The sequence below is a fragment of the Mesocricetus auratus genome, unplaced genomic scaffold (assembly GCF_017639785.1).
Source record: "Mesocricetus auratus isolate SY011 unplaced genomic scaffold, BCM_Maur_2.0 Super-Scaffold_6730, whole genome shotgun sequence".
Lineage (NCBI taxonomy): Eukaryota > Metazoa > Chordata > Mammalia > Rodentia > Cricetidae > Mesocricetus > Mesocricetus auratus.
Genome location: NW_024429184.1, coordinates 53,022,902 through 53,094,620, shown reverse-complemented (window position 1 = coordinate 53,094,620; position 71,719 = coordinate 53,022,902). Strand labels below are relative to the sequence as shown.

General features: G+C 42.2%; 3 protein-coding genes across 6 annotated transcripts; all 3 read right to left on the bottom strand.

Moving 5' to 3' along the window:
* Positions 1–30,523: 30,523 nt before the first annotated feature.
* Impa1 (inositol monophosphatase 1) lies at positions 30,524–48,875 on the bottom strand. 2 transcript variants are annotated; one of them, XM_005066791.4, is made up of 9 exons: positions 48,737–48,875; positions 46,554–46,619; positions 45,943–46,076; positions 43,346–43,450; positions 41,044–41,089; positions 38,703–38,811; positions 38,059–38,167; positions 32,344–32,495; positions 30,524–31,853 (listed from the first exon to the last, which is right to left on the bottom strand). In XM_005066791.4, the coding sequence occupies exons 2-9, from the start codon at positions 46,614–46,616 to the stop codon at positions 31,738–31,740; spliced, it is 834 nt and encodes a 277-aa protein (XP_005066848.1). In that variant the 5' UTR covers positions 46,617–46,619; positions 48,737–48,875; the 3' UTR covers positions 30,524–31,737. The 2 variants fall into 2 exon arrangements, with proteins under 2 accessions (XP_005066848.1, XP_040597319.1); XM_040741385.1 differs by lacking the exon at positions 48,737–48,875 and adding an exon at positions 48,492–48,621.
* Positions 48,876–52,919: 4,044 nt separating this feature from the next.
* Positions 52,920–55,020, bottom strand: Slc10a5 (solute carrier family 10 member 5). The gene has a single exon (XM_005066792.4). The coding sequence runs from the start codon at positions 54,310–54,312 to the stop codon at positions 53,014–53,016; it is 1,299 nt and encodes a 432-aa protein (XP_005066849.1). The 5' UTR covers positions 54,313–55,020; the 3' UTR covers positions 52,920–53,013.
* A 2,627-nt stretch (positions 55,021–57,647) lies between these two features.
* Positions 57,648–68,834, bottom strand: Zfand1 (zinc finger AN1-type containing 1). 3 transcript variants are annotated; one of them, XM_013110887.3, is made up of 8 exons: positions 68,755–68,834; positions 65,858–65,900; positions 65,110–65,149; positions 63,743–63,870; positions 63,570–63,661; positions 62,383–62,504; positions 58,916–59,071; positions 57,648–58,757 (listed from the first exon to the last, which is right to left on the bottom strand). In XM_013110887.3, exons 1-8 carry the CDS (start codon positions 68,807–68,809, stop codon positions 58,584–58,586), a joined length of 810 nt encoding a protein of 269 aa, XP_012966341.1. In that variant the 5' UTR covers positions 68,810–68,834; the 3' UTR covers positions 57,648–58,583. The 3 variants fall into 3 exon arrangements, with proteins under 3 accessions (XP_012966341.1, XP_005066850.1, XP_012966342.1); XM_005066793.4 differs by having other exon boundaries at positions 57,648–58,754; XM_013110888.2 differs by lacking the exon at positions 63,743–63,870 and having other exon boundaries at positions 68,777–68,827.
* Between the last annotated feature and the right edge of the window lie 2,885 nt (positions 68,835–71,719).

Genomic DNA, 71,719 nt, shown 5'->3' with positions numbered 1-71,719 from the left:
TGTCTTTCCTTAAATCGAATCTTTTTTAGTTCTTTTTTAAGGGCCGCGATCTCAGCAAGTAACCGTTCCTTTTCAGACTGTGACGAGTCTGAGTCTGAGCTACTTCCATTTTCTAGGTCTGATAGAGAAGGATATAACCGATTCTGGCCGGAGTCCTTCTTTTTGGGTCGTGCCCGGAGATCTCTACCCGTTTTTTTGTTGTTACTAAGAGACTCCTCCTCATCCTCACTAACAATGGAGCCTCTAGTTTTAGTCACAGTCTCTTCATCATCACTCTCTGCCCCTGAACTCAAGGAGGCTTGAGTCTCAGTCTCTTGTAACTCTAAAAAAGCTTCTTTTGTGTCCTGAACTACCTGGCGGTGACGAACCTTATCTGTCAAAAGTGCTCCCCTCACTGAGAATGTCGTAGGGGGCAAGGACTCAGATTCCTCTTTTCGTAAAAGTCTAGAAGATCACGGCGAACCTCCTCCCAATCTGGAATATTTAAGCTTCCCCCCAGTAATGAACCATGGACTGGCTCGTTCGATGGATTTTAGAAAGCCTTCTAGGGTTTTAGACTTGACTGCAGTCCCATGTTCTTTAAGTAACTTTTTTAGTTGATACTGTAATGATTCTAGCTTCCCGGAACTATTCCCCATAGTTTCTTAACCCCGTCCACTTACCTCGCTTTCACGATCTCGGTGGGACCTCCAATTGTCACGTCTGCTGCGCGGCCTGTGTCTGAGAACATGCGGAGGGTGTCGGGGATTGACAACACAGAGACTCGTTCAACGATATAAAGAAAACTTTAAACAGGCTCCAAAAAGGTTCAAGAAAACCTCCTAAGAAAAGCTCCCACCAGAGAAGCTTCTGCTCTCTCCTCTCCCCTGGCTGGTTCTGCTCTGCCCCAGAGGTGGATGTGTGTGGGTTTTGAAGGTGCGATTAGTCTTTGGACAAGGTCGAGGTCAGGGCGGTTTCCGTGGGAAGGCCTTTTCCAGGAACTAATTGTATCGTTTTTAGTAAACATGTTTTTACTAAACATTGTCTTACAGCTGCCTACTCCCAGGCAGAAGGGGAAGTGGGTCTCTGTTCAAGGTCTGGTGTTCCCACAGTAGGATACCTCCTCACATGTTTTGTTTGCTGGTCTGGTGTGTGTGTGTGTGTGTGCATGTGTGTGTGTGTGTGTGTGTGTGTGTGTGTCTGTGTCTGTGTGTATATGCGTGAGCATGCATGCAATCACACTCCGTGCTGAGCTGGGACTACCTTCTCTCTCTCTCCTCTAGTTAGCCTGTGCCTTGAGCCAGCTCTAAATCATGTCTATCATGGCCACATGGCCAAGGTGCTTGGAGCATGTATTGGAAGAGTACTTCCAAAAGCCAAGTTTTGATAGCAAGAGGACATGTTTCTGCTGTCATGGCAATTTCATTGACCCTGAGCTCACACCATCCACTCAACAAAATACCTCTTAACTCAAGAAGCTCTTCCACCTTAGAAGGCAAGTGAGAAAATGTATCTTGTTTTTTGACCACCTGTTTTGGATTCTTACCCACAGATACCATCCTTTGCAGGCCACAATTTATTTTACAGCAATACAATTTATATAACAAATAATGATTGAGTGATTTGATATAGTATTAAGCAGAAGGAAAGGGGTTACTTTTCAAGTCACAGAGCCCCCTCTACCCAGGAGAAATTTTTAAAGACATTTTTTCAGTGGGTCAATATGATACATATATTCAGTGACTAGGCACGTCCGATTTCTATTGCACTAATGGTCAATGGAATTAAAAGGAAAGTCTGACTCACAGTCCCTGCCTCAAGAATACCATGTTAGATTAGTTAGATTCTTTGGGGGATACACAGATTCTTGCTAATGCAATACACAATAAACTGAATTCACATGTCCACCATGGGGGAAAAATCCTGAAAAATTGAAACTAAAGAAAAAATTTTATTAGACATCTCTTTGCACACTGGGAAGGTACTTTACTGGTTTGTTTGGTATTTTGTGCTCCTGGAAAGGGTTTCCTGACTAAGGCCTTGAGTTTGTTTTTCTTGTGGATCTAGGCCCCACATCCTGTCCTAGACCAAGATAATAAGGTGCCTGATTGAATGGAGACTAAGAGAACATGATGGGATGGACTTTTACCGCATGCCTCCCATGTAGCTTCTCTCCTGTAGCCAGGAACCTTGATTTCTAGAACTCCCATGGGTGTGGGTTGAGGGACCCTTTACCAACCTGTCCTGCACTGACAACCTCTTTTAGCAGGGAGGCCTACTCCGTCAGTGGGGCATTCTGCATGTCTAGGCCCACCCCGCCCCCAGCAACAGGGCAACAGGCACAACACAGTCTAGACATGCAGAATGCTACGATTACTGCTCCCTAGACTGGGAAAGGAGAGGGGACTTCTAAAGGTCACTCCATGAGGAAGCATCCCATCTAAATGGCCCAACAATAACTGAGAAGCAAAATGGAACCCTGCAGAATTCAAACAGTTCTCCACTGGAATACAAAGCTCAGACATCACTCTATGGGGAGATGATATGCCCGTGAGCGTTTTCCTCTCTCCACCCTCGTTCCCAGCCAACCCATACTCAATTTTTTTCCTCAACTCACTCTGAGAAAAAAGGAATCGTGGAAGATATTTTCCCAGCAGAATCGTCTCTCACCACATCCTCAGCTGTGTTTATGTATGGCTGAAGCAATTGTCTGCTGGAACAGTTAAGACTTTGAAAATGCCCCCACTGTTTTGTCCCTTGGTAGTTCTCTGTCTCTCTTGTGCCTTTCTTAGGTTTAGGAGACAGGGTTTGGGAAGACCCATCCCATGTGTACATTCACAAGAAGATGCTGGAGCAAAGCGCCATCTTAGAAATTTTAAGGAAAAATGAAAGGCACTGACCTTACATGCTATCCAAGGCATTGAGGATTGCTATTTTACATCCTCGATCTGTGCTGTCCCACTGTCAGCCAAACAAAACACATCTGTGTGTGGGCAGCATTCTTCAGCCAGAGTTTTTCTAGTCCAAACCACCCCTTCCTCCCACTTCTCATCTCTTCCTTGTTCCTCCAGGAGGAGGCCCTGTTCAAGGTCGTTATCTCAGTTAGTAACAAAAAAACGGTATCTCCATTGCACAGAAACACTGATTTAGATGAGGTCGGTTTCCACAACAGCTGGGAAAGGCGTGTGTGTGTGTGCAGAGCAGGACACTGTGACATTCAGGTGTGTGTGTGCAGAGCAGGACACTGTGACTTTCAAGTCCGTGCTCAACCCTGAACTGTTCTGGGAAAATGAAAAAGAGTAGGGTGTCTGAAAATACTTCATAGCTGGGTAAATGGCCAACGTTCCGCACCAACAGAGGCTTAAGTTTTGATAAAGCCGCTGACAAGAGAAGATTGGAGAAACTAATCTTGCCCTCTCCTGGCACTTATGGTAGATAAGATTCTCAAGTGTACTAGTATTTAAAATGCTGATGCAACAAAAAGGGGCTTTGAGTAGACACTGCAATGATTGTCAATCAGGTTTCTCACCCTGTCTCTTACAGTGAAACTCTGTAGTGCAGCCAGAGTGGTGAGGTCGACGGAGAGCCAGCTTTCAGCCTGGAGGCGAAGAATCTGGCACCCGCAGTAACAGCTGTCGGACTCAGCCATGTTCGGGAGAAAGCAGGTGGCTGGGCAATTTTTCACGGTGCCTAGCTCCAGTGGAGGGGACGTGAAGTGACCGGTTACATTGGATCGACAGCCAGTAAGCAGGAGGCTTGGGTCAAGCCCTGAACCTATGACTGTGTGTCTGCCAGAATGGTCTCCTGTGCAAAAGGCTACACAACCTTGCCACACACATGAGCCTGTTAGGACAGCACACTGAAACCGTAACAGCTGCAAAGCGCTTTTGGTTACAAAATCCTTCACTTCCCTGCTGTGAAAGAGAAGACTAAAGTGGTGTTGCCACCTTCTGTCTCTCCCAGCGGAGCAAGACTGGGGGAACCCAGCAGGCTCTTCCTGATTCCTGGGCAAGTAGTTCTAGATTGCCTGCTCACTCAGAGGGCTGCCTTCATTTGCACTTTTATACTTGGGGGATCTGGTGTTTAGAGAGTTTCTCATGTATCCCAGCCTGGCCAAGAACTCTCTGAACTCTCTAGGTAGCCACGAATAAGCTAGACTTCCTGATCCTGCCTTTACCTTCTAAGTACTGGGATTATGGGAGAGCACCACCACACATATGTCAAGAAGTTCAGGAAGTTTAATGGATTCTTTTAACCCTTGGTTTTAAAACAAATCATTGCCCACTGTTTGTCTCAGGAAGATTCTCTCTGTATAGTATTTTTTTTAATTTACCATTACAAACTGTCTTCTAAGAGCCTGTCTTATTTTTTGAGGAATGAAGAAACTTAGTTTCAAAAGAGGAAAAGTTAGAAAAGTGCAAAGCTAAACTTGATACCAAACTTTGTTTTTCCAAATGCTGGTTGTTTTTCTAGGCTCCATCCCTTGCAAGTATCAGCAAAAGCCTGGGGTCACTTCAAGTCATTGCTTTGTATGCAGCAAAATAATGACCAAGTGTGGGAACACCAGACCTTGAGCAGAGACCCACTTCCCCTTCTGCCTGGGAGTAGGCAGCTGTAAGACAATGTTTAGTAAAAACATGTTTACTAAAAACGATACAATAAGTTCCTGGAAAAGGCCTTCCCACGGAAACCGCCCTGACCTCGACCTTGTCCAAAGACTAATCGCACCTTCAAAACCCACACACATCCACCTCTGGTGGCAGAGCAGAACCAGCCAGGGGAGAGGAGAGAGCAGAAGCTTCTCTGGTGGGAGCTTTTCTTAGGAGGTTTTCTTGAACCTTTTTGGAGCCTGTTTAAAGTTCTCTTTATATCGTTGAACGAGTCTCTGTGTTGTCAATCCCCGACACCCTCCGCACGTTCTCGGACACAGGCCGCGCAGCAGACGTGACAACCAAGCCCAAGGCAGAAAAGGTAACTTGCTCTCAGCTTTCTAGAAGGACCCCAACTTGAAAGTTTATTTCCTGTTCTCTCCTAACAATTCCCAACTCTGTCATAGCATATTTTCAAAAAGGCCAGTTCAGGCACCCTCTCCACTATTGTTAGGAGTATTATTTGGGGTCTTCCTTGTGGATTCCTGGGAGCTTCCCTAGCTCCGGGTTTCTCCTACTCCAATCCTGACGCCCTCTATAAAGCTATCTTTTTCGTGCTCTCCCACTCATCTGTGGAGGATAAAACTGATAACATCCTTTGCAGTGGCACAAGAACTAGGAGTGGTCCCCACAATTTGGTTTTAATTCAGGGTCCAATTACTTTAAATTATTTCACATTATTTGTAAATTATGTCAAGTCAGAATCACAGTCCTGGATGTTGCAACTGAGGACTGGTGTCAGAGATGTCCTTCTCTCCCCCTATTTATTTTTTATTAAAGGTGCCCATAGAAATATGGTTGCACTATGCTAAAATGCGACTCTCTGAGCTAATTGGATTGGGAGCCATCAGGCTAAGCAAAGCTCACTCTTTTTTCTCTGGGCTCTGGAGACATTCTAGGAAAGGGCTCTGCCGCTAAGCTAAATCCATGGCACAAAGCTATTTTTATAACCAAAAGTGCTTTACAGCTCTTGTTTCAGTGTGCTGTCCTCACAGGCTCATGCGTGTGTTGAGGTTGTGTTGCCTTTTGTACAGGAGACCATCCCGACAGGCACATAGCCAAATGTAACCAGTCACTTCACATCCCCTCTGCTGGAGCTATGCACCACAAGCCACTCACATAGGCATGCCTTCTTCTCTGTGACAGAACACATCCTCTGAGCCATGGCACAGAATAAATCTCTCTTCCCTTAAGTTGTTTCTGTCAGATATTCTGTTGCAATGATAAAAGTGGTAACCAGTGCTGTGCTGGACAGTTTCCTGGCAATATAACGCAAGTCATCTGAGAGGAGCAAACCTCAGTAAAGAGAATACCTCCACAATCCTTCAGGCTCCTGCCTTGAGCCTAACAGAACGCCAACTGCAGACTCCCTACCCTCTCTGTCCATGTCTCTGGGGGATCCCACAGCCCATCCTCTCCTGGCCTCCTCCCACCACTCATAGCTGTGTCCCAGCCCTCGTTAAGACAGACACCGTCTGCTCAGCCACAGGCCATGCTTGCCACAAGACCAGGTAGCTTGTTGGCAGACCTTCTCCACCCTCTCTGTTCCCCCAGACCAAGTCCTCAGGCTCTTCCCTCTGCTACAACAGAACACCAGCTCTGTTCCTCTCTTCCTCCCTGTCCATGCTTCCTGTGGCTCCCACAGAGCATCCCTTCCTGACCTCCTTCCCTTACTCATCAATATATCCAAATCCAGACTCAAGCACACACATCCTGCTCAACTGCCAGAAAGCCAGGTGTGCTGTCTGCAGAGCTTCTCCACTCTCCCTGCTCCCTAGAGCCATCTCTCAGTCTTCTCCCTAACACTGCAACAGACCACCAGCTTCAGCCTTCACCCCGTCTTCTGCCCCATGCCTACATCTCCTGTGGATTCCACTGACCCTCCCTTCCTGACCTCCCTCCCCTACACTATCTACATCCCAGCCTACCAACACCAGCAGGCATGCTTTGTGATCACGCCAGCTGAGCAGGTCAGTAAAACAGGCAACACACAGCCATGACACTCTGAAAATCCAGAGAGGAAACAGAAACCAAGTGGGGGGAACACCCACCCACCCAACATAGACAAACCTAGAAATCGGCACCTAGATACTTAATCATTCCAAACCCAGATGCATACACACCAGCATAAGAACAAAATCAATAGCAACCAGGGCAATCTGTCTCCACTAGAGCCCAGCTATCCTAGTACAACAAGCCCTGACTATTCTAACAGAAGTGAAGCACAAGAAAAAGTCCTTAAATCCAACTATAGGAAGATGATACAACTCCTTAAAGAGCAAATAGATCCCTTGAAGAAATCCAGGAAAACACAAACAAACAATTGGAGGAAATAGATAAATCCCTTGAAGAAAACCAATAAAACCAACGATTTGAAGGAAACAAAACTTGTCAAGACCTGAAAATGGAAATAGAAGCAATAAAGAAAACACAAACTAAGAGAATTCTGGAAATGAATAATTTAGGAATTCAAACAGGAACTACAGAAGCAAGCGTCACCAATAGAATACAAGAGATGATGAAGGAATTTCAGGTATTAAAGATACAGTAGAAGAAATAGATACATCTGTCAAGGAAGATGTTAAATCTTTAAAATTCCTGACACAAAACATCCAGGAAATCTGGGACACTTTTAAGAGACAAAAACCTAAGAAATATAAGACTAGAGAAGGAGAAGAATTTCAGCTCAAAGGCTCAGAAAGTATTTTCAACAAAATCATAGAAGAAAGCTTCCCTAACCTAAATAAGGAGATACCTATATAGGTACAAGATGCATACAAAACAGCAAACATATTGAACCAAAAAGGAAAGTCCTCTAGCCACATAACAATCAAAACACTAAACATATAGAACAAAGAAAGAATATTAGAAGCTGCAAGGGGAAAATATGAAGCAACATATAAAAGCAGAGCTATTAGAGTTACACCTGACTTCTCAATGAAGACTCTATAAGCCAGAAGGTCTTGGACAGATGTGCTGCAGACTAAGAGACCACAGATGCCAGCTTAGACTACTATACCCAGCAAAATTTCCAATAAGATGTTTCATGACAAAGTCAAATTTAAACAATATCTGTTTGCAAAACCAGTCATACAGAAGGTCCAAGAAGGAAAACTCCAACCCAAGGACATACATCCATGAAAACACAGGAAATAAGTAATCTTAAACCAGCAAAACCAAAAGAAGGGAAGCATGGGCATGTGGGTTAGTATGCTTGTGGGTTCATGTGCGTGTGTGCGCGCAAAACACACACACACACCACCACCAACAACAACAACAACAACAGCAATGAAACAACAAGAACAAACACACATTGGTCATTGACATTTCTCAATATCTATAGTCTCAATTCCCCAATAAAAAGACATGGATGAGAAAACAGATCTATCCTGCTGCTGAATCCAAGAAACACAACTCAACCCCAAGGATAGATATTACCTCAGGGAAAAGGTTGGAAAAATATATTCTAAGCAAACGGACCTAAGAAGCAAGCTGGTTTACCCATTTTAATATCCAACAGATTAAACTTCAAACCAAAACTGATCAAAAGAGATAAGCAAAAACTCTACACACACATCAAAATAAAAATCCACCAAGATGATATTTCAATTCTTGGCACTGAAGCACCAAACACAAGGGAACAGTTATAAAAAGAAATACTAATACAGTTTAAGTCACATATTGACCCTCACACACTGATAATGTGTCACCCACCAATGGACAGGTCATCCGGGGAAAAAAACTAAACAGAGAAATATTAGTGCTAACAGACATTATAAACTAAACGGATCTAACAGAAATGTCCAGAGCATTTCCCCCAAACACAAAAGGATATACCTTCTTCTCTGTGCCTAACAGGATTTTCTCCAAAAATCACCACACACTTAGACACAAAGCAATTCTCAACAGATACAAAAAAAAAGTTTAAATAATCCCCTGCATCCTATCAGACCACCACAGAAGGAAACTGGATAGCAACAGTAACAGAAACCTTAAAAACTGATGGAAATAGAACAACTCTCTACTTAATGAAAATTTGGTCAAAGGATAAAGAAAGAAAGAAATTAAAATTCTAAAATTCAATAAAAATGAATATACAGCTTACTCAAACTTACAGGACAAAATGAAAGCAGGAGGAAAATTCATAGCACTAAATGCTTACAGTTTAAAAAAAATGGAAAGATCTCATACTAGCAACTTAACAGCACAACTGAAAGCTCTAGAAAAAAATAAGTATGCCCACCCAAGAGGAGTAAACTTCTGGAAAAAATCAAATGGAGGGCTGAAATCAATAAAACAGAAATAAAGAAAGCAATGCAAATAACCAATGAAACAAAGAGTTGGTTCTTTGAGAAACTTAAGGAACATAAAGAAACTCTTATCCAAACTAACTAAAAGGGGAAGAACGAATATACAAATTAACAAAAGGAAATATAATAACAAACACTGAGGAAAGGAAATCCAAACAATCAAAAGGATGTAATTTAAAAGCCTGTATTCCATCAAATTCAAAAATCTAAAAGAAATTATTCATTTTCTCAATAGGTACCACTAATCAAAGTCAAATCAAGATTAGATAAGCAATTTAAATAGACCTATAACCCCTAGTGAAATAGAAGCAATCATTTAAAAATATCCTAACCAAAAAAAGGGGGCAGATGGACATTAAAGCTCCCCAAATTATTCCACACAATAGAAACAGAAGAAACACTGCCAAATTCATTTTTTGAGGCCATAGTTACTCTTATACCTAAATCACAAACTCAACAAAGGGAATTACAAGCCAATTTCCATTTAGAACACAGATACAAAAATACTCAATAAAATACTAGCAAACCAAATCCAAGAACACATCAAAAGGATTAACCATCATGATCAAGAAGGCTTAATCTCAGAGGTGCATGGATGGTTTAATATATGAAAATCTGTCAATGCAGTCCTCCAAATAAACAAAATGAAAGAAAACCCTCTGCATGATCATCTCATTAGATGCAGAAAAGTCCTTTGACAAAACCAACACACCTTCATGAAAAAAGTTCTGGAGAGGTTAGGGATACAACAGACATACCTAAACATAATAAAGGCAATTTACAATAAGCCCATAGCCAACATAAAATTAAATGGAGAGAAACACAAAGCAATCTCACTAAAATCAAGACCAAGACAAGGTTGTCCACTCTCTCCATATCTATCCAATATAGTAACTAAAGTTCTAGCTGGAGCAATAAGACAACTGAAACAGATCAAGAGGATACAAATTGGAGTCAAAATATTGTTATTTGCAGATGATATGATAATATACATAAGAGACCAGAAAAAATCACCATAGAATTCCTACAGCTTATAAATACTTTCATGGAAGTGGCTGGATATGAGATTAACTTCTATCTACAAAGAACAAACAGACTGAGAAAAAATCAGAAAAATACCACCTTTCACAACAGCCTCAAATAATATAAAATATCTTGGAGTAAGTCTAACTAAGAAAGGAGAAGACTTGTATGGTAAATACATTAAAACCCTGAAGAAAGAAATTGGAGAAGATATCAGAAGATGAAAAGATCTTCCATGCCCATGGATCAGCAGGATTAGCATGTAAAATGGCCATCCCACAAAAGCAATCTATTCAATTCAATCCCCTTCAAAATTCCAACCCAATTTTTTAAACTTTCTTTTCATTTATTCTTTGTATCTTTCACATCCCTCCTTCCCAGAATAAAACAAAATAAATTTAAGAGTAAAAAGGGAAAAAAGAGAGACAGGGAAAATCTCATCATGAAAGCTGCAGTGTGACACAGTCCAACACAATTTTTCACAGACCTTGAAAGGATAATTCTTATTTTTATACGGAAACACAAAAAAAGCCAGGATAGCTAGAACAATCCTGTACAACAAAAAGAACTGCTAGATATAGCACCATCCTTGATTTCAAGTTGTACAACAGAACTATAGTAATAAAAAAACATGATTTTTTTCTGGCATAAAAACAGATACATTGATCAATGAAATTGAGTTGAAGACCCAGACATAAATCTACATATCTATGAACACATGGTTTTTGATAAGGAAACAAGAAATACACACTGGAAAAAAAGATAGCATCTTCAACAAATAGTGCTGATCAAACTGGATGTCTGCATACAGAAAAATGCAAATAGATCCATATCTATCACCCTGCACAAAACTCAAGTCCAGTTGGATCAGAGACCTCAACATAAAATCAGACACATTGAACCTGATAGAAGAGAAAGTACGAAATAGCCTTGAATGCTATTTGGGAGACAAGTTTCTGAACAGAACACCAATAGTGAAGACACTAAGGTCAACAATTAATAGATGGGATCTCATAAAGCTTCTGTAAGGCAAAGGACACATCAATAGAACAAATCAGCAGCCTACAGAATGGTGAAAGCTTTTCACCAACTCTACATCAGACAGAGGACTAATATTCAAAATATATAAAGAACTCAAGAAACTAGACATCAACAAATTAAATAATCCTGTTAAAAATGGGATTTAGACCTAAACAGAGAATTCTCAACAGAGGAATCTTAAATGGCTGAGAAACACTCAAACAAATGTTCAACATCCTTAGCTGTCAGGGAAATACAAATCAAATGACTGAGATTTCATCCTACATCTGTCAGTATAGCTAAGATCAAAAACAACAAATGATAATTTACACTGGAAAGGATGTGAAGCAAGGGGAACATTCTTCCATTGCTGGTAGAAGTACAAACTTTTACAACCACTATGAAATCAATATTGTGGTTCCTCAGAAAATTGGGAATCAATCTACCTCAAAACCCAGCTACACCATTCTTGGGCATACACACAAAGAATACTCCATCCTACCACAAGGATACTTACTCACCAATCTTCATAGCAGCTTTATTCGTAATAGCCAAAAACTGGAAATAACCTGGACATCCTTCAGCTGAAGAATTGATATAGAAAATGTGGTACTTTTATTACACAGTTGTTAAAAATGATGTAACCACTGGGCAGTGGTGGTACACACCTGTAATCCCAACACTTGGGAGGTAGCGTCAGTTGCAGCTGTGAGTTCCAGGCCAGACAGCCAAGGCTGTTACACAAAGAAATCCTGTCTCTAAAAGTCAAAACAAAAGCCAGGCATTGGTGGCACTCACCTTTAAGCACTCGGGAGGCAGAGGCAGGCGGATCTCTGTGAGTTCGAGGCCAGCCTATCTACAGAGTGAATTCCAGGACAACCTCCAAAACAATACAGAGAAACCCTGTTCCGAAGAACAAAAAACAAAACAAAACAAAAAAACAACGAAGAAAAATGACACTATGACCAACCACAAGAGGGAACCCATTCCTGACACTGCTTCAATCGCCAGGAACCAGAGACTGGATAGCTGGTTTAAAAAAAAAAAAAGGCTTCGTGGGGAGTGGGTGCACAGACCCACAGCCAGATATTATGCAAAGAGAACATCTAATCGGAGGTCTCCAGTGGATCCTTCCCCTTGGAGCTTGTGAAATCCCACAGATGGGGGGTTGGGAGGAATCTAGGAGTCAGAATGGATGGAGGACACCAGGAGAACATGGTCCACTGAATCAAATGAGTAGGGTTCATGCAGGCCCACAAAGATGGAAGCAGCAAACACATAGCCTGCCTGGGTCTACACCAGGTCCCCTGCATTTATATATTGTGGCTATCAACTTGGTGCTTTTGTGGAACTCTTAACAGTGGGAGTGGGTGTTTCTCTGACTCTTTTGCTTGCTCTTGGGATTCATATAATATAATATATAATATATGCATCATATAATATATGATGCCTCCATAAGATCAGGCTGTATACAAGCCTATAGGGCATTTTCTTAATTAATAATGTGGGTGGTGCCATCTCTGGACTGATGGTCCTGGGTTCTATAGGAAAGCAGGGTAAGCAAGCCATCAGGGAGCAAGCAACTAAGCAGTACTCCTCCATGGACTGTGCATCAGCTCCAGACTCCAAGTTCCTGCCCTGGTTGTATTCTTGTCCTGACTTCCTGCAATGATGAATAGAGATGGGGAAGGGTAAGCCAAATAAATCCTTCCCTCCCCAGTTTACTTTTGGCCATGGTGTTTCATCACAGCAACAACAATCCTAACAAAAACAAAGAAAGACTCAGTGAGTAGAAGTTCATGGCTGTGATAAACCTGGGAAACCCTGCAAGCCTTTGGAATCAGTCTGTAGGAGGAATGTGGAAGAGTTTAGAGAAGTAGGCAAAACAAGCAAACAACAAAATCCCTGGAATTCTATGAGCAGGGCTTAATGGGTGCTTTTGGCTGGAATGGAGAAGACCAGGATACTAATAGATTTGTGGCCATGCACAGTCTAAGCTGTGCCCACAATTCAAAGGACAACAAGGATTCTACTAGTACTCAAGCTAAAAGTCATTCATGTTACATTCTAGATAAGCTGTGTCCTGAAAAACCAAAAAAAAAAATGGTAAATTCAGAAGTAACGAACAAATTGGTGGAAAAAATTTCAAGAAAATATAACCGTGTAGTGACTATAGTTCACTGTTCCTTACCTAAGTGAAGCAAAGCAGGGGCCTGGTTTGGAAAATCCCATACACATGTGGAACAAAAGGGAGATATGACCAGTTTGAATATTCAGGATAATCAGTTTTACGGTTAGAAGTTCTAGTGGAACTGGTGGACTCATCTCTCTATCAAATCCTCAACTCTAGATGGGTTAGGTTTGAGTTTCAATTAACACCAAGTTTGTGAGAGGTAGGAGGAGAAAATCCTCTAGGTTTTAAGGTGATATTCTGCCCTTTATATAGTCTTAGGCAATATACTAAATTTCTGATTAGTAGGGCTAAAGAGATGTCTCAGAAGTTAAGGGCACTGACTTCCAGCAGTCTTGAGTTCAATTCCCAGCAACCACATGGTAGATCAGAACCATCTGTAATGAGATCTTCTGCCCTCTTCTGGCCTGCAGGCATACATGTAGGCAGAACACTGTATACATAAATAAATAAATAAACCTTTAAAATGAAAAGAAAAGTTTCTGGTAAGCCTTGAGATCTCTAACAAAAGACAAAAACACACCAATTTAGTTTGGATGTCTTTATTGGTTTTATTTTCTGTTGTAGAATGAGACAGTCTTTCACATCCTGAAGTTTAAAAAAAGCATCTGATAGGACGAGTACAGGTGAATATAGACAGAGAAGAAATCAAAAAAGTAAAAATAAATAAATAAAAGTGATGTTATCATTTCAAAGTTACTTTCCTTGTAAGAGGGGAACAAGGAACAGGACTGTGGGAAAACGACCGGCTGGCTCCCTTCAGGCTGCACCCTGTATATTAAAGCACAGGGACTTATCCTGATGATGGAAACTGACCTGTTTGGAAAAGTTGGCCGCTATTCCTTTCCAGAAACCCAGAGAAGTAGCTTGGTTTGAGGAAGGCAGCCACAACTTTCGTGTGAGTAGCTCCATCTGGTGTATCAGGACCTCCCAACAGAGTTTGGTCCAAAACAATGGTCTCTTGTGATTAGTATTTGACACCTCAAAAGGTTACACTAACAGACATTCAAATGCCTGAGCTTATTTTGTGATGCCTAAGGAAACTCCATTTTGTGCTAGACATACATCTTGGTACCTAATAGGCATTTGTCTCTGACTCAGTTTTCCTGGAAGACAGTTGCCAGCATCCCTGACTCCTTGACCCTCACACACCATGAAAATACAGCCATGACCATCTGCTTGTTGTGATACAACTACCTGCTGGTTTCCACGTCTGTAACTTGCTTATGCAGATATTCAAGGACTATTTTGTGTCACCTTGACCATCTAATCTTGGCAGAACAGAACAGTTCGTGTGGTTTTTGTCTTTAAAAGCCCTTCCTTCTCCTGCCTCCGTGTTGCATGTCTCTGATTTAGGTAAGAGACTGTGGCCCTGCTAGAAGCTTTAATAAATTTGCTTAATTCTAATCTAAATATAGTGTGGAGTCTTCCTAGCGGTCTTGAACTCCAAAACACTTTGATCCTACAGATCCTTCTTAGATAGCTACCATGTACAAAGGTGGACACAAGGCACCACTGCAAAACAAAGAATCACCTTGAGGATCTCTGAACAGTAATCTGCACTATAACTATATTAGAACTTTATTGTTATTCTACACATTGTATATGAAGAAACTGAAGTCCAGAGAAGCACTAAACAACTTCCCAAGGTCCTGTAAGTTAGTAGCTCAGGCTGGCATGGAAGTGGTGACTTCCCTGCCTCTGCCACCAATGTTAGGATTACAGGACTCACTCCACCACACCTGGAACCCAACAAAGACCTCTTGATCTTTTTATTTATTAAGAAAAAAAGAAGTAGAAAAACTGCCATGTTTTGGAAAATTATTTTAAGGTGTGCTACATTTGTTTAATGATGTAAAGATGTGTTGCCTTTGTTCATGTTGCATTTGTTTAACTCTGTGAAGCTGTGATTCTTTGCCTTTCTAAAACACCTGATGGTCTAGTAAAGAGTTGAATGGCCAATATCGAGCCAGGAAAAAGGATAGGTGAGGCTGGCAGGCATGTAATAATATAAACAGAAGGAAAAATCTGGAAGAAGAGGAAGGAGCAAGAAAGAACAAGGAGAGGAGGACACTAGGGGCCAGCCACCCAGTTATACAGCATGCTACTGAGGAAGAGTGAAAGTAAGATATACAGAAGCAAGAAAAGGAAAAGGTCCAGAGGTAGAAGGTAGATGTGATAATTTAAGTTAAGAGAAGGGGGTAAGAACAAGCCAAGCAAAGGCACTGGTCATTTATAAGAGAGAATAAGACTCTGTATGTGATTTATTTGGCAACTGGGTGGTGGCCCCCTCAAAAAGAACAGAAGAGTAAAAAACTACATCTTGGTGTTCCAACGTGGGACTAGAATAAAAGAAAACCCAACAACACTGTCAATTTCAAAAAAAACCCACTCATTTTCCAAATAAAAACAAATGGCTGGATTTAGGAAAAAATCTTTACAAAAAATTTTTAAAAATTCTTCAGATACCAGATGTATAAGATTTTCTGTTATAAGCATGTTCATTTTGCTTATAATAAGAATGTAATGCTATTCTCATGGTGTTTTGTTCAGAAAAATATATAGCCATTATTAGACAACTTTTATACATGCAATTGGCAGGTTATCTGGGCAGAATAGTAGTAATACCTTGAGTAGATGTTGGCTGTCAACCTCTGTTCCTAACCTAACATCCTCTTAACTTTCCCACAATATTCTTGGAAGGCATCCAGAATATGGCTCATCTAGCCATCACCAGCCCTGCAGAAGGTGATGCAGAGGACTTCTAATCCCAGAGATTTTCTGCCTTCACAAGGACACCTGTGATGACCCGCCTATGTGTTTCATAAGCACACTGGTTTCTCACTTCCTGCTCTGTGCCTATAGAGTGTGTGTTATCTTTACTACGAGGGAACATGCAGACAAGGTCATTTGAATCCAAGCTTACAATCTGTGGTCACTCATGCTTGGCTCAGAATGAACGTTTATTTCCACAAAGCAGAGTATTTTGTGCCTATATATAGCCATGGTTTTTCCCTTTTGCAAAAGATAATTGTCATTGATTTACTTTAACACATACAGGGGATCTCTGAGGTCAAGGTTACCCTGGTTTATAGAGCAAATTCCCAGAGTACACTGAGAAAACTTGTCTGGAAAACAAAACAAAATAAACAAATAAAAATTATGAACTTTCTGGAACCCGGAATTAATTACTCTATAGAGAAGATTGGAATAAACCATGTGACTGCACTACTGGTTTCCTGGTGATGCTATTGCATCACACCAAACAGCAAAGTTAGCAAGGTTGAGTGTGAGTTAGTGGCATGAACTGGGAACTGTGAAAGTCTTACGAGAATCAGTATACACTCCTTAAAATTACTGCTTACAAGACGATCACCTTGTGAAGAGGTTACTCCTTGGGTCCACCTGTGCCTTGTGGCTCTTCACATCCTCTCTCTCCCTTAGGAGATTAGTGCTATAGTGTATCTTACTTGCATTTACTGCACTGGGGCTTTAGAAGTGGGTGTGTATGGGCTCACCACAGAAAGACTTGCTTTGTGCAGGTCAGCCCACTTACAATCTCAACTGTAGGCTGAGCACGTGTTTGTTTTGGCACTCACTCCACAACTATCTAAGTTGGAGGTTGAGTCTTTTATCTTCACAATATGCCCAAAGCCAAACTGCAGAGTGCTTGGCTATGGATTTTTTCCCCAGAGTTTTGAAGCAAGGTCTCACTCTGTGCCTCAGCTGGATGGCAATTCATGATTCACCTGCCTCAGCTTCCAAGGGCTGGGATTACAGACACACTTCACCATACCTGGTCTATTTCTGCAATTTTAATATAATTTAGTACTTTTTTTAAACCTGGTCTGCCAGGTAAATGGCTTCCTCTGGGTGAGGTCAGTGAAATCCTGCTTGAAAGGCAGGATCCCTGTAAGATCAGAAATGGTGTTTGCCAAAGGAAAGAGGCCCAGGCCCTGAGCAGATGCCCAGGGATCCTGCCAGTGTAGACGTTCTACACTGGGGAACCTCACAGAGTCAAGCACCACGGAAGGACCACTCAAGGTCAGGGACACTAAGCAGCACTTGAAGCAGGCTTTCTCTGCACTTTGAAACTTCATAAGCAATTTTTTTTTGTTTGGTTTTCTGACTTGAGAGTAAGCAGTTGTTATAAGTTTGATCTGAGACATCCTCCACAGGCTCCTGTTTTGAACTCCGTTCCTTAGCTGCTGGTTGGTGTCATTATTTTTGGAGGAGGCAATAAAACATCCAGGAGACAGAGCCTAGCTGGAGGCTCAGGTCACTATGGGTGGGCCATTGAAGGGTACAGCCTGGGCCCTGGTTCCTTCCTGTCTGTTTCTAAGTCAACCATCATGTGAGGAGACTTGAACACTCCTCCCACCACCACAAAATGTCTTCCTTACCAGGATGGTCGAAAACTGAGATTCAAAAATAAGTCTTTCCGCCCTTATGGTGTTTCTGTCAAGTATTTTGCACAACAATGAAACAGTAATTTACACACCAGTGAAACACATGGTGAACCCAGGGTCACAAAAGAGGTAACAGGAACTCAGGTGAAGGGATGTGAGGGATACGTCCAGAGGCCTGTGGTGCTGCAATAAGCACACAAAGTGTCCCCAGCAACCGCACCGTATAAACGAACTAAAGCCTTGGTCAACAGCACATTCAGTAAAGGTCACACACACACACACACACACACACACACACACACACACACACACACACACACACACACACACATGGTTCAGGAGAACCAGACCTGTGGATATTACTGAGTTTACAGTCTTCAGGAAAGGTCACTCCTGGGCCCTCTGAGCTGTTCTAATGAGCATCGAAAGGTTCTCTAAAGAGACAGAGGGAGAGTGTCACACCACAAAGAAAACCAAGTGAACACAGACACAGAGGCTGGGCTAGTGAGCCCAAGCCGAGGAACGCAGGCAAGGCCTCCAGAAGTAGGAGGAAGCAAGGGAGCAGCTTCCCACAGAGCCCCCAGTGAGTGCGCCCACCATAGTCGTGTTTTAATTTAGGTTCTAGTGATAATGAGGTTCAAATTTCTGTTCTCAAGAACTACGTGAAAGGAGATTTCTGTTGTTTAATTCAACAGTTTAGCAAAATTTGTTATAGGCTCCACAAGTGACTAAGACAAATTATTGTCTAAGTGAACACATAAAAGCCGACCCCACCACATACACACACACACACATATACTTCCTCTGGGATCTGAGAAAAGACAGCAGAAGAGGAACTTTGTGGAAAGGGAAGCACTGTATACATTTGGAGAACTAAGTAGCCAAACATGGAGCACACACAGGGTATCCCCAGTTTGCTAAATCTCAGAGTGGGCTGCTCCAGAGAAGAGACTCTCCTGAAAAACATGCCTAGCATGAGACACACTCATGTGGGATTATGACCCATCCCATTAGAAGAGAATGGGCAGCCAGAGAGAAAAGCCCAGAAAGAGGTCAGAGGTCAGGGATAAGGGCAGTCTCAGAAAACTTGATGTTGGCTAGACTTAGATTTCCTTCCATGTGGGCAAAACTCACAGTAATCTTAAACGTATACAGGGAAACAATGAATTATGAGAAATGGACACTCACAGACAAAATGAGATGTTTTATTAGGAAAATAATACTCACTTATCTCTAAGTTGCTATTTGGGTTTAGTGTAATCCTAGTTCTCGGGAAGTGGGTGTCATAAGTTTGAACCATCCATGACTTTGAGACAGTGTTGAGTCTCTAGAATTTGAAACCACCTGGAAAAGTGGACTCAGCACAACTTCATTGTTTATTCTCTCCCTCCCTCTTTTCTTTCTCCTTCCATCCTTCCTTCTCCTTCTTCCCTCTCCCTTTTCTTCCTTCCTTTTCTTTTTTTCTTTTTTGAGAAAGGATATCGTTCTGTAGCCTTTACCACAGGCTGGCTTCAAACTCAAGATCCTCCTGCCTGAAACCCCCACGTGTTGACGACTGGCTTGTGCTCCCACACCCCCTGTTATTTCTATATAATCAACTTAATGGGCGGGCATTCCTAAAGTTGTCCTCATTATGATAAAATAAGAATCAGCATTTAGGCAAGTGTCTCTCATACCTCAGAGTCCCACAAAAGCACACACAGTCACCTGAGGAAGGTCCTAGGGCTTCTTTGTCTCATGATGCAGGGGCGGCCTTGGCCCATGCACCCTGTGGTTAAAGGATTTCCATGCTCTGTGAGGTGAGCGGATTACTGCTTTTGCCTCCTGCCCCATCATCTCAACGCCTGTTCTACCCAGCCTCCATTGTGACCGAGAATACTTGACAAGAATATGAGACAGAGAGAAGGAAGCTTAAATGAAAAGCAAAGTCCCCGTTCCTCACACAAGCTCACAAGCAAAAGTGAGTGCCAACTTCAGTTTTCTAAGACAGGGAAGTATAATCATTTCCATGGGATTTTCGAGACCTCATAATCTGGGTGCCAAGGGATTAAAATCCACAGATATCACCTTGTGGTAACATACGTTATTCCTTTGCTTTTAACAAAATAGAAGCAAGTTCATTCCTTGGATTTTGATTCTCAAATTACCAAGTTTAAAGACTCTAGGAATCATCGCCTTTGGATCATTTCCTTTGCCTGTTGCCTGATGAGCTGAGACCTTCTAATCTTTTAAATCATCTAACAATATGCAGGGTAGGTAATTTGCTCTAGTTATTTGATCATTCTGTTTATTTTCAAAACCTCACTCTGTAGCCCAGATTGACCTGGAATGCATGACCGTTCTGCTTCAGTTTCCCAGTTGCTGGGATTTTTCAGAAGTCGGCCATCATCACCCAGCTCTCATCATTTCAAAGGAGCCTGAGAGAAGCTGACTCGTTCCTTCCTCTGGTGGAGAAGACAACGGACATGGTTGATTCCTTTGAAGATGAATTAGAACTGTAAATTCTGAACATTGACTCTGTTTCATGGTTTAGATTCCCTTAAAAATTACTTCTTTGTATTTGTCTGCATTATTGTCATTTTCTAGGAGGGTTCTTTGTCATCAAAGTCTTTCTGCAGAGTGTCTGTAAGCACCCGAGTAAAGAAAAACAATTCCAAATCCTGCTCTATGGAACTAACACATCAGATGGCATTCATCCTGTGCTCCCTAACGGCCAGACCGTGACATCATTGCCTCAAGTTATTATTGAAGCGAATTGTCCAACACTAGGCAGAAATCAGCCAAGAATGAGAATGTACCGAAGATCACGTGTGGCAGGTCAGAGAAAGACAAGAACGCCATCAAGAGCTTTCCTCACACAGTCACTCTGTCAAGGAGACTGTCCAGTGGCTCTGAGCTTGGGATCTTCTTTCTGAGCATCCCTGTGATCTTTTCCACAACTGTTTCCTCCAATTCAAATGAAGAAGGCTGGCTGGCTTGTCATCCCCACAGCCCCAGCAGCCAAAGCTCACACTTTTGTCTTTCCAGAAGCTCACCCCCACCCCAAAACACACACACACACACACACACACACACACACACACACACACACACACACAAAGTGACCTTAGATAATAAAGTAAATTAACACAGAGCTGCATGCAGGTGTGTTTGACTCCAAAGTCCTTGGTGCACTGGACACCAAGAGGGGAGAGAAAAGGCAGGCTGTCCAAAGACATCAGTTTGGAGGTGTGGGACTCTCCTATTTTCAGTCCATGAAGAGTAATGAGTGTAAACAAAACAATTTGACTCCTTCCAAAATTCAAAACCTTCCAGCCGATACTTATTTGCCTCTGCTCCTGAATCCCATGGGTTTCTATCATAGCGCATTGATGCTGAGGGGTGACAGCGGGGATGGTAGCACTCAGCTGCCCACCCTTGGCACCCAGGAACCTATTCAAGTAGACTTCAGAGCCGGTTAAAGCCAGTCTTCACAGGATTGTTCCTGTTGGTGTATGCTAGTTACTCTCCTGTCGTGGTATTCCTATGCATTAATTTGCTGCCAGCCAGGTGACCTGAGAGAGTAACAAGTGTCATTCATGTCGATTAACCTTTCTCTCTGGGTTTGAAACACTCTGGCCCAGCTTCCAGTAGTGGGATAGTCGATACTGAAGGAGTAATCTTGTTGTCTAAAGTGCTTTTGGCTAGAACAAATGTTTGCCCAAGTTGGAGCTCTGTCCCAGAATGACTAAAAGGGTGCGGCAGGCTCCTCAATCAAAGCCTTGGGAAAATGCCTAGGCTCAACAATGGGTTTTATGGCACATGTTTCTCAATTCACCCTGTGTGTGGATAAAGATATGGTATAGAAAGTGTATAGTTTATTACCCATGTGTGTGCCCGAGGCACGGCTTCACTATGGAGCCCAGGGTGACCTTCGACTCTCGATGTCTCACCCCCTGCTGCCGAGCTTCCTCCAGAGTTTTATAGCACATTGTTCATTGTACTCCCAGTTTGTCTCCCTATTCTCTGACTCCTAGTCCAGTCTATCGATGCCTGTGTCTGTCTCCTGCCCTCACCCCACACACCAGATAGAGCACACAGACCTTGTACGAAACTGTCCTGGGCTTAATTGGCCCCATTTCCTGGGACTCATGAAAGCTGGGTGGTAGCAGCACCAGCGGAAGGACAGAATGAACTCCCCTCATGGAGGTTTATCTAAACCCAAGGATCACACACTGAAGCACCCAAGTCCAAGCCTTTCGTGGGATTAGTGACCAAGGGAGGAACACAAATAGAGGGATGACGGTGGAAAGGTTTGGGGACAGAGAAAGGGCACAAAAGGGGGACTTGTACTCCCCAGACATTCAAATCACTGTTTCTAATGAGAGCATTCCAGGTAGTTCGTGTACAATTAGCACAGTGAAGAAAAATAGGGAAGTGCTATTTTTTTGGAGGGGGATAGTTTTTTGAGACAGACTCATGCCCTATAACTCAGACTTGTCTAGAATTCTCTAGGTAGACCAGGCTGCCTGTGAACTCAAGATACTCCTACCTTGAACCTTTATACCTTTATAGGTATGTGACATGCCTAGTCAGTGAAGTTCTTCTTTTATGGAAGATTTAAAAATACTGTACACGTAGTCTTTTCATTCATATGTACAATTTCCTCCTTCCTGACAGGAAGCAAGAGTGGCAAACATACAGACACGTACAGACAGACACGCACACAGAGAGAGAGAGATGGACAGACAGACACACACAGAAACACGCACATGGCCTTCTCCAGTTCATTCAAAGTTTCTCACTTGGCACTTATAGACAAGAACACTATTTTCTCTACAGAAGTTGGATGTAATAGTTACTAAAGTGTTCGTCTGGTTCCTTGCCATGTTACAAGACAGGCTTAAGATGACTTATTTGGATATGCAGCATGACATGAATTAAATTAGAAGTGAGGTCAAAGAAAGAATAAAGGCAAACCAAAGGTAAAAGTGCAGGCGATATAGATAGGGCAAGAAGAAAAAAGCTCACTAATCTACCTATCTACTACCAATGAGTCACTGATCTGCTGTTAACTCCCCAACCCTGCAGCCTGATGAAGAAACCTGTTGACTGCATTAGTCCCATCAGTAAGGGTGCCCGCACTTCTGTATGTACTTGAATTACTAGAAAAACCTGCAAAGCTAGGATCACTGAGTCATCTACAAACTTTGAAAATTCGTAGATATAAAGTGAGCCCCGAAGTTTGTCATGTTATAAATTCCCACTGATCTTTCAGGAGAGATAGAAAATATGGGACAACACCGTTTTTACATAAAAACCCTAGTCTAGGAGGTGACAAAGGTAAGCTTGTGAATACACTGGAGCTCAGGCAGAGACACAGGGATCTGCAGGTGGTCAGATTCGCATACAGCCCTGTGCTTTGTTGAGGCTGGGTGAAAGTGAAGCAAGAATGATAATAATAGTCTCCGGGACTTTGTTGGTTTGGCCTGAGCTCAGGCAGGGACTAAGAAGGACCTAGCTGTCTTTCTATCAAACAGAAAATGCAGATCTTGGTAAATAGGTCAGGTAAGCTGCCAGGCTGCAGAGGCCGGTCAGCATGGAGGATTAGCTGGGAACTCTCAAGAGGTTTTGGAGGGATATAATCCAGTTTAATCTTACCTTCAAAATGAATCCTTCCTCCAACCATGAGTTATGGAGGGAAGAGGCAGAGGAGCGGTGGGATGCAGCTTATCGTCATCACGCAATTGCTCCCTGGAAGGACCAAAGGCTGGTTTTAAGGATCCTGATCACCCAAAGTTCTCAATGTGGTAACATTCTCAATATCTGCCAATGTTCATTATCACATAGCTTTGTTCACTTTCGTAGCAGAAGAGGAGGTTTATTATATATTTTTTTACATCTCCCTCATCTCACTTTGAATCTGAAATGACCTGCAAGGCTTTGGAGTGTTCCATAGAGTTCCACTGGCTTTGGATTTAACACATACCAAATACTAAATGACATCGTCCTTGGTGTTTCTGGGGAAAGGACAATTTGGAATTCTAGACAAACTATGGTTTGCAGACATGCTTATAGTTTCTGTTCTCAAATCTGAGTATAAAGTGGCATAAGAGATGTCGTTAAACACTGAAGCCCTATGCAGGTGTTCAGAGACACGGCTTGATTTGGTACTTTCCAAGTACGGTGCTTCCATGATGAGGATGCAAATGAGCAATTGTGAGAGCACCGGACTTGTGAGGCTACTCCAATGATGATGTTACTACAGCATCCTTTAATGTAATGCAATCATTGCAATTTGTTGTATTCCTCACAGATTTTGCCTCTGAGTCTGAATCTTCCAGTTTGCAAAGATGGGTTAAGTGGGGAAGAGTGGTGCATTTGCGCCCTCTGCTGTATACTACTGGGGTTGCCACAAGCAGCCCGAGAAAGAAAAGGAAGTAGGTCAATTACTTAAGAAGGATATTTAAACATATTAATAGGAAAAGCATTCTTAAATACGACAACAAACAACAGGTGTTGTATTCTGTATATGTTTATGACAAATTATCTACCTTAAGAAAGAATCTGGAAGGCAGCTAAAATCCAAGGCATCACATATATGGGTCTCCCCAGTTCTGGGTAAAGGAATGTGAGTTAGCCCCACAGCACAATTTAGAAAGAATTCCTGCGTCGTTTGTTTACTTGTTTATTTTGCAGTGATGAAGGATCAGTATTACTGGCTTAAATACTACCTTATTAATGTCAAAGATTGTTTGAGGTTATTATTTGAATGAGAAATAAACGTTTCAGAAATAAAACATTTGGAGCAACACTATGATTCCCTATGCGTCATTTGCCATCTAGTGCTCATTTTTGGAACTTCAAAAAGCTAATTAGAATTACTTTTCTTTTTCAAACTAAGAGCTGACCTAATGTGTCTCCATGAAGGTTTCCAACTGTACCATAGAACTGTTGGTTGTGGAGGTGAGAAAGAGGAAATAACCTGGCTACTTCTAAGAAATCATTTCTTTCTGGGAATCAAAATGCTTCTCCCCCCTGGCTACCTGATGGCATTACCTGGGAAATTGAAACTACAGAGTCACTGGCTAGGACCTCATCAGTGGCATGTGTCCAAGAGTCATAATAACGTGCAGCCAGGGGTCTCCACAGAAGCTCGTAGCTTAGCTGGGTTATCAGTGCAGGAAAAGTCGGCAGATTGAATAGCATCTTTGTTTCTATGGCGATTATAAGTTCCCTTAGGATTATTGTTGTTGTTGTTTCTTGAGATTGATCTTGCTTTGGTAGCCTTGGTTGGCTGGGTACTCACTATGTAGGGCTGGCCTCAAACTCACAATTCTCCTACCTCAGCCTCACAAATGGTGGGATTATAAGCATGCACCACCACCACCCCTGGTATTTTTGAGTAGGAAATACATTGACTATCCAGTGTTCTGCATAATGTGCTCAACAAATGCAAACCTTTATTGTTTGGGACAAGGTCTCTCTATGAAGCCCAAGCTAAACTGGAATACTCTAACCTAGAATACAAGACCAGACTGGTCTTGCACATATGAACCTCTTGCTTCAATAAAAATCACTACTAACTTGTTATCAAAGGAAATACTTTGAGGGCTATTTTAAAGGTCTCTGGCCCAGGAACCCCATGGGCTCCTGGCTGCTCTTGCTTCCACATCCACCGTCTGCAATGAAAAGATCATCTACTCAGTGTTGAACCTGCAGACACTGTAGAAAATGAAAAGACAAGGAAAAGTTTCTGTTTTGACATCAAAGGCTGACAAGCTGCTGAGAGATGCTGTCCATCTTGTGTCGAAACTTCATGATGGTCCTGAGAAGAGGAGGAAGAATACACCACACCCAAGGAGAACCACAGAAGAGGAGGTCACATTGACTGTTCAGAACCTTCGCGGAGAGTGCCCTTCCATTGACTGTGGCGCTGGAGTTCTCATGGCCAGCCACTTTCAGACATCACTGTACCCAACACACTGAGTTACTGCCTCAACAAACCAGAGGACAAGTGATTGTGCATGAGTTAAAAAGACAGCAACTGGAAAGATTTGAATGGATAAAGTACTTAAGAGGACACAGGATGTTTGGAACACTAAAAGTAGGCACATTTCTGTGAGATTGAATGCTCAGACCCCACTCAAGATGAGGGCATCACTCTGGAGAAGCAGTTTCTTCCATTTTGTGGGTAGTATCAGCTAAGTCTTCCTATGTTGCCCCTACTAACCTAGAACTTGAAATCCCCCTGCCTGGGTGTCCTGTGTGCTAGAATCACACCTAACTATGTTACTTACTCAGTGCTGACATTAAACACTTTGTGACTTAGTTGCATCTATCATTCCTAACATTCCAATTCCCCTGCAAATTATATTTACCCTACCTGGGTGGGTCTGGTGTCCTCATGACTTCTTGCAGGCAAAGACACACCACCTACAAGTGTAAAATATGGGCACAGCCTATGTGCTGGGGGTAGTGCCCAGAGAACACAAACCACTGTGACATGTAGGTGTCTCTATAACCATAAAATGAAAGATCTATTCCCCATCATTCGATGTGGACAGCTGGAGTGACAGCTGGAAAGGAGTCTGGTAAGAGCTAGTTTTCAGTGTGTTGCAGCGTTCACTGAGAATTTCCACGGATTCACACTACAAAGTACCTGGCTATGACAAATCAGAATGTAGGAGACTTGGGATAAGTGAAGATCAAATAAATGGGTTCCTATTCGAAAGGGGAGAGAAAATAGAGTACTGCATGACACGCTGAGAAAAATCCAGCAGTTTGACACACAAAACAGAGTACTTCTTGGAGGGCGAACTCAGTAGGGAGCCGGAAGTACATTCAGGTGAACTTTCAGGAGGTAAACATGGCTGAAGGTCAAGACTTGCGAGTCTACTGTGGGAACACCAGACCTTGAGCAGAGACCCACTTCCCCTTCTGCCTGGGAGTAGGCAGCTGTAGACAATGTTTAGTAAAAACATGTTTACTAAAAACGATACAATAAGTTCCTGGAAAAGGCCTTCCCACGGAAACCGCCCTGACCTCGACCTTGTCCAAAGACTAACCGCACCTTCAAAAACCCACACACATCCACCTCTGGTGGCAGAGCAGAACCAGCCAGGGGAGAGGAGAGAGCAGAAGCTTCTCTGGTGGGAGCTTTTCTGAGGAGGTTTTCTTGAACCTTTTTTGGAGCCTGTTTAAAGTTTTCTTTACATCATTGAACAAGTCTCTGTGTTGTCAATCCCCGACACCCTCCGCACGTTCTCGGCCACAGGCCGCGCAGCAGACGTGACAGTCCACAGTAAGTATGAGAGGGTCAAATCCATGGGCATGTGTGTGCCTTCCTTGGTTGGAAACAAGAGGACCAGGGGTGTAATCTAGGGACAAGGTCATACCAGAGTAAGAATGGGAAAAGGAAAGGAAGTGGACAGAGTAAACCCTCAAGGTGATTCTAACATCAGAACAAGGGGTAGAAATGCAGATCAACTTAGAGGCACCATTTGGGTACACCATGATTTGGCTTCTTTAAGCCATCAGGGGTGATTTCAGAAGGGGCATGTCTTTGAGAAGCAGTGACTGAGACAGGCTGGAAGTCATCACGTTTTCCTGGTAACTATCATCTCCCTTTTTTCAGTGGTGTGTAGTATTCACTATGGGACTCTTTCACACCCTTTAAAGCCAACCTGCTGTTGGTAGTCTCGGTTTTACATGTAGGGCAACTTTGGCCATACAGGGTGGATATTGGAGGTATGCATCTGTGAAGTGTATACGAAGGAGAGGAGACTGGATCCTGAGACAAATGGCACTCTCCTGATTGGATATCATGAAATACACTTGCAGTGGTGCATGGCAGTTGAGGTGATTCACATGCTTACCAATCCACGCTGTCTACCTAAGAAGAGATTTGGTATTTGGTGATGCTGGGCTTCAGTTTTTTGTTTTAGCCATTCTGGTGTGGGGGTGTTACTCTTTTCATTTCCTGGGTGAGTAACAATACAGAGTACTTTCATGTTTGCTTGTTTTGTGAAGTACATATTTGCTTACATATGCAAATGCATTGTCCTCTATATGTGGATGTTTTTATACATACAATGTCTAACGTATAGAGCAAACTTCCTGAAGTATAGTTCTTTTCTTGTTTGAGACTGCTGGTCCTCCTGCTGCACCTCCTGAGTGCCAGGATTACTGGACTATGGAAGCTTTGGCTTCTGAAGCCCCAACAGTGTTTCAGTGCTGAAGTTATCAATGGAGTTCAGTGTATTCATCTTTCCATCTTTCTTTAGGTTGAGTGTATCGTATGTGCACTATTGACCAAGTTTTGGCCCAAAATGTGAGAAAATATGCTACTGTTCAGAAACTGTTGTTTCAAAAACTTAATATGGGAGTGGGGTTTGCACAAGCATGGTACAAGCTTAGAACTCAGGACAGCTTCCAGGAGTCAGGTCTCCCCTTTCACCACAGGAATCCCAGGGGTCAAACTCAGGTTGTCAGCTTTAGTGGGAAGCACATTTGCCCACACTGATGCATCTCAGCCTCGGTTTACTTTTTGTATGATTTTAGTTCTAGAAACTGATCCTTGTACTTGCTGGGATGGAGTCAGTTTTTCTCCTATTTCCATGAACATCCAATTGCATGCTACTCACAGGAAGACTAACCCTTTCCTTATCCAATTGCAGTGCTATCTTTCTGCAGTCTAACTGGGACTCTGGCCTTGGGCTAACAGCACTGCATTAATTATGGCACTCTCCTCATAGCTGGTGAACAGTCAGACTCTAACTTTGCCTTCTTCTTCCAGCTGGTTTTGGCCATTTAGGGTCCTCTGCATTTCTGTGTTAACTGTTAACTTTCTTGCCTCACCTCTTGTGAAGAGTATGGAAACTCCAAAGGCATGTGCAGTAAAGGGTGGTCCCAGCCAGTGTGGTAGTACATTCCTGTAATGGAAGTATTAGGGAGGCAGATTTAGGAAGACTGTGAGTTCTAGGCCAGCCTGGACCACATGGCAAAGCCTTCCTCAAAAGAAGCCTGAATACAGGGAGAGGTGGCTCAATGGTCTGTCTGCTTTTCCAGAGGACCCAGGTTCAATTCCCAGCACCCACATGACAGCTCACACTGTAACTTCCAATTCCAGGACTTCTGAAACCTTCATACAAGCAAGCAAATCTCCAAATACCATTAGAATCTGATTGGGAGGACACTGAAATTATAAACTACATGTGCACCTGGGAGAACTCCCATCTAAGCAATATTGAGGGCCCTGAGGCACAAGCACACATTATGTTTATCAGAGCTTCAGGCTGGCAGTATGGCTTAGTAGAGAAAGGGGCTTGTCCAAGCCTGACATCCTAAGTTTGGTCCCAGAACATAAGGAAAAAAGAAAGAGCTCCTGCAATTGCCCTGGCAGCCACAGGCACGCTGGAGCTTGTGTGCACAACACCACCACCCCCCATATAATTTTTTTATAGAATCGTTAACATTTTTTCTCAGGGTAACCCTTTAGAGTTGTGTGCAGAGCTCTTGCACAGCTTCCATTAGAACACTCTTTGAGTATCCAATCACTCCTTATGCTGACGTATTCACGAAGTGCTGTTGCGAATACTCCTACTTACACAAGCAGTGGCATCAACCTCATCTCCAGTGACATCATTAACTTTAATGATGCTTCTGCAGATTCTTCTGTATTTTCTAATGACATGAACGATGAATTAGAGTTAGTCCTACCCACCAATGTTTCTTTGCCTTGCACTTAAGGTTACAGATCTCCTTACATACAGTCTCAAGCTGCAGCCCACCAACTTTAATATACTTCCAAAACAAAAGGATTGCCTATCAGAGAGTTGAAGGTTCTCAGAAGTTAAGAGATCAGGGAAAGAAACCATGAAAATAAGAACTAGAGAAGGTAAATACTGGAATACAGTAACATGTTAAACATAAGAGGCTCTGTTACATAAAACAACATTTCCCAATTATTTTGTGGGTACTTTCTATCATCCTTTTTCAATATCCAAGTAACATTTAGCCAGATAACACTCAATTGCATGAAGAATAAAAAGATCGCTAGCCCTAAGGAGAAAATACCAAGTGTTTACCTACATTGAGAAACAATATGCAAAAGGTGAAAATATATAACCAATCATATAGTTTCAAATATTTGCAACTCAACTCAAAACCCCAAAAACATTCTGGGACTATAGACTGATGACACATCATTAATTATACTTTTAAACGTTATTCATGGGATGGGGTGCTTAACTAGCAAGCATGACGCCCTGGGTTCAGTCCCTATCAACACAAGAACCAGCTGCGATGGCACATTGCCATCTTCTCTGCATCTCAGAACATATGTCAAGGCCATAAAAATGGCTTCATCTTCGCTTAAGGTCGGAGAGTTCAAAACTATCCTTACCCTTCCAAAGGTTAAAGTCATGAGACCTAAAGGTCTAAGGCATGGCTACTGTAGGATGTTTGGTTTTAGATGTGGATATCTTATCTAAATAACAAGAGATTTGGTCTGAGGTGTGGTTACTCTTAACCCTCAAGGCCAGATAAGGAGAGATTTAGTGTATGGCATAGCTACCAAATGTTTGGAGAATTAAGGAAGAAGGTCTCATCCTTGTATCTTGGTAAAGAAGTCTTTTGCCATTTCCCCCTTTGTGGTTGGGGTGTTTAAGAATGCTGAAGAATAAACTTGATGTATTCAGTATTCACTGGATTGCCCTCCTGACTCTATTCTGTGTCTGACTTTTCCTTAGCATCATTACCTGCCATTTCTCAATCCACACTCCCCTTTTCAGGTACAAACCAGGCTATTCGGCTGAATCTGACTGAAGCCCCACAAAGATGGGATACTACAAACTTACAATGAGTAAGGATCATCAGGAGTTCAAATTTATCCTCAGATACATGGCAATTCTGAGGCCTGCCTAGGATACATAAATAAATATAATAAATAGTTATTCATAATAGTCTTAATTAAAATAAATTTAATTATAAAAACAACCTGTCTTATAATAGAATTTACATGTTATGTGATGCTTTAAATCATGTAGTTAACAGCAGAAATCCATTAATTACAGTGCCCAAATCAGAGTATCATAGAGATTTAATCTATTAAATCATCCAACAATAAAATGTTTACTGCCTTGAAACTTACAAGAACATTTCATTTTATCAAATGCAAGGTCCAAACATACTAAGAACAAAATATTTGTTCATATCCAAGGGCCAAGGCTAGGCAATAAATTAATCCTTTAAAAAGGAATAGGAACCATTCATTTTTCTTCTTGAGTTTGAGAGGCCCAAGAACCTTATAGAATACATAGACAGTAGTGATAAAATTAAGCAAGGAGTTTGGAAAGAAATCAAAAAGTTCACCATTAATACATGTGCCACAATACATCTGTCAGCAGAGCCAAAACCAGTTTAAGTAATGAATGTGAATACTACACTTAGTACAACATTACACTGTAACTAACTACACCAGACACAAAAGATTTCTGTGAAATCTCCTCTCCAGCACACAGACTTTAGGCAGAACCTACAGCATACAGTAGTATACTAGCTGCACTCTGGCAAGATGATCCTATGAAATGGCATGGCGATATGAAACACAAAAAGGACAGTGAGGTAACTTTTACTTCCAAACAGGAAGCAAGATACATAACGGTCATCTCATTATGTACCCATGAGGAGCAGGAACTGCAGCTTCTGGGACTCACTGTAAGGTGGTCGTTTTAGACCACCTACTGTTTGTCAGGTACTGTGCCAGGTGTAGAATTATACTGATCACTAAAACAAGAGGGCTCTCTGCTTGTTATAGTCTTACAAACTTAATTAAGTATGGCTTTTAGAACAAAGAAAAACACTTTTACAAAAAAGAAAACTTTCTAATTGAGAATTGTGCATATAAATAGTATATTAAAATCTAAGGGGGTCATGGGGACTGGTGGTTATTCAATGGCTAGCTCATTAATTATGCTTCCTGTGTATTTTCTCCAAGACAGTCTTACATGCAAATTTTCTTTCAACAGTCAAATATTCCATCTAATTTTGCATAAGCCATCTTTAAAACATGTTCCCATTTTCAAATCAGGACCTCAAAGACAAATTGAAATCAGTGACCTCAGACATGTCATACATTTCAAACAGCAGGGCCAGCACGTGTGACGGAGTGCCAGCTAACTTTCGTCGTCTCTTTGTAAAGGTATTACCTCAATTTCTTTGGCTATTCTTTCAGCTAATGCTTTATTGTTTGCAGCAATTATTCTCCGCGACATCAAATCAAATGGTCCACCTGAAATCAACGTCAATATGGAAAAGTTATACAGTGTACAACAATAAGGAGAAAAGCATGTACGCAGCTAGATCTTATGCTAATACTTTAATTTCTCAGTTGTTTTTTTTTAAGTCCATCACCCAGTGACAGCGTTCCAGCCTTGAGAGGAGGTAAGTTTCTAGGCATCTTTTCTGAGTACCAATATGAGGGATTTCAAGTGGAAACGCCATCCTCTCTTTCTGCTTCTTGCGGGCACTCTTACACGTCTTTACATCCGCGTGTCCATGGTAAGTCCATGGTACGAGCCTCAGAGGAGAGCCTGACAATTAGCACTTGAAGAGTCTCAACCATTTCTCATTAATGTATTACCACAAGCCATCGTCTCTGTCTCTATCTCCTACTGCTTGATTTTATAGAAAATCACAGCCTGTTCCTGTATGGAACATGTACACAGAGAGGAAAGCCTAACAGACGTGCAGGAAACATGCTTGGGGTGCCATGACTTCACCTGTCACATCCATCAGCACTCCACCAGCTTCGGTGACAATGATGCCGGCTCCTGCCATGTCCCAGCAGTGAATTCCCATTTCATAATATGCATCTGCTCCTCCAGTTGCCACAAGGCACATATTAACAGCAGCTGTTCCAACACTCCGGATGCTAACATGAAAATAAAATTGGAAGAAAAAAAAACCCTCTCAACAAAGGTATTCCTCTTTAAGGTGGTCAATTTCAATGCCAGCTGAGACTGCTTGCCTAAATCTAGAGAATAATTGTGGATAAAACTTAAAAACTGTTCTCTATCTACTTAAAATAAACTATATAAAATTAAAGATCAGAGCTGGGGGAATGGCTTAGTGGATAACAACACTTTCTACTCTTGCAAGCACCTGAGTTTAGTTCCCAGCATTCACATGGTGGCTCACAACCACCTGGAACTCCAGTTCCAGAGGGATCTAATGCCTTCTTCTAGCTTCTGCCATCACTGCACATATGAGGTGCACACACACATATACGCAAGCAAACATTCATACACATAAACAAAAATAAATCTTTTAAAACATCCAATCACTATGTACTATGTAAATCATGAATTTATCATAAAGTAACCATTTAATAAGGCAAATGTGGTAACAAAGACTTAAAGGGAAAACAAAACAAAAAATACCAGAGAGAGTCAGATGTGATAGCATACGCCTGTAATCACATCACTTGAGCGGCTACATAGTCAGCATAATGTAAACAGTTTCCAGGTCGTGTAAAACACCATGCTACTGTTCCCTGCCAACCAGAAAAGCCTCATGCTTGTGCTTGAAGCCACAAGAGGCTTCCTGGATTCGGCATGAACATTCAGTCCTTACTTTTCAAAAACTTCCTTGTTTTCTATAAAAAAAAAAAAAGCTCAAAAATGTCAAGTTTAAAACAAAATGAAAGACTATGGAACTACTTTAAAGGAAATGGGTGAGCAATGAGAATCAAAACCACAGCACGAGCAACCGTATGGAAGGGTGGCAGCACTGGGAAGGTTGAGAACCACTGCTCTGCAGTGCAGGTAGGAGGCTGAGGCTAGCCAGGACTGTCATGAGCTTGAGGCCAGCCTAGGGACAATGGGACCTTGTCTCAAAAAAAAACACACAGCAACAACCACAACAAAAAGGAGCCAGGAAAGTTACTTTCAAACGTTTACCCAAATTTCCCTTTTACTTTATTTATTTATTTTGGTTTTTTTTGGGGGGGGGTTGCCGTTGTTTTTGAGACAGGGCATCACTAAATGCTCCAGACTGGTGTGGAACCTTCCTACTTCAGCCACCTGAATGCTGAGGTTACGGGTGGTTACCACCATATTTGCTTCAAACTCCTTTTGTAACTAATATTTAAATCTCTGGGCATAAGGCAAAGAGATTCATCCTCTCAAAGTTTTTGTCAGAAGTACCAGAACTGTGATGAATTGTGTGGCTTTTTTTTTCTGAATCTAAAAAACAAAAATAAAGACTGCACTAGTATGTTTCACAGGCCTGATTTTTAAAAAGGATAGGAATGACTCCACTTCCTCTCAAAAAGAACAAACCCACAAAGTTGAGTCTAGGCCCAGTTCTATCTGACCACAGGCTTTCTGGCTGTTAGATGAAGGCTAGCATTCCTCATGAACTTGTAAAGCTGGTTCCCATCTGCCATAAGGAATCATTCCCTCGCAGTGGCAGAAGGGACAGTGGCTCCACTGACATACAGTTGCGGCTGTGTATCACAGTCCACGCCAGCTCCAGGCCACCTCAGTTCCCACTCCAGTCCTTGTTTCTCATGTCACAGCCCTCACACCAGCCTCCTGGCCTCCCCCGCCCCCTCCGGCCACTCTCCATATAGCTATTCTCACTGCACTCTCTCCTGCTCTCTGCTGTCTCCTGTCTGCTCCATATAGCTATTCTCACTGCACTCTCCCCTGCTCTCTGCTGTCTCCTGTCTGCTCCTGATAGCCATTCTCACTGCACTCTCTCCTGCTCTCTGCTGTCTCCTCTGTCTGCTCCTGATAGCTATTCTCACTGCACTCTCTCCGCTGCTCTCTTGCTGTCTCCTGTCTGCTCCTGCTTCTCAGCCCCAGCCACATTTCAGTCTACTTTTTCCCTGTGTTCTGGACTCTTCCAGATGCTCTTGGCTCTTCTCTCTCTCATCCACAACCAAAACCTTAACCATACAATGGAGCAGTTGTGTTGACAGTTTCTTTACTGCACACCCCTCGAGTGTGTTTTACAATTTACATTTTTGTTTCATATCAAATTTAGTGAAGAAGTAGCACAAAGAGTCAATCCAACTCCAAGTGACAAGTTTTAGCTTATAAAGAAAGGTGAGGTGAACACAATGCTGATGCTTAGGATCCCAGAACTCAGGAGGTTCTGGAAGAGGCACTGTAAGTCTGGTACAATCCTGAACTACTGAGAGTCTGAGGCTGTCCTGGGCTACTATATAAGCCTCATACTATCCTGGGCTACTGAGAGTATGATGCTATCCTGGAATACTGTAAGCCTGATGCTATCCTGGGCTACTATATGTCTGATGTTATCCTGGGCTACTATAAGCCTGATACTATCCTGGGCTACTATAAGCCTGATACTGTCCTGGGCTACTATATGTCTGATGTTATCCTGGGCTACTATAAGCCTGATACTATCCTGGGCTACTATAAGCCTGATACTGTCCTGGGCTACACAGTAAGACTCTGCCTGAAAGGAAACAAACTGAAAGCAAAACAGGCTGGGCTACCTCCCTACCTCTTACATGAGACGGGGGCATGGGGCAGTTCAGAGCTCAAGTTCTGGGAAGGACTTGTGCCCCGCCCCCCCCCCCACTCAGAGGCACCTAAGCTGAGGGTGACACTCCCCTGACCAGGGAAACTCCTGCTGGCCTCTGATGGGCACCAAGAGCTCTCAGGCAGGGGTTTGGCAATCAGCAGGAGCTTGTTCTTCTAGGAACAAGCCATAAGGATCACCTAATACATCACTCTGCTAGCGGTGGCAGCAGGATGAACTGGCTCTTCATCCGATCCGTCTAGAGACTGAGCATGCACAAGAGGGAAGAGAGCGGCGTCCAAAGAGCTGGGTCTCTCATGCTCAGCTGCTTCACAATTGCTCCAGAGTTTCGCATTTTTTGTCAATAAAGTAGGGGCAACTTATCTTAGACTACAAATGCAATTATATACTAGTAAAAAGTACCACACTTGCCACACGGTGGTGGCGTACACCTTTAATCCCAGCACTCAGGAGACAGAGGCAGGTGGATCTCTGTGAATTCGAGGCCAGCCTGGTCCTCAAAGAGAGTTCCAGGGCAGTCTCCAAACCTACAGAGAAACCCTGTCTTGAAAAACAAAAAACAAACAAACAAAAAAAACCCAGTACCATGCTTATTATAAAACTGCTCTATGGTGGCCCTGCCCAATTTGAATTTGCACAAAATTGTAGACTTAACATGAAACAGTATGAGGCTGTATATGATTATTTTTTGTAACTTGATTGCACAGTTCTCAGATATGAACCCTGAAGATAACAATGCTATATCAAAATCTCAAAATGTTGTACACATCTGCATTAATTCCCCCAAGGCAAGCAACTGATTCATCACAATTTACTTTGTCTCATGGCTGTTATCACCTCCTCAGGAACTGGCTGGGATGGTTTCCCCGTTTCGGTCAGTCAGACAAATCATGACTTTTTGATCTCTGTGTATTGTGCGAGCAATTCTGAAGTGACTGAAAGCTAAAGAACTGTCTGGAGATAACAGCACAGAAAGGAGTAAGATAACAGTTCTTATCCTTGCTAACATTTTCCTGGTTTAAATACAAAACAAACAAACCAAAAAATAAAACCTAAAACTTATTTTTATTTCAGCCAATAGCAAATAAGAAAACTACAGCGTAAACCACTTGAAGCTGTTTTACAGCCATTTTAGTGCCACTTTACCAGGCAACTGTAGCAGCAGCTCTAAAAGGCACTCTTCTAGCCGGGCGGTAGTGGCGCATGCCTTTAATCCCAGCGCTCGGGAGGCAGAGGCAGGCGGATCTCTGTGAGTTCGAGGCCGGGCTGGATCGACAGCCTCCAAAACAATACAGAGAAACCCTGTCTCATAAAACCGGGAAAAAAAAGGCACTGTTCTTCCCTCAAGGACACTGCCTTGGGCCTCAAGAGTTCTGTGTTCTGGGAGGTTGATAGCTAGGTGACAAAAACCTCTCATTTACCTTACTCATGACTACGCAGTCCCAAATCATAGTTTGTAGCATGGCTAAGATGTACCTGGTACATCTTAACTCCTAAAAGAGAAGTTAAATATTGAAGAAGAGAAGGATTTGGCAGCCAGGGCTGTGGTCCTATCTCCATCTAGTTATGTGATCTCCTGGGGTCACTTCATGCAACTGAACCCCTGAACTCAGCTACAAAACAAGGCTGGCTTACCAGATGACCTCTGAGGAGTTCTCAGAGTCTTTCCCTGACCAAACTTTCAGGACAAAAAGAGTAGTAAAACAACTGGAAGACAAAAATCATAAAATTCTCCTGCTATTCAAAAGCCTGTTTTTATTTTTTCGAAATGAACTCTCACTATGTAACCCAGACTTCTTGCCTCAGCTTGCTAGTGGCTGGGATGACAGACACATGTTATGGAGCCTGGCTTCTCAATGGCTTCTGGTTCATTTGACAGTCTCTTCTTGTGCAGCTCAGGTTGTCCTTGAACCATGCTCTACAGTCCTTGTAGGAGGAAACCGTGTGCCGCCATCAGCCATGTAACTTATTAGAGGCGCATACAAATGAGGTAATAAAAGAGCAGTTTACCACACCGCTAACCACACCTACTTTAGGTATGACTAAAGACATATACGGATTGGGCATGGCTAGGGGCATTAAGGAGGAAGGTATCAAAGACTGAACAACGGAAGTCTCGGTCTCTTTTTCCGGCTTTTGGCTTCCAGTTCGACGGCGGAAAACTACTGGGCTCATCTGGGTTACTTGTTTGGTCTCTTGTGAGTAATTTCTACAATAAATACTTAGTTTTACTTTTAGTAAGTGTGCCGTTTATCGTTACAGCGTCAAGTCCTCTTGTCTCAGCTTCCTAGAGGCCAACGTTACAGATATGCTCTGCCATGCCTGGCTTCAGTGGCTTTTTTAATGATTATTTTTACTGAGACAACTATAATAAAGGTCATTAAATTGCTACTTATATAACCAACACCTGTGTTAAATTTATGGACATCAAATCATTACCTTTTCCTAAAACCTCTAGGGTAAGTACTTGTTTCAAAAGCAAACAAACATTTTTGAGTTAGGGTCTCACTATGTTTTCTAGACTAAACCCTAACTTCAGGAATCAATCACTCCTCCTGCCTCATCCTCCAAAGTAGGCAATAATGTCAACATGTGCCATCATCCCCAGAAATATTAATTTTTGTTTTATTCACTTATATAAGCTATCATTATTAAATTCCTATGAAGTTGGAAAGCAGTGTTATCACGAGTGTAAAACATATAGCTAACCCTAGCTAGTACTCAAGAGGCTGAGGCAGGAGGATCACACATTCCAGACCAGCCTGTGTTACAGAGTGAAATCCTATCTCAAACATAAAACAAAGAACACACACACACACACACACACACACACACACACACACACACACACAGAAAAATAAAAATGAGTGCCTTCAAAAAGTGAACTTATCTGGCAGTTTGGTGGGAATGAGAAGGCTTACCCATGGATGGGAATGGAGCAAAGCTTTTCCATGTTGGAGAGGACAGTGCGTAAAGTCTCTGGCTTCCTGGATGAGCCCAACTCAGTCACCAAGAGTGATTTGGTAATGTCTGAAAAGGGGAAGTTATTTCAAATAAGCCACCAGATGTTAATAACCAAAACTCTAGAACAAATCTAACACAATTTGGAATAAAATGGGATGTTTAAATCCTTTTTTTCTAGTTTTATCAAACTTTTTCCCAGGCCTCAGATATTACATAAAATACTTAAAAAGTAGGTATGTTGCTTGCCACAACCCTGTAATTAAAAATAAATCATTTAAAAACAACAACAAAAGGAAATGAACTAAAAATATGCCCTCAACTTAAGAGAAAGGTTATGGCTGGGCATAGTGGTGCACATCTTTAATCCAAGCACTCAGGAGGCGGACGGATCTCTCAGTTCAAGGCCAAGCTCACCTATACAGCCAGTGCCAGGCAAGAGCTACAGTGAGACCTTGATTCAAACCAAACCAAGGAGGGAGGGAGGGAAGGAGGGAGGGAGGGAAAGTCAGCTAATACTCGCTAAGTCCAGAGGTTAATATACAAGTATGTAAAGTGCAAGCACACTCCGCTAAGGGCCTCACGCACCGGAGGACACACCCACCTTCCTGTTGGGAGACCTGAAGCCTCTGACCGTTACAAAAGGCTCCTTTTCCTTTCCTGCCAGTATACATCTTGTCTTCCACACAGCTATACACAACTCCAAACTCCATCTGCATAGGGAAGCAAGTCTTTTTTAGCAAACCTGAGTATTTTTCAATTAGTGGGCATCTTTTTTCTGAATAAAGTAACAAGAAAGTCTAGTATACTAATAAAATATACTCAGACAGCTGCACTGTGAGAATGAGCAGATGCTCAACTGCAGCCCAAACAGCAGACCTCAGTCCTGAGCTCTCCTCGCACTCAAGGCTGGATGAGAATGCACTGTCCCTCTCTCCTAGCTTTGGAAGGAGGCAGTCTTCTGTGAGTCTATAATGAACACTGTGTCCTCCTGCATCAGGATCCCCGCTCACCCACTCTCTAATATAAACACCATCCACGGATCCTCCTTCTCTTCTAGTGCCTTCTCTCTAAGTTTCTCCCTTCCTTGCTGCTCATTTGGAGTCTTGCCCCTCCACCTTCAAGCTGAATTTAGTTGCTAACAGAAGGGTCCTGGGAGGCCTTCTGCCTTCTTCCTCTCCAGGAGCACAAGGAGCACAGCCTCAGGAGAGAGTGACCTCACCAGACACCAACCTGAAACCCCACCCTCCACCGTGTGCCAATGTGTTTAGATTCACTACACAGTCTCCCGGGTCCTACTAAAGCGGCCCCTTCGCGCTCTGCACTGGCTGCTCTCCTGCTCACACCCTGCAGTCTGTGCTCTGCACTGACCAGTCAGCCTACTGTAACTGTAATAAATCTTTGCTGACCCCAAAGGCTGTCGTCTAAACTGGACGGACAGCCATGCTCAAAGCTCTGTAATACTTACCTCAGAAGCTCCATGGTTCCCTGGGGTGTCCCTTAAAAGTTGACACCTCAGCTTTCTACCCATCTGGCATTGCTTCCATTTCCCTTCTAGCACTCCAGATCCTCACAGCACCTTCAGATTCAACTACTAACAAACATTTTGGCTCCCACAAATCCCTTCACAGGAGTCTATGCTTTGTAACCGTCTTGCAGAAATCTCTTTCAAAGAAGTCAAAATCATACCAACTTTGCCAAACTGGTCTATCTTGATAAAACTCCCTTTCTTTCTTCCTTCTTTACTTACTTTCTTTCTTCCTTCTTTCCTCTTCCTTCCTTCCTTTTTTTTATGTTGGCAAATGTTAATTTCTAAGTGGCAACTAACATAGCCAACTTCTAAGATGCCTTCTGCTATGAGGAGACCCCCGTTGCACTACGGACGGAACTGTGTATAGTCTCTTCTGCCTTCCTCTACACATTGCCTTTGCCTGATGACTCACCTGACTGTAACAAACTCAGGATTCGAAAGCAGGGACCACTTTTCTGCTCAGGCTGAGTCTATGCTAAAGGCTTATTTAGGACCACCAGGTGTGCTATGTGACGTGACCGATGCAGCCTGTAACCAAGAGTTCATTTGTACTCATGGTGTGTGTGTGTGTGTGTGTGTGTGTGTGTGTGTGTGTGTGTGTGTGTGTATGTGTAACATTGCTAGGGATTCAACTGAGGTTTATATAGGCTAGGCAAGCACTCTACCACTTAGCCTTGGGCTTCTATTTCAGAAATTTCTGAAATCCATTTTTGCCCATGCTGATCAAACGCACTGCACAAACTCCTTGAAGACAGCAGCCAAGCAGCCAAACAGCAAAGAATGAACAGAAAGAGAGCACAACAGCTAACATCTTACTCTATTGGGTTTTGTATGTTAGCATTCAATCGTGTCTATGTTCCTAAACATACCCTGCTATTTCCAGCCTTCCTCTGGCCCCTGACACATTGTTGTCTTTCTCCCCCCACAACCCCACTCCCCAAGCCCTGAGACAGGGTTTCCTGTGTGGCCCTGGTTTTCCTGAAACTCACTTTGTAGATAAGGCTGGCCTCGAACTCACAGACATACACCTGCCTCTGCCTCCCGAGTGCTGGCATTAAAGGCGTGCACCATCAACACTCGGCATGTTGTTATCTTTCAACATCTCCCTTCCTTCACATCAGGGAGACATACTTAGAAATGTCCCACCTAGTCTGTGAGACATTTTAAAGTCACATTAACTCTTGTCATAGCTGTGTGTGTCAAAAATATGACAGTGTTTACTTGTTTTCAGTTTCTCATTCCCACCATGTCTTTCAAGACATAACCTTATCCACTAGAAATGTATTCGAAGACGTGCCCGGTCTTGTAGCTTATGTTTACAATGATGCGGTAGCACAAACCAAACTAAGAAAAATTTACTTTTTCTCAGAAAAGAAAAGCAAGATATTTTGTGAACCAAACATTTTAGACATACCTGTTTATTTACAACGAAGCCAATTGAAACAGCTACAAAGGGAAACCTAGAAAAAAAAATCCACAAACTAACCAAGACAGAATTTAATTCCAAAAGTACTTACAAGATTAATTCTCATAACCCTGAAGATGGAATATGTCACAAGTTATGCATATAAATGGGAGAAGAGAAAAGGGCATGATCTACACACACACACAATGCTTCTACAGACATTAGCATGACTGAAAGGGTTACAAGGAACTGGCAACAATGTCACTTGCAGAAATGGATCTCCAGTAACAGGGAGACAGAGTGGGGGAGAAAACAGTACTGTACACCATCCTACAGCCCTTGAGTGTCAGATACTATAAATAAGCAGTTACTTACAGGACTTTTTTTCCAAAATACAAATTTAAATTCTTTAACACTGGTCACAGCTAAAAAGAAAAGAGTCCTTTCATTTTCCCTACCACCAGCAAACACAGGGAAGAAAAAACCTGTGTGTTCTTATTCTGACCTGAAACTTGGAACTGATGTTAGAAAAAACAAACTGTTCGCCACAGTGATTTTACAGCTTCTAGTTTGCACAGATATTCTATATTCTCACACACAGTGAATTGGAATTTTTAAAAAATTAGGCAAAATAGGTTCAAACCTAACTGAAATAAGCTTAAATTCTGAACTGAAAATAAGCGTAAGTGTTTAACATGGAGTTTTTATTTTAATAAAAACACATTAAAATCTTTTGTCTTATTCAATGTATCTCAAGCAGCTTCCATATTTAAAAGGCACAATGCCGCCGGGCGTTGGTGGCGCACACCTTTAATCCCAGCACTCAGGAGGCAGAGGCAGGCGGATCTCTGTGAGTTCGAGGCCAGCCTGGTCTACAGAGTGAGTTCCAGGACAGCCTCCAAAGCCACAGAGAAACCTTGTCTCGAAAAACCAAAAAAAAAAAAAAAAAAAAGGCACAATGCCTTGTCACATGTGGATTCTATGCTTCACTGTTTTATAGACTTTCGTAACTGCATATGTATCATACACATACATGTGTGTAGGCACAGCTACAAGACAACCTTACCATGTCAAACAATATACTAAGTTCTTATGAAAGTGTACAAGAATCAAGAAGCAATTCTATGAAGCAAGTGTTATTAATATGGCCATTTTATAAGGTCTTTTAAAAATATAACATATCACTATGTAGTCCTGGAATTGAATATGTAGTCCAGGCTGACCTCCGCCTCCCAAGCGCTAGGATTATACTATCATACTTTGCCAACTTGACACAAACCTAGACATATCTATGAGGAAATCTCAATTGAGGAATTGTCTACATTAAACTGGCCTATAGGAATGTCTGCAGAACATTTTCTTAATTACTAATTGATGTAAGGAAGGCCAGCCCCCTGTGGGTGGTGCTACCTGTGGGCAGGTAGGCCTGGGCTATAGAAGGCACCAGAGCAAGCCAGGGGAAGCAAGCCAGTAAGCAGTCCTCCACGGTTTGTGCATCAGCTCCTGCCCTGGGTTCTTGCTTGCCTTTCCTCAATGATGAACTGTAGAGTAAGATGAAATAGCCCTTTCTTTCCCCAAGTTGCTTTTGGTCATGGTTTTTTCACAGTAACAGATAGCAAACTGGAACATTTGGATTTTAAGTACCTTTTTTTAACCTTTAATTCTATTTTATGGGTGTTTAAGCACCAGGTTCGGGCAGTATCTTTGTAGACCAAAGATGGTGTTGGATCCCATGGGACTGAAGTTCCAAATGGCTGTGAGAGGCCATGTGTGTACTGGGAACGTAACCAGGGTCCTCTGGAAGAGCAGTCCATGCTCTTAACCACTGAGCCATCTCACCACCATAGTTTTAAGTAGTTTGTAAAGTGAGGCTTAGAAAGACTGACAGAGGCAATAAACAAGCTGTAGGACTCAGATCTCAGTCTGCAGATCTAACACCCACACCCCTTAGCATCCCTCTTTTCTCTTAGAGGGAACTCACTGCACAGACAGCATCGCATCAGGGAATGCACCAATTCCTTTACTGAAGTGCGCTATCGCCCCTCACATGTTTATACAGTCTTCACAGAAGGAGAGAGAATGGTGACCAGGCACACCACACAAGTCCACACAGGACCATTTCTTCACTTCCTCCACATCGTAGAGAAAGCTTGCATAGTACACGTAGCTCCACCTCTACACTCTATATACAGTTTCTTAGAATAAAGAAGCAAAAATAATTTATACAGCTTCCTGAAGTATGTTTGGCTTCATTAGAGAGTCTTCATCCAGTTAACACTCAACGATAATTACATTAAAATTAAAGGCATACCTATGTACAAAGTTTGTCGTTCCATCAATAGGGTCAATGATCCACGTGGGCTTGTCTGTGAAGACAGTCTTCTCCCCAGCTGCCACAGATTCTTCCCCAATGAAACTGAAAGCAAGAAACACAAACTTCTAACCTCTAAGGTGGAGTCAGGACTTTATGCTTCATTTCCTTAAACAAAGGCCAAGTCTAGACTATTGTCCTATTGTTGCTTTTTATGTTTGTTTGCTTTTTTGAGACAAGGGGTTTCTCTGTGTAACAGTCCTGGCTGTCCTGGATACCAGGCTGACCTCAAACTCACAGAAATTCATCTGCCTCTGCCTCCAAGGTGCTGGGATTAAAGGTGTGTACCACCACTGCCTGGCCTGTTTTCTTTCTACAAATAAAATACACATACACACACACACACACACACATTCATACCCTATAAACAGGACAAAGCTCTACTTTCCCTAGAACAAAGGCATGTGAAACAGTACAGAAACCTAAATTCTAAACGCATGCTGGCATAGATGCAGTGAAAAGCTCACACATCCAAAAAAGTCATCCTTAAATGAGAAATTAAGGAACTACAGCGATTTCAAAAGTAAGAGCACAGGGAGGGCATGGCTGCCTAAAATCTTGGTACTCAGAAGGTACAGGAGAAAGAATCGTGAATTCCTGGATAGCCTCGGCAAGGGTGAGACTCTGTCTTAAAATCAAACAAATTCAAAGAAATAGTACAAAGACCACAAATTGTCTAGTACCACATAGCACTTTCTCTGAGTGTAAAGCTGATTTCTAATCCACAGAATACAGCATGAGTGACGGTTATATGGCCTCTTTACTGGCTCGGTAGTTCCCATCTTGTTCACACTGTTTCTCCCTCCCTGTCCTAGGAGAAGCCAGCTTCCATGTAGCTCTGAGGATGCCACAAACATGCAGAACTGCCAGCAGACCATCCACAGGGAGCTGACGCTGCCCGCAAGCACAGATGTGAAGGGACACTCCAGACTGGAGCCACGGTGACTGCACCTCTGGACCACTGACTGAGACCTCAGCCAGGGTCATGCAGCCCAGCTACTCCCATCTTCCCAACTCTGGCACAATTATGAAGCACTGTGTATGTCATTTAGAATCATTTCAAAAGGAGTAATAAATAACAGAGAACAGTCGGTAAGTTAACGAGAATACAAACTGCCCAGCAAAATGACTGCACAACAACCATAAGTTGATCTTATAAATGGTGTCTGAGTTCATTGGTTTTCTTCTCTCCTATTTTCTGAATTCTTTGTTAGATACTGAACTGTTCTATTAAATATTTGTCCCTTCCCCCGCTTTCTCTTACTTCTAAGCTGTTTTATTAAGGAAGTATGTTCAATCACAACTTTACATATTTTCCTTCTTGGTGACTAAAAGACTGACAATGACTGATGCCACAGGAGAGAAAAGTAACAACTCCAGCACTCACACTTTCAAAGGATGACTTTTGATTTCTTAAAGTTCTGGGGATCAGACTTGGGGATTTGCTCATGCAAAAAATGCTCTACAGCTGACCTGTTTCCAGCCTGGAGTTTCCTGAAACAAGGTCTCACTGTGGAGCCTTGGCTGGCTACACATCCCCATGCTTCTTAACTCCATCTTCCATTCAGGCATCTGTACTGGCCTACCCTTGGGGTTCTGACGGGATACGCCCTCAGCTGCAGCCACTAAGAGCATCACCTGTGCACATTCACTGTGTACCCTCTTAAAAGGGTCCTGCCACAGCCTAGCCTCCCTCTCCCATCCCCCCTTCCCCCCCTCCCTCTCTCTCTCTCCCTTCCTGTCTGTGTCCCCTCTCTCCCCTTCTTTCTTCTCTCTCCCCCTCTTTCCTCTCTCCGCCTCTCTCCTGCTGCTCCTGTCTCTGGAAGCTGGTCTCCCCACTCCCCTTTCCCCTTTTTATGATCCCTTTCCCTAATAAAAAAAAAAAAACCCTCTGCTTGAACCCTGTCTAATGGCATCTTTCTCTCACACTGCTTTTCTAGAATTAGGGGCATCTGCCACCTTGTCTGGCTGACAATAGTTTCTGCTAAATTTTGTGTCTGTGCAGAGTCCTGACTTCAGGATTTTCTCTCAAACTTCTCAATGCTACCATTTCCCTCACACACAGAAGAAACTTTGCAGTGCAAGTTTAACTGAGCTTTTCAACTGTGCCTACAACAGCAGACAATTGCTTCCACCATCTAAAAATTCCTCCTATCACTAAGGAATCAAAAGATGCTCTCTTCCCCCATCCCCAGAAGCATACTACAAGCCACCCCAACTCAGTACCAAGGAGTCTTTCTCAGGATTTGGAACCTTAACTAATGAGGTAAAAATATAGAACAGATTGGTCAGAAACAGCCAAAGCCATCAGTCAAGACCAAGACCACACACACTATCCAAAGCAATGGCCCAGACATCACCCTCAGGCGTGTCTTCTTCCTACCCATCATCTTGGCCTGAGCTGCCCAATACCCTCAAATAAGGTCCTTCTCAAGCTGAAGTCAACTTGCCACTCTGTATCTAGAAACAACTCTGGCTTTGTGCATAGATTACAACCTAGGTTTAATTTTATTACTTTAAATCGTTACAGGAAATACCTGTGAGATGGGTACTTTTCCTTTATAGAAGAGAGGAGCATCTTTTCAACTTTCTGGTCGGTGACTGTTACCAAGTCAGCTGGAGAACTTTTAATCATGACATTCATCTCATTTTTCAGAGCTTCCCGAATCATCTAAAAAGATGTTTTTGGCAAGCAAATAAAAAAGATGTAAGTAATTTTAAACCAAACAAAAAGGTAAATTACAAAAAATAATTTCAAGCATTCAGTCTTACATGACATTCTTAAATTTTTCTCTCAAAGGTGTCTATGAAATAAGACATTTTAGAGTTATGAACTTCTAGGTAAAATATTACATGAGTTCATATCCTATTTTAAATTCAGGACTGTTGTCACAAGAGCTTAACAATACAAACTGAAAAGTCCAGCACGCACGTCGTCCCAGGTTCCATCCCTAGTGCCATGCGAGTGCACACCCACACCCACACCACACCCACCCACACCCACCCACACCCACCCACACCCACACACACACACACACACACACACACACACACACACACAATCAATTTCACTGTATTTAAAGTGTGGAACAAGGCCACACTGCAGTATCCACACACATCACTCTGGCAACAAAACTGTAGCCCATACCTCTCCAGCTCGTCTTGCGAGGGTCACCGCATAGTCCATGCACTCCTGCCAAGGGTCTGACATCTTCTAAACATATTCAACACAGGTAAGCACAGAACAGTTACAAACTCTGCAGGCATTTGTTTACATAAGCATCTCAATGAAAAACTTATCTTTTATTTTGATTCACCCCTTCCCTGGTCTACAGTTCAATATTTTTCCCCAAGATATAGGCCCAGTAAAAATCACCCTGAAATATCCCATATTTCACCTATAGAGTAGAGACTTTTTGCTACTGCTGTTGTTTTGAGTCAGTGTCTCATAGTCCAGGCTGGTCTCAAACTCAGTAAATAGTCAAGAATGACCCTGAACTCCTGATCCCCCTGCCTCTTACTTCCCAAGTGCTAGGATGTGCCACTATACCCAACTTAATAGAAGAATTATCAAAGCAAAAAACCAAAAAAAAAAAAATGTTCTATGAAGTTGTCTCCCAAGGTGTCCATTCAATATCATATTTTGGGGAGAGGCCACACCATATCATGTTATGGGAGATGATGGGGGCCCAACTGATGCTTAGGTAATAGACAGGTTAAGAAGTAGTCTAAAGGCTAAGTAGGTGTATGAGTGGAAGTTACATGCTTTCCGTTACAGCATTCTGAGGGAAGAAAACTCTAGGTCTAAAAATCTAATTATAAAGGCATAGGCACCATTTACCGCTGGGCTTCAGGGAGGGGAGAGCATAACTGTGTGGCTTGGCCAGCTTTCTGCTGGCCACTGGAGACCCACCACAGGCTCGACCACATGCTAACAAGGGTTCCTAGCAGAGGGAAGCTTGGAAGTGGTCACGCTCAGAAAAGGAGGCCTTCTGTATAAAGCCACACTAACTCCGCTTCACAACTGAGCGCAAGTGACACCATGCTTCCTCTTTAGAGACATGTGAAATCTCTGCCTCACTGCACAGGAGAGAAGCACAGGGGCACAGAGCAGAAGGTGTACCAGTGTCCACTGGCGGCTGCTTCATTTTCCTTTTTACTTGAGACAGGGTGGGCTTCAAACTCTTACCTATCCTGGCTCAGTTTCCAGAATGCTGGCTGGGATTACAGGCATATGCCTTTGTGACTAAATGCCTTTTCCTTATGATACAAACACTGGAGTAACTGTATAAAAGACTACCTTTTGAGTTATATGATTAACTTCTTAGAGCTCTCCAAGAATGGTTTCCAAACTTTATCATTCTTGTTCTTACCGTCTCATCACAACTCGACACTCTTGGGCTGGTCTGCTTCCTCACCAGAAACTTCTCAAGACTCTCACAAGTCACCTTGTGACAACATTGACAGAACACCCACCAATTCCAAGACCATTTCAAAAGCTACCCATCACCTCTTCAAGGAATTATTCAGCTGAATAGATACCAACCAATAGACATTTGCAGAAAAATTGCTGTTGCTACACAGCATTTAGTCACAAAGGCGACTGATAAGAGATTTTCTAAGGTACCATGAAATGTACCGAGGTTCAGAAGAAGGAAGAGATGAGGGAAGTCAATTAGGTAACAGTTGTTTGGGGTTTGTTCTTTTTTTTTGTGGGGTAGGGGCAATAATGGAGAACTAAAATGTAGGCCTGTGCATTGAAATCCAAAAATACCGTTAGCTATAGATCTCAGACGCACTATTTTACCCTTGTTGGTAGTTTACGAAGTGTGCCCTACCTACTATATGTAAACGGCTCAATAAACCCTTTTATTTCAAAGACTTCCTTGCCCCAAGACTTGTTTTCACGGGGGTCATAGTCTATCAGCCTTCACTTTGGGAACAAAATCACACAGACTTAAAACTGTTTCTATCCTGTACAGCCGCTCCTCTCCCCTGTCACCTGTCCCCGCTCGCGATGCAAGACATCACCGGACCTGGGCCTGTCCATCCCCAACCCTGTGATTTCGTGACCCAGGAAACTTGCCAGAGAGATCCCTGAGGGCTTCGGTAGAGTCGGGCTTATTTAGCGACACAGAGCCTCAGAGATCAAGGAGGGTGACCTAGCGAACCTGTTCGGCTATTTCCGGAGAACTACGGAAAGCACAGCAGGGAGAAGGGCCCGGCCGCCGCCCCAGCCCAGCATGGCGGCAACTCGCCTGCAGCTCGCCAGAGCCTGCACCTCAGCCACCGAATAAGCTGCGCGGGGATGCGGGGACAGAACGGACTTACCTCGCGTGAGCGCACCGCGATGCTCAACTGCCGGGGTCGAAGTCTCGGCTTTTCCGGAGGTAACGGGGTTGCTCGACAGGAAGTCCCGCCCCTGGAAGCCTACGGGCCGGGCCGGGCCGTCTAGAAACCCCGCCTTCACGTCTGGACTGCGCTCAGAATTGCCAGCCAGGACATCCTTATTGCAAGGCTTGGTCTGGTTGAAGGTGGTGTATTCTGGCATGCTCCTGCACGTCCTTTCTTCTCTGGGGACCCTGTTTATTTTGCAGTTCTCCACCTTCGTCCTTATAGTTCATGTTTTCCCATTTCCCTTTCTCCCATCTGATGCTTGAATTCCATCTTGCTCTTTGGTCACAGATAAATAGGAGTCGTGACTGTCATTGTGCAACTTTTATTTACTAAACCTGTCCTAGGTAAGCCTAAAGGAGATTTAAACTTTTTGAAAATTGGCTGTCAGCACCAACACTACTCTTCTCAGTAATTCACTTAGATACCGGTTGTTGTTAGTTGAGGACTTGACAGGCTGCAGGAAGTTGTACTTCCCACCCACCCCAACCCTCAGTTCTAAGGATAAAACCTAGAGTTTTGCAAATAGTATACAAGCACCCCGTCATCGAGCTTCCTTCCCAGCCATGGATTTTTAACAATGTCCCATTATGTAGCCTAAGTTGGCTTCTGAAGTCCTTGATTCTCATGTCTTCACTTCCGGAGTTCTCAGATTATATGCAGGTGCCACCACACCAGGCAGAAATTGTGCTCTTACATGCTTAAATGTAAGTGTTGCAGCAATTTAATGAAGATTCTCTTCATTACACAGATAACGAAGCTGGGGCTTAGAGAAATTAAAGGGTTTGTCTCAAACTCAAACAGCATGAGCATGGCTCCCTGACTCCAAAGTCCACATACAGAGAATATGCATGGCTCAACCAGGTTGCTCCATATGGTCAACACAGGCTAGTGTGTGGTTCTTAAAATGTTTCTTCGCTTGAAATGGTATGTCAGGTATGATGCAGGTGTGTTACTTTTAAAAGGAAAGCTCTACCCACATGAACTACCCACAAGAGGACTACAGTGTCCTTGCATAATTGCTTGTGAATTCATTGCTCCTCTTGACTTAATCAAAAGACAAGAAATTATTAATGATGTGCAACATGTCAGAGATGAGTGGCAGAAATAGTGAATCCAACTTGTAAACTCCATGAAGAGCCAAAACTTGTCTTTGCTCTTGTGAAGAATGTTACCTTAAGAAACTGATTTGGATACCTCTATCAAATACTTCTTTTTAAGGCCTTCAAGAACTAGGTTTTGGGGTTACCTATTGTCAACCATCTTAAAATAAAAAACTTATCAAATGTATGATGACAGGCATGGATATGTGAACAAATGGAATTCCCCAAGCATTTAAAGAAATATCATCCTTCAACCTTTTATGAGTGAAAATTGTCCCACTGACTTGGCAAGGCTAAGTAATGTAACCATCTTGAAGTAAGATAAACGAGGGAATACATATAGGATTCCTTTACATTAAAGCTATTGCTAGCTTCCTATATCAGATGAGCAGGAACTCTGGTTTTGATTTGGTTTTTGTTGTTGTTGTTTTTGTTTTTGTTTTGCAGCAGCCTCTGATGCTCTTAGAACTATTATTGTCAGGCAACTCAGTTTTCAGCACAAACAGTCCATTCTGTTGTCGAGTGATTTCTGAAAGTAAAGTGCACAACAGTGTCTGATGTTCTGATTCCTTTATGGCAGTGCTGCAAGCTGGTGCCACAAAGTACAAAACCCTGTTATTGAGTGTTCGAAAGTTGGTTCTGATGGTTGTAGAGACCTCCATACATGACAAGAGAAAGACTCTCGAGATGATACAGAAATCTTAAACACACACACATACACACACACACACACAGAGAGAGAGAGAGAGAGAGAGAGAGAGAGAGAGAGAGAGAGAGAGAGAGAGAGAGAGAGAGCTCTCCTCTCTGGGTTTTACAGATTTGAAAACGGATACTCTTAGTGTCATAAGGTTGATCATAAAGCACAACTAGAAAGGCAGGTTTCCTGGCTTGCTATTGGCAAATTATGTTCATTAAGAGATGCCTAGTTAAGTTTGTACTATATAAGGATGTTTATATTTTGAGCCTCTGAATGGATATTTCTGTTGAAAGGAGTCAAATATTCCAGGGAGGCAATCATTGTTTTTAAGATCAGGATAGCTGTCCAACATCACACCATCAGGTCTTTTATGAATCTTGTTTTTTTATACACTGGACTTAGTGGCATATGAAAGAACAGATTTGTCTGTCTTCTATCAGTAGAGAACAGAAGTTACCAGTACTACAATACTATAGGCAAGAACACCAATAGGAAAATATTAAAGGTTTAGGCTCCAAACATAGCTGTCTAATTGACATTTCAAACCACTAGTATGAATCTGTCAGTGTTAACAGTTTAAACTCAACAAAACAGTAATAATAGTTAACCCTGTGCTCTATTAAGCACAGCATATGTATGGTTGAATATAATTCCCAGGGTAATCTAATGGAGTTGACATCATTATTTCCACTTTTTTTTAAATAAGGGAACTGGACTATGGGTACTTACTTTGCCTCCAACAACAAGGAAATAACAAATAGGAAAAGGCATATTATTAAGGGCGATATATATATATATATATATATATATATTTTGGTTTTACGAGACAGGGTTTCTCTGTATTGTTTTGGAGGCTGTCGGTCCTGCCCGGCCTCGAACTCACAGAGACCCGCCTGCCTCTGCCTCCCGAGTGCTGGATTTTTTTTTAAGCTTAATGGCCACTTTGTCTTTGACAAGAATATGGACTGTCTCAAATACTAAAAAATGCATTGAAAATTTTAGTTATAAATTTGAATGATGCAAAAATCTATCCCATGAAGTGCATATAGAGGTGTGTGTGTGTGTGTGTGTGTGTGTGTTTATTTTTGCAGTGTTACAATCCAGGGCCTCAAATATGCCAGACAAGCCCTCCCCCTACATTACACACCTGACCAAAGACTAATCGATTACTTTTGAAGCATAGCCTTCATCTGAGTCCTAGCTTGTGCTTTAATAGTTTGTTTGAATAAGCATATGGGAAATTATGTGCTAGAGTGGTAGAAAAAATGCAAATGGGTTTCATGCTTACAGATGAGTAAGGAGATTAAACAGGACAGAAATGGCTATAAAACAGCCTGGCTGGCTTGCACAAGGTATATCCGTGAACCACTCGACCTCTGCTTCACAAAGAAGCAAAGGCCTGTATAAGACAAGAGCATGTGCCTTAGGCAGAGCCAAAATTGGAGTCATAAGAAACCCACAGAATGTAAAGCAGCAGCAGGGAACAAACTGGAAAGCTGTGCTAAGTTGGGGTGATAAATGCCTTACCCAGGAATAGGAGCTTTATGCTCATAGCAAATGGGCTTCACCTCAGGGAAATTATGCGATCCAAGTTAGACTTTTATAAGATCCATGTGATTGACTGCCGTTAAAAGAAGGAAACCAAAGCCAGTTTGGAAAGGTTTGGGGAAGCAGTAGTACAGGAGTAACAAAAGCAATAGCCCTGGGAATAGGGAGGAGGCTAGATGAAACATTTCACAATTATGAAGTTGACTGTTCTTTAAAAAGGACAGATGAGGGAGGAGATGTCCTTTCCGGATAAGTGGCAGTGCCTTTGGTGGGGAGTATAGAAGTCAGTAGCCCATGTGGATGTGGAAACAGAGCTGCTGCGTTTATTCAAGACATGCTGCTTCCAAATGAGCTCATGGGAATGTCAGATAGGAATGTGCATACCCATTCCCTGAGTCACCATTCTCTGCCCATCGTAAGGACTCTTTCCTTAAAAACTTAGGATATACACAAGTCACTGGTTATTTCCATTAAGAGATTGTAAAATCTTTACCAAACTAACACACTGAAAGGATATCTTAGTCTCCCTTCTTAATATGTAGTGTAGCAGTCACTAGGTGCTTACTATGAGTAACATAAATGTGTGTGTTCTACATATGTGTTATATAGAATAAATATATGACCACATATATGACACATATAACATATACATGTAAACATATATGACATACCAATATGTGTATAGCGCATTATACACCCGTATGTTACACACACAGATATATAAAGCATACACATGAAGGTATTAGAAGAAATAATCTCCTCACCTCCCATATCAAGCTTTTAACAAGATGAAAGGTGCCTTATTTTCAGAGTTTGAATTTCCCACAGTATTTCAGCCAGGGCAAGAATTAGGAGTGCTGTAAGTTTTAGACTAGAGGAGTCTTTTCAGTTCCTGTGCTATTGACTCCTCTTTTCTTGCCCTTGTAGACCAGGAGGAGTAGCAACATCTCACATCCAGAACACACGGCTACTGTAAAAGGAGCTACAGAGGCTTCGTAGGCCATGGGCTGTGAAAAAGAGAGCTGAATAATGGCCAGGGCTAAGAAACTATTCAACATCCCACTTTCGATAGCAACCGTTTTGCAAACAGGAAGAGGTAGCATAGAGACTTTAGCAAAGGAATAGCCAAACAAAAAGCCCAGTGCAGGAACCAAAAGCCCCAAAAGAAGCACGTCTAGGTTGGCCATTCTCAGAAATACCAATCCCATCCTGAAAGCCAAATAGATCCCTACAAACATTAAAGTCAAACTCAGAGGTCGAACTACTCTCTCTAAACAGATTGCTTTTTCGGGTGTTCTGTGCTTGATGACTACACCAATCGATATTGGTGTGAGGATGAAAAGGAGTGTAGACATAATCTTTAAAACAGGAACATGAAATACACCCGGTAATCCTAATAGCCTACTGTATAAGTAGGAATTGACAGGCATCATTATCAGAGCCAGGGATGTTGACGTGCAAGTCATCAAAATGGACAAAGTAACATCTCCTTCCAGAAGGAGGGCAAAAAGATAGCCCCCACCTCCCCCTGGACATGTGCAGGTCATTACAAATCCAAAAGCTTGTGCTTTGGGCAATCCCAAAATCTGAGATAAAAGAAAACCACAGAAAGGCATAAGAAAAAACTGTGTAACTGCCCCAAGAACTACCGGCAAAGGTCTCTTCCATACTGTTTGAAGTATCTGGAATTCAATCTTGCAGCCAAAGGCACATTTATTTACAAGGATCATGGCTAAAACAAGCATCAAGATATATCTATTGGCAGGCACTGGTGCCTGGAAGAGGCTATCTTCTGTCTGTCGGAGCACTCTGACTTTCACGTTCTTTATCTCTTCGATGAGTATCTTTTGCCTACCTTCGGAATCCCAGAGTTGAATGGTCAGATTCGTCTCCCCTGGGAAAGTCATTAAGCTGATGGTAAAGTCTGTGACGTCCAGCAAGGTCCTGGTCACGTTCACCACCTGCAGCACCTTTGGATCTTCTAATTTCACAGACAGGAAGCTGGAGTTAGGCCGTTTGTAACTGGACCTTACAACGACCGTTTCTTCTGTCTTTGCAAATGACAGTATTTCTGTATTTTGTATATTCAGGATACTGAGAAACGACTTCCTTGTTTCTCCTGGGGTCACCAACAGAAGTAGGATTAGAAAAGATTTTCCAAACATTTTGAACGGTTAGATAAACCGTATGTGGCAACTTTTTTTTCTAAAACCAAAAGGCCATTCTTCTTGCAGGTCTTCAGTGGCAGAAGGCATAAATGTGAGTTAGGTAACAGCTAGAGTTTGGCGGGTCAAGGTCCAAGAGGAGGAACTGTTGTACTTTGAACGAATATAAAGTTATCTAGTGAGTGACACAACCAGTTTTACTTGTAGTTAGGGAAACTGACAAGTAAAGCCTTGCATTTAATAGGTATCACCATCACAAACAAAAAACCTAATCTCTCTCCCAGAGTTCCTTGTTACCTGAGGATAAACTCCTGGAGCTATTATTTTTTTAGTTCTCCTTCTTCCTAAGGAAAATAATAAAAGCAGCCAGGAAACAAATCTAAGATAGATACTAACACTTGGAGATTATTATTCCTATTCCATCAAGTCAAAAGACCCTATCCACATGCTGGTATGACAGGGCAGTGTGTGGTAGGGAGAGAGGAGGGGGGAGGGGTTAAGGGAGAGAAAGAGGGAAGGGCATAAGGGAGAGGGAGGAAAGGAGACAAAGAGAGAATTAGTGAAAACAGGCCTATGAAAGAAGCTTGTTAGCTGAAAGACTGGAAGCCCCTTCCTACCAAGTCTGTCTTCTCACTGAGCATGCCCGGAAAAACAATGAGCGGTACAAATGTGCCAATCTGCTCTGAATGGGTACCACTAAACTCCTACTCCTTCTCCAGCCCTGTGTATTTCCGCCTGTGAAAACACCCTCTTTTTTTTTTTTTTTTTTTCGAGACAGGCTTTCTCTGTATTGTCTTGGAGGCTGTCCTGGAACTTGCTTTGTAGACCAGGCTGGCCTCGAACTCACAGAGATCTACCTGCCTCTGCCTCCCGAGTGCTGGGATTAAAGGCATGTGCCACCAACACAAAACACTCTCTTAATAAACTATCTTTTCCAGATGCCATCCATGTGTCTGTCCCTAGTCCAATTCCTGTTTCAGGGACACAAACAATTGGAAGTTGGAGAAGGTGCCCTATGCACCCCGATTCACACCTATAGTAACACTGGGGCCCTAAACTGAAAACCATAGTGACCAAGCAAAGTACAACTTTGTTATCTTGAGATTAGACATGTGGCTGCCATCAATGGCCACAATGGCTGGCCTTGAGAACATCCTTGATGCTAATTGTTTTTTGGAGTTCTAGAGCAATTCTATCAGGCAAAACAAACCCTTAGACTACTCTTGGTGTCTGTATGTAGGAAAACATCTGGCATGGTCATCAGGTTAACTTGAAAACCTAAGTAGGTAGTTAAAGGCATAACCTGGCTAAGCAGTTGTTGCTACTCAGCATTTGGAATTTCATAGTGGAAAGATACTGACCTTAATTCTAATGCTCTAGTTTTTCTTAGTAACATGACTCACTATGCACAGCTAGGGGCATGGGCACCAGTCAACTGACCCAGCCATGCCTCATGGCTGAGGAAAATCCACAAACTCAGCTGTATATTTCCCAAATGAGAGGATGCCAAGCAGTAAAAATTCAAATCAACTCCCCACTACTACAAGTGTCTACTTGTGTGTTAGAATAAACAGTAGTGAGCTTCATCATGGCATTTTCAGTTTGACTGATTTGTAAAAAGGCTGTGTATGTCTTTCACACATGGTAGAGTTGAGCATTATTAATTTATGTCCATGTAGAACATTAAGAAAAACAAGACCTATTTACTAGTGTTGAGGACAGGGACTAGGATTAAGCTCTGCTCAGTGACACCAGTAAAATTCCAAAGGAGCTTGTTTAGTGACAGAGTATCAGTTTGAACCTCTGGCTGGCTGGCCTGGAACTCACTATGCAGATCAGGCTGGTTCTGACCTCACAGAGATCTACTTTCTGCCTCCTGAGTGCTGAGATTAAAGGCATGAGCCACCACACTCAGGTGTCCCAAGTAACGTTAAAGTGACAAAAATACCTGACACTGACACTGAAACAGGAGAGTCAGCCTGGGCTACACAGTAAGAACTTGTCAAAATGAGTGGAGTCCAGTGAGATAGCTCAGTGGGTAGGGTACCTGTTACCAGGGTGAATGTCTAAGTTGGATCCCCAGAACCCACATAGTAGGAAAAAACCAATTCTCAAAGTTGCCCTCTGACATCCACACACATGCTGTGACATGTGCCTCCCACACCAAAACTAAATAATGTAACTTAGAAAATGAGTTACCCTTACAATTACACGACCTAGTACCTTAATTCACAACTTTGATAGAGCAGATCCAAGCAATGTGAAGTATGCATGCTTCTTCACTCATGTACTTTATCTAGTTACTTTGTTTCTCTTTCAGGTTCTCCCAACCCTTCTTCATATCTGAAAACGTGGGGACTAACACCTGATCACTGTGGCTAGGAAGAACCCCATCCAGCTTCCTCATGCATCTCCTCCTTCTTTAGACTGATGCTCATTGGTATCAAGGTATTATTTCAACTGTTCATCTGCATTCCTCTCCTATGCTTGGTGCCTTTCCTGTACAATTTTGATTGTCTGTCAGCAATGAAGACACTAGGGAGGATGGCGACATTGTAACCCCGCCATTTCATTAGGCAGGCTTACCTGGAAGTCCTGAGTGCTCTGCTTTCAGTGAGCTGGACACAGGGAGTTAGGAGAATGAGACTCTCACCCACACCTTGTCCTCTCTAGACTAAGCATGCTTTAGCTGCCAGTCTTTAGTACCAAGGATGTCCATCCCTGGTATCCTCCAGACCTTATAAAAGCTAGGACCTAACTTAAGGATGGTGTACCTACTGTTGTTGATCCCCCTCTGGATAGCCTTGTCCCTTTTCTCTGACCAAAGAGAGAAGACTTTTTTTTTTCATCCTTCATAGGTTTCAATTTCTACCAGCCTTATTTGCTCTCGCCTGAGTAGGTATTATTTTTTCTGACATATTTTTCATTCAATTATATGTGCTTGCATTTAGTGTGTTCAAGTAATTGTGATTAATGTATAGTAATGGTTGGTGTTATCGAAACTTTTCTAGTATCTCAAAAGAACAAACAAAAAACCAAACCAAATGAAAACCAAACCAAAACCAAACTATCTCTAGTTTGACAGTTTCCAATAAAACAGCTATTGGGACATAGCTATACTGTCTATTAAGTTATTTGCAACTGGCATTACAACTTTGTATGACAGTTCTAAGTATATGTATAATATCTTCATTGTGTCCATATTGGCAATTAGAGATTAGTGTATCAAGTAGTTATGCAGGTAACTATGTAAAGGAATGAATTCAGAACCTTATAAAAGCCAGAAGTTATCAGTATTCATCACATGGACATGAAAAAGATGGAGCTGACGAAGATCAAAAGAACATGCTGTTTATTGTTTTAATTAAACCTAAAGCCATAACAAATGGCACACAAAAGGGGGGCAATTAAAAATACTTTATTTCCTTCTCTGGTGAAGTCCTTCATCCACTATAGGTAGAACACATTCATTCTCCTCATGTGTAGACAAAAAGCATTCTCCAAGAGGACTTCAATTTATAGGTAAAATGCAATAATTTTTAGTGTATATTTTGCTTTGGCACAATGAAAGAGACTGTAACAAAGTCAGTCCATTTATTGCCCTTCTCATTTGTAAAATAGTCATACCAACAAAAAGGTGACTCCTACTGGAGAAAATTCCTTACCAGAAATATATCCAGTGCAATTACATGATACCAAGAAAAACAACTTTCCCTTCTTAGACTGAGGTTTCTTACCCAAATACCTGGAAGACTGAATAGAGAATATCTAAGATTCTGTAATTCATGTGCATATATCAATTCAAATGTCATCATTTAGGTATATAGTAGGCTATGTTTTCTGGCCCTGTAATCATTTAGACGTAATCATAGGACTTTCTTAAAACAAAAGCAACAAGTACTGAAGCATCTGCCATCTGCATCTTCCTCTGTCACAAGAATGGTAAAATCACAAAAAAGTGGGTGTCGTGTGAGCCGGACCTTGGGGTGAAGGTGGTACAGAACGTGCCATAGCAGCCAGTCAACAGCTGGCACTGGAATGACATGGTAGCTGATATTTTTGCAGCATAACCCAGAAACAATAATAAAAATAATACTTTGCCATAACTACCAATGCACAGTTAAACTTTAAAACACAAAACCCAGAACTCAGTAGGAAACTACCGACGTAAATTATGACCTAATGGAAATAAATTATAAAAAAGCCACTTTTAGAGTTTTAAAAAAGTATCTGTAGTAAAAGAATGATTTCTGCTTGTAATCCTTGAGTGATTATTCCAAATAAGAGTCAACATTTTTTAAAAACTGTTCTTCATCATTAAGATACTCCAAAATCACATTTCCTCCATTGTATAAAGGGTGGTCCTCCTTAGTGATCCATGCTTCCAAAGTGTGATCCAAAGGCAGGGCTTCTCCTGAAGGAATGTGACACAGCCTCAGCTTCTGCTGAGAGAGAAACAAATCACACAGTGGTAATGACACACACTAATGGACACATCCCAGAACCTAAGGAAGAATGGTGAGAGAAATAGACCACACAGTGACAATGACACACACTTATGGACAGATGCCAGAACCTAAGGAAGAATGGTGACTGCACTTACCTTCACCGTCAACTTGTTGTTTTCATTTCTAAGACTGGCTAGAGAAGCTGCGAAGTCCACAACCTTTCCGATGCTCCATCGGAGGCAGAAGAACATGGCTTTGCTCTTCTCTTTGCTCCCCTTTGGTAAGTAAACCCTAAAGTAAACTCTTTCTGTCTGTGTAAGCAAAAGTTAACAGACAGGTTAGACACATGGAATAAGACTTTCCGTTTTCAGCTAGTGGTTCCCTTTCCTTCCTTCTTTTGGTCAAAGTAGAAAAACACTATGATGATGTAAGTTTTAGTGAGAAAACCAATCATGCAGCCCATCTAACCTACTGCATGTGCCAAGGACCCCAAACCCTAGTAGGTGATCTGCGTAATGACAGTTGTGTGACCCTTTTATGTTCAGGGAATGGGTTGAGTTCCAGTGATTCTGACCTGGACTATAGGCTTCCCTCATACCCCTCAGCCACTCCTGAGTTAAGAATGAGTTCAACACGAACAAAGAAATCAAGAAATTGATAGATCATTCAAGAACATCAGAACCCCTAGACATGGGCCTGTTGTGCTCTCTTCTGAAACAAACTGGTTTCAACTGTACTCCTTCGAGTCAAAGTCCTGTCATTTTCAAGACAAGGTTTCTGATACAAAACACTTGTTTATATATGAAAGACTTTACTATTTATTGGAGCAGCAAGAGTTTTGAGAACAAAGAAAGTGAAAATATAAAGTAGGATAAAGCCCCAGGAAAATACTTTATTAATAAAATAGGGTTTCAGAGATAGGATCTCTAACATAATCTGTGTCCTACTGTGTTCTTCAGTTGTAATTTGTTATTTAATTAACTTTATTTAAAAAACATATAGGGGGGATAGGGTTTTCCTCAATTCCTAAAAACTGCTTTAGAGAGATTGTCTACACAGGTCAACTTCTGAACAATAAAAATGTTGCTCTAAATGAAGCATCTCTAATGGAAAATGTTGGGGAACTATCGGAATAATCTTAAGAAATAATACAGTGAAAACAATTCCTGTCTCAGCAGAAAGGAATTCAGATTTGTTGAAGGTCAGTAGGATGTGTTATAGATAAAACAAAACAAAACACATTCAAAGAAAAGAGAAAAAGCCTAAGTGCTGGTCCACTTTTATCACCACCAGCCCTGCTCCCAAGGGAAAACAGCAGGAGTGCAAATAGGAAAGAGAAAATGAAAATTTATAGCTTCTAAAAATATGTCTTAGGATAAAAAATGAGCTAATGGGAAATTGAAGCAAAAGGCTCATGAGTTTGTAAATTTAAGAACAGCTTGGGAGACCCAGTCTCTAAATAAATAACAGCAACAATAACAAAATACATAGGAAAGAATAAACAAAAACAAATCACACAGGCTCACAGGGTTTCAGAACATGTAGTGCAGAGCTTAACGGTGGCTAAGTGGGAAGTAAATATTGATAAAGACATGGCTGTCGGGTGCTACGGAGAGCCTGGTGTGGGACTCCATATCTTATGAGCCACCTTACAATTTATTTTTTCTTAACTAACGATTTTAGGGAGAGTAGAATCTACAGAGCAGGCTAAGAGAATGACGGCTGCATCAGGACAGAGGAAGGTACAGAGCATAGCTGTGCCTCCCTGACCACAGAGCTGAGCTCTCCCAGCTCACCAGCTGCAACTGCAACTACCTCAGAATCTCTCCAGAGCAGAAGCAAGCTTAGGCTCAAGCTTAGGCTTGAAACTGATGCTGTGGATGGGTGGGCTGAGGGAAACCAGTAAACTTTAGGAGGGACTGGGAAGTAAGGGGAGAGAAAAATACAGGAGATCCCTCAAAGTCAAGATGAACTTGTGGGATCAATAATCTTAAATTTTAAAGTAATGAACATAACAGAAATCTAAAAGAATATTAAAGTAAGTTACTTCGGATGTGGTGAGAGACATTATATAGTATTTCCCATAAAAATGAACATGTTATAAAATGAAGACAAGATGTAGATATCCAAGAAGAAATACAAGAACTAAAACTATGACTTCTAAAATAAGAAAGTCAAACCAAGTAAATTTCTGCCATCCACAATTAAAGGCTTAATTAATGAGATGGTGGATTTGAAGGTCATCTAGACGGCAGTGTAAAGGGGCACAAAAAGGAATCATAGATTCCTGGGACACCCTGGACTACATATGAACCTATCTCAAAAAAAGAAAATAATCAAAGAGGAGACGGAATCAGCCGGGCAGTGGTGGTGCCCACCCTTAATGCCAGCACCCAGGAGGCAGAGATAGGTGGATCTCTGAGAGTTCTAGGCCAGCCTGGTCTACAAATGGAGTTCCAGGACAGACTCCAAAGCTACACAGAGAAACACTGTCTCGAAAAACCAAACCAAAAAATTTAAAAACGAGACAGAATCAGTATCAGTAGGAAAAATGGCAAAAAGTTACATCACACATTTCATGGAACATGATGTACATTTTAGAGAAAGTATCAGCAGTAATAGCACACAGGTTTTTTTCTACTAGGCAATGGGCATACATCAGAGATGGCTACATAATCTATCTGAAACATGCTTTACTTTCATTTATAGCCCTCACCACTCAACACTTATAAATATTACGTATATGTAACATCTGCTGGTCAGTTTTACTGAATTTACACAAACTAGAGACAGCTGGGAAGAGGCCTTAACTGAGGAATCGCCTCCATCAGATCGACCTGTTGGCATGTCTGTGTGGTCTTTTCTAGATTGCTAACTGACTGAAGAGGGTCCAGCCCCCTGTGCGCAGTGTCATCCCTGAGCATGATGTCCTGAGCTGTATAAGAAAGCAGGCTGAGCAAGACAGGGGCAGCACTTCCTGCCTGAGTTCATGCCCTGACATCCCTCAGTGATGGACTGTGACACGGAGGCTGAAAAAAATCCTTTCCTCCCCAAGTTGTTTTTGGTCAGTGTTTTGTCACAGCAACAGAGATGCAGGGACACATGGCTAAATGTTAATTAATGAATCTGTATGAGGGTATATAACTATGTATGTCTGAATTTTTTCCTGTCACTCACTCTGCAGCTCAAGTTAACCTTGAACTCATAAATTCAGTCTCCTAGGTGTTGGGATTTTAAAGATACTCTCTAGAGAAGCTCCCCTCCTAAATACTTGGATTTATGGAGAACAGGTGTTAATAACAATGCCCTGAATAAATCTGAGATTTATTTACAAAAGTAACGTAGGCCACAGTCATACAAAAGAATGTGTAGCTACCGAATGAACTACACCACAGCTTAAGTACAGGTAAATACTAAAAACAGGATGCAAAGAGGGGAAGAAGGCTCTGTGTGTTTGGTTGCCATCTCTACAAAGAGGGAAAATGCAGCAATGGGAAGTATTTGCACAGACTCCACAGCACGCGGTCCTTAGAACTGATATGTCAGGTTTAAAAGCTGTACTGGATGGAAGGGAGGAAGAGAAAGGAGATTTGAGACCACTTGACACGCTTGCTCTTTTCACCTGCGGCAGTGACTTATCCCCGTCAGCATGCATCTTTAGCTGCATCAGAGCCACCTTTGCGGCTGTCCCGCTGCTTTTCGCGCCCTTCCTTCCTTTACTTCCTGCCGCTCCGGTCTTGGAGTCTAAGGGAGAAAGAAGTGTAAGCATGTACGCACTTTCCCATCGCAATTTCCAGATTTTCTTTCCTGTTTTCTTCTCTTTCTTTTCCTTTTAGTTTTTTTCTCTTGTTTTGAGACAAGGTCTCCCCATGTAGTCTTGGCTGGCTTGAAACTCACTGAGATCCACCTGCCTCTGATGGGACTAATGCAGTACACACCAAGCTCAACTTTACATTATGGTCTTCGACATACATAAATTGCACAGCACAGCTCTGGTAAGTATATTTACATGACTACTGGTCAATCTAAGTAGCTTCTACCTTAAAAAAGTTCACAGGTACTTTGCTTCTTTCTGGCCTAACTGATTTAATCTAAAGTGGCCACTGATGCTTTTATAGAACACTTCCAGTTTCAACAAAGGCTCCACCCTTAATATGGGATAAAAGTTCTACTGAACTAATACATTGCAAGAGAAACTAAGCTAAGTCACAGCCATGTTCTTTCCTAGTGCTTTTCCTGGTGCCTCATCGGCATTCACAGCACAGCCAAAGAGCCTTAGTAGAATGCATTCTGTAGACAAAGCTGTCCATCATGCTAACCTCATCGACGTAACTAGCTATAATCGTTGACACCGGACCTAAACTGCCCAACAAATGATTTTCTGATTTTTCACTAGTCAGGAAGGCTTTGTACAAAATACGTTAATGTTATTAAAATGCATGTTCTTGGGGCTGCAGAGATGGTTCAGCTCTTAAGAGTACTGGCTACTTTTCCAGAGGACCTAGATTCATTTCTCAGCCCCCACATGGCTCTTAGCTGTGTATAACTACAGTTCCAGGGGATCTGAAACCCTCTCTGAACTCCAAGGGTACCAAGCATGCAAGCAGTACATAGACATACATGCAGGAAAAACACCCATACAAATACTTATAAGTAAAATAAATAAAATTTTAGAAAAGAATGCAAGTTCTTACACTGGGGCTGCTAACGAAACCTCCATAACTGATGATCACACGTAAGACCAGGAGCAGTGGAGTAAGAAATGTACACCAGGAAGCAAAGCAGCCACACAGGCTTACTAGGACTCACCGATAATGTCTTTGACGAGTTTCTGTGTGGCAGCCATTCTTGGCTTTGGGAGCTCCAGTTTTTCACACCCATGATCTGACTGATGACGGTGTCTACAAGTAACAGAGGAGTTAGTTGTCACTCGCTCATGTACAACTAAACAGTTACGGAAAACTTGAAGGGTTTAGTGATACCTTAGGCAAAAGTTCTTCTCACAATAAGGACATATCACTGCTACAAGCTCTACTTCAGGACAGTCCTTGAATGAACATGAGTAAGATTTGTGTTCATCTGTTTTTGGTCTCTCTTTGATTATATTCACCTAAAACAGTAAGGGGGAGGGGGGAATGGCACTATAATTCTCATTTAAAACAACACAAAAGCCAGTGTTAGAAGGCATCACCCATATCATTTTGGTTTAAATTTATTAGATTAAGCTATATGTTCTCACATACAAATTACAAGGAATATTTGTATGAGAAATTATTGCTATGCTTATTGTTCCACTGTCATAACTTTTCTGATGTGTCATAATTATGTTTTAAGTTAAATTAAAATGACTTTTCAGTTTCCCTGCCTTTTTATTGAGACTGGGTCTTACTACATAATAGCCAAGCTGGTTCTAAATTTGCAGTATTTCTATTTCAGCCTCCTGAGTGCTGGGATCACAGGGGTGTACCACTGCGCCTAGTTTATTGCCTACAGTTTTACTCTCTGCTTTGAAACACTGCCAGACAAAGATGCCCTATCAAAATCGGCCCAGGTAGTCAACTCACCAACCTTCAAATAAGGAGTCATAACTACTTTCTATGCCAGATTTAGGAAATGAACAACAGTTTAGGACAAGGAACCCTTAAAAATCGTATCTGTAACATGAGGCAGTTTTCAAAATCATAAACTACTTCCCATGCAATGTGGAATATTTTATTATCAGAAAACATTACATCAGAATATAAAATGCAAGATCTTCTTTGGAAGGGAAAAAAGGAAACAGACAAAGCCACATTACTGAGCACTGAGTAACTGACTCTGTACTAAGTTCCATCCTTTATTAGTAGTGATAAGGTAGTAATTTGGTTTCTGTCTTTGGCGTCCCTTCTCAATCCATTCATGTTTTCAATCAGGATAAGGATTTTCTTTTGTTGGACTAAGGGTTTGTTCTTGGTAGTCTAAGGCTGATTGGGTCCAAAAACTTGACTGCCACAGAATCCTATCAGCAGCCACCAGTGAAAACGAACACCACAATGACGGTGACCTGGAAGGACAGTATGATGTGGGCACTGAAGCCAGTGTGTATCATACATAGCCTAGTGCTATGAGCGGGCTTCCTAAACAGAAATAGTAGGAATCAAGACTATGAGGATAAAATGTGTAAATACCAATCAAAGCAAATTTTCTTCAAAGAGAAAAATATTAGAAATGTAGCAAAAGATTCTTTATATGTAATTAGTTTAGGATGCTAAATATCTGGTATACTGACTAGCTTTAAATCTAATCAAATTCTAAAAGTATATGAGTACAAATATATAAATTATGTCAGATAAGAGAAAATTAAACATACCTCAGGACAACCATGAGAGTCCCTGCTTCTGTGTTCAAGGCTTAAATGATTAAAAAAAAGTGTTTATTTAAATGCAATCAATTAATTCACTTAATGATAACTTAAGTAATTCAGACTATTTAAACATCTCACATTCTCAAGGTACATTATGCTCACTACACTAGTGACTTTCATGTAAAACCAACTGAAATCCACAGAAAGGAGAGTCTAAGTTCACCTACAATTGAGTAAAAACAATGCACCACTCCAGTTATCTTTAAAGTGCATGCAAATTTCAGTTAAATGAGGGAATGTAATATCAAGGCATGTCTTCTCAAATCCTTGAATTGTCCAAAGGTCATATTTGCAAGTGATGTATGCAATGCACTATCCATTTTAAGAACATTATAGGTTGGACTCTTTTCATCTGTTAATTAAAATAGAGAATAATCATGGCTGGATTTCTAAAAGCTATATTCTTTATATATGGACATTATTTTCTCATTGTAAATTATGAGAGCTAATCTTAAAATCCACATTTATGACTGCATTTCTTGGAACTTCAAAGATTAGTGGCATAACATGTATAACTAATTAGAGCCTATGACTAGTCAGCTTAAGTTTTTCACAGGTGATTACAATGCTAAACATCAACTGTCAGTGGCTAAAGTTAGAACTATTTTTAAATTATTTTAATTTTCTGAAATTAATCCCACACTGATAAATACCAAAATTATTTTCAAATCCCACATAAAAAAACTTAACTTACCAAAATATCCCTGAACATCCATCACATACAAATGGAAGAAAATCTAAAATTGGAGGAAAATGTGATAGGTACTAGTCAGTGTCTGACTTTGATTTAGTTTTCTTATGCAAAAGGAAGCTACTGGCCAATCCTATATGCAAAATTTTCTTTGACTGTCCCTGTGCAGCAAGTCACTATGTAATCTCTATTAAGCCAAAACTGGCAAATTTTCAACTCAAGGAAAAAGTGGCCGAATCAACAGGAGGTAGACATGACTTATAATAACTTGTTAAATCATAAAAGTCACTTTTTTGGTGGTATTTTTCTTTGTTTTGTTTCTGAGATTTACTAGGTGCTGTTTTTGAAGGCTGTACACTGCAGTGTCTGCATTTGGCATAAAAATTCTGGGTTTTCACAGAAACAGCTGACCTGACTTGGACCCCAGACTGATGGCTGGGAATCCAGCATGGGACTGATGTAGACCCCCTGAATGTGGATGTCAGTGAGGAGGCCTAGGCAATCTATGGGGGCCTTGGGCAGTAGATCAGTATTTATCCCTGGCATACAAATGGACTTTGGGTGCCCATTCCAAAATGAGAGATGCTCTCTCAACCTGGACTCTTGGGAGAGGGCCTAAGCCCTGCCCTAAACGAGATGAGAGACTCTGGAGATTCCTCATGAGGGCCTCACCCTCCCTGGGGAACTGGGGAATGGGGTGGGGATTGGGTGGGGGAGGCAGGGGAGGAGGGGAGGGAGAAGGAGCTGGGATTGACATGTGAAGCAAGCTTGTTTCTAATTTAAATTTAAAAAAAATTCAAAAAATTCTGGGTTTTAATTCTGACTCCATATCAATCTAGCAATACTAAGTAGATTACCTAATAATAAAGCCATGGATGTAGTATATACTATGCATTTCTCTCCCTTTTCTCTCTCTCTCTATGTATATATGTATGTATGTATGTATGTATGTGTATCAACCTGATCTGCATCTATATCTATCATACCTTATGTTGTCTACACACATGTATTTTGAAAAGTTAATACAAGTATCAATTCTTAGATATGGAAACTAATTATTAAATAAAATAATTAATAACCTTTATACATTTGTTTGACACAAGGTCTCACATGGCCCAGGTTGGCCTCAAAACTCCTAATCCCTTAGTCCCCACTTTTCAGACTCTAGAGTGATAAAATTACAGGTGTGAGCTACCATACCTGACTTAATCGCTTTCTAAATTGACTTCAGTATATTACATTTTAACAAGGAGCAACATGAAGCTAGATATTCCAGACATACTCCTTTCACAATGAAAATCAGAAGGTACAGCTCAGTCCCCTTTAGACAAAACTGTGATAGTCTAGAAAATGCAAAGAGGTTGTATGTAAGCAAAAGGAGCTGAGAGCTGAGCATGCTTGCAGACTAGGACTGAATAATGCTTCCCTCTGCTGAGGAGTGCCTGATGAACTACCACCATTGTTATTAAATAAAGCACGACTTCAAACTTCAATTTGATACCAAGAAGTTAGAGACACATGTGCCAATATAAGAAACAATAATCTACAAATTTTTTCTTTTTTTAGATCTATTTCATGAGTGTGTGTCATCTTGTGCTTTGCCACACTTGTGGAGGTCAGAGGAGAACTTTCTGGGAGTCAGTTCTATCTCTCTACCATGGTTTTGAGGCAGGATCTCTCTTGTTAGTCCTGCCAGTGCCCTCTGTGTATATGAGCCTCCTGTTTCATTGTCACTGCTCCTGTCTACCAGAGAAATTTCTACTCACTGAGCCATCTTACTGGCCCATTGTGTCACTTTTCAATGCAAAAAAAAAAAAAGGGCATGTTTGCTATTTTGAGACTTAAAGAGTGATCATGTAAATATTATATGCCATTCAAGGAAGCCCAAGAAGAGATATGATCAAGATAATTTCCTAGCATGTTTTCTCCCCCACTTAATTTTAACCCTTTTCTACTAATCCAAGAGACTGGTCTCAATTAATAAACGCTAAAGATATGTGAAATGAAAAAGGATGAGCTATATCACAGGTGGTAGACATTTTTAGATGTAAGTCAGCCTGACCAGATGTACATAATATCAGAGTCAAACCCAGACAGCTAAGTTTCCATAGGAAAGGACTACATGAAAACAAGTTTTGATCTGCCGAATGGTTCATAACTACAGTCAATGGCAAAGGACAATAAATGACATCACCTGTCCTGCTGTCTCTGCCTAGCCCAGGTGTTACACTGAATCCAGGCCAAATGTAAGAGTTGGATTCAGGACTTGCTACGAATTGACTGAAGCTGCAGCGGGTTGTATACACATTTGGAGTGCAATCCAGTAGGTAAAGACTGAGCAGTCTGTGAGTCTAAGGCTTGAAGAACTTGCCGGCCACAGGAATGTAACACCTACCACCAGGATCTTTCTTTATGTCGGGGTCTCTGTTCAGTGGAGAGACCATCACCACATTATTTATTAAACCTTTCTAGAAATGCAGTTTACTAATCTGCCACTAACCACTTAAGGGAATCCCGCACCGAAATCAATGCTGTTTATTCATGCTGTTCAATTCATTCGTCTGAGAAGGAAGAAGGAAGGAAGGAAGAAAGGAAGGAAGGAAGGAGGGAGAGGGTGAGGGAGAGGGAGGGAGAGAGAGAGAGGGAGAGGGAGGGAGGCAAGGCTTCTTAATTTGGAAGCCTCGAGAAGTCTGCAAGGTCTGCTTTTAGGATCTGGGCGGAAACCGAGGGGGCCCCAAGTTTCGCCCCCAAATTGAGGGGCAGCAACAAAAAGCACCACCACCACCACCACCCCGGAGGGCCACTCGCGCCCCGCGTCCTCCCTCACCCGCCGCCACCGCCCCGGCCGTCAGAACCCGGCCCAGCTCTCCCGCGGCCGGGGATGGGGCTTCCAGCGTCACCTCGCTGCCGGCAGTGCTGCACCTGGCAGTGCTGCCCGATGTCCAACTCCGCCATCTTTCTATCGCCGCAAGGGCGGGGCGTGCGGGGCGGGGCGTGCGGGGCGGGGCGTGCGGGGCGGGGCGTGCGGGGCGGGGCGTGCGGGGCGGGGCGTGCGGGGCGGGGCGTGCGGGGCGGGGCGTGCGGGGCGGGGCGTGCGGGGCGGGGCGTGCGGGGCGGGGCGTGCGGGGCGGGGCGTGCGGGGCGGGGCGTGCGGGGCGGGGCGTGCGGGGCGGGGCGTGCGGGGCGGGGCGTGCGGGGCGGGGCGTGCGGGGCGGGGCGTGCGGGGCGGGGCGTGCGGGGCGGGGCGTGCGGGGCGGGGCGTGCGGGGCGGGGCGTGCGGGGCGGGGCCTGAGTGAGCACCGGAAGTGCCACTGGCGGAGGTGCTAGCACGCCTAGGAGGGTCTGCGGTCTTGGGGTCGTGGCGAAACTGAGTAGCACTCAGTTCCTAGAGCAGAGGTTCTCGTTCTCAAGATTTAGAAAAACCCAGGTTCTCTTTCAGAAACCGCACCCACTGAGCCTCCGAAATCGAGAACGGCCTCACGACGATTTCTTGTTTTTCTTAGTGACTGTTAATCCCAGGAGCCAGCACAGACCTGGCATAAAATGTAAGAATCAAGGAACATACCTGAATACTGGTTATTATTGTCTTGATGATTCAGTTAGAAGTAAATGCACCCACAGTAGGAGCATTAGGCTTTTTTCTTTCTTTTTTACTCTAAAGGTTTCTTTTTCAGTTATAATAGAAAAAAAATACATATACCAAAGTGCTTTGGTCTCCTCAGTGTAGAGGGCGCATACTCATTCATTTCAAACTGCCAAGGCAAACTGCTGTGACACAGGGGGAAGGGAGCTGTTGGATGCATGATGAGCCACTTGACAGCAGCGAAGAGGTCTTCCCTGTGGGTGGGGTAGGCAGGGATGACATTCCACTGACACGATACCGGACACCACTCAGAGTGGACGAAAGAATCAAATGGACTCCATGACAGGAACCCGAAAAATATCAACTGTCTCCCATGTGACTTAAGAGATACCCCAATCAATATTATCCTGGAGGGTAAAGCAGATATGATTGCCACACATCATACTTTTTCAGTGCATTCTAGGTATTAGAACGTAGGTCCTTAGGCTTGTACACCAAGCATTTTACTCACCGAGCCCTCGAGATTTCTTAAATCTAAGGCTCAACAGTTTACCTGAGGTTTTATTAATGTTTTATTTTAGCTGGTGGAGTCAAGAAACAGCAGAGTTTCTAGAAATTTACTGTGCGTAAATGTTCTAAACAGGTGGCAAATCTGTATCTCATCAATCCAATCATAACAGGAAAAAAAATTCAGCTCTTGAGGATCTCATTAGCTGGTCAGAATAGCCAAGATTGAAATTCAGATGCTCATATCCCTGACTCTCTTGTCTCTGATTTTTCTTTAGATATTATTTACAGAAATCAATTTCTCCATAAATTTTTTGCTTGATCCCTTCATTAACTACATCCTCACACAGATGCAATTCCAATGGTTCCTATGTTGGAAACTCCTCTACCTATATTCTTTAGAACACTTTCATTCTCTCAATTTCTCTGGATTATTTTCCCTGTTAAAGTTACTTCCTTGCTGGATATTCCCTCAGTTCCCCATTAGGTGTGGAATTCTTTAGTTTGCCCAGCAAAGCTTTTCAAGTGAATCCTCAACCCTTCTACCCTGTCTGAGCAATAACCTTCACAATGTCTCCCTCCTGTCCTCCTCTGGGTGCTTTAATATGCCTATACATTACACATACCATTTTCTTTTCCCTAGATTTCTCTATGTCGAGGGTTTCCAGATTTCCTTGTAACTAAAAATCATGTGTATGCTTGTCAACAAAAGCAGCTGCCACACTCCTCCTCGGGTCTGATTATAGGATGCACATTCATCCGTGTTGAGTACATTTAGATAACCCTTTGTCCCCTACTCCACCTTTGTCATGTAATTCAGTCACTCCTTCATTTTGCAAGGCTTTTTGGAAGGTATAGGTACAGTTCAGTCCTCCAGAACAGTAGACATCTCTGGTCACACTCACTGCATATGTTTCATATTACTACTACCCAGGTCCTATTATAATTTACTTGACTCCATTCTTGATTTTTCTTGCCCCACTCCACCCCTGCCTTGCATTCTATTATCTACAAAAGTAAAATCAGTCATTGGGTAAATTCAGAAGGTGATTTGAACATCTCCTACATTTGAGGTACTATTCTATATCTGATAAAGAATTAAATAGAACATAGTCTGCAACTACATGGAACTTGAAATGTCTAAGAAGGAATGTCTTTGTTTGGTATTTTAAAATCTTTCAAATTTTGGGGCTGGAGAGATGGCTCAGAGATTAAGAGCACTGGCTGCTTTTCCAGAGGTCCTGAGTTCAATTCCCAGCAACCACATGGGGCTCACAGCCATCTATAATGAAATCTGGTGCCCTCTTCTGGTGTGCAGGCCAAACACTGTATACATAATAAATAAATCTTTTAAAAAATCTTCCAAGTTTTGACTCAACATACTTTTTTCTTGGTATCATTCTGCACCTACTCAACTTACGTCCTCTGCAGAGCTGTTTCTTTTACTTGGAATGCTCATTCTTCTTCTGTGGCTAGCCCATTTCTACTTTCCTACTATCACTAAACTTTTGTTTGGGTAATCTTATTTCTTCCTTAACCATACTCAGTCTTGCTGCTTTTATATGTATTTTACAAAGATTTGTCCTGGGGTTGATTTTGCATCTTTTAATGTTATAACTGGTTGCTTGTATTCCCCTCTAGTGTTTATAAGCTTCCTGAAATCTGATATGACTCCTTTTATAGCCTGTTGTATTAAAATTGTCTTGAGCCTATTTTTTAGGTGTTAAATAAAATTCACTGAATAGGTTACTGAAAATGCCCTCTTTTAGAGTCTT

What these genes read in the sequence shown, in the direction of transcription:
- Impa1 (XM_005066791.4), bottom strand. Translation starts at nt 46,616, where the DNA reads ATGTCAGACCCTTGGCAGGAGTGCATGGACTATGCGGTGACCCTCGCA. An exon ending in ACGACAAACTTTGTACATAG is followed by an intron (nt 41,090 to 43,345) that starts GTATGCCTTTAA and finishes TTTTTTTTCTAG; the next exon opens with GTTTCCCTTTGTAGCTGTTT. An exon ending in TGCTCCATTCCCATCCATGG is followed by an intron (nt 32,496 to 38,058) that starts GTAAGCCTTCTC and finishes TTTTCATGTTAG; the next exon opens with CATCCGGAGTGTTGGAACAG.
- Slc10a5 (XM_005066792.4), bottom strand. Translation starts at nt 54,312, where the DNA reads ATGTTTGGAAAATCTTTTCTAATCCTACTTCTGTTGGTGACCCCAGGA.
- Zfand1 (XM_013110887.3), bottom strand. Translation starts at nt 68,809, where the DNA reads ATGGCGGAGTTGGACATCGGGCAGCACTGCCAGGTGCAGCACTGCCGG. An exon ending in GAGAAGAACTTTTGCCTAAG is followed by an intron (nt 63,662 to 63,742) that starts GTATCACTAAAC and finishes TGTTACTTGTAG; the next exon opens with ACACCGTCATCAGTCAGATC. An exon ending in ACAACAAGTTGACGGTGAAG is followed by an intron (nt 58,758 to 58,915) that starts GTAAGTGCAGTC and finishes TTTCTCTCTCAG; the next exon opens with CAGAAGCTGAGGCTGTGTCA.